General features: G+C 40.3%; 1 protein-coding gene across 1 annotated transcript; it reads left to right on the top strand.

Annotated features, from left to right (window-relative positions):
- Positions 1-41,479: 41,479 nt before the first annotated feature.
- On the top strand, positions 41,480-71,523 carry dok4 (docking protein 4; the record flags this gene model as incomplete). Its single annotated transcript, XM_080499420.1, has 8 exons — positions 41,480-41,545; positions 64,723-64,830; positions 65,024-65,138; positions 65,947-66,066; positions 67,067-67,256; positions 69,608-69,746; positions 70,481-70,598; positions 71,372-71,523. The coding sequence occupies 8 exons, from the start codon at positions 41,480-41,482 to the stop codon at positions 71,521-71,523; spliced, it is 1,008 nt and encodes a 335-aa protein (XP_080355546.1).
- Positions 71,524-72,089: the final 566 nt, after the last annotated feature.

Below are 72,089 nucleotides of genomic sequence, written 5' to 3'. Positions count from 1 at the left end.
GTAATCTAGACAATTTTTAGTCAGAAACTGATTGAAAATGACAGCTCTTGCACTGATGATTGATGAATGTTGGGGCTACATATAGATCACCCCCCCAAAAAATTTTTTAAATAAAAAACAACAACAAACAAACAAAAAAACAAACAAAAACAAAAAAAACCCTCCAATGTTCTTTCACCTGATTTACATTTAATTTGAGACATGACTGTGAGTCTTTACACAGTCACATTAGGTAGCAGCATCCCAGCTCCTAAACTGTCTTGAAGGGAAATTATGCAGCAGCAGCATCACAGCCCCCCCCCCCCCCCCTTCAGTGAAATTCATTAAAATCAGCCAGAGTTCTTCTGTGCGTTGGTTTGGTTTGACTGCTGTCATCCGTAATAGTGAACGCATCGTGTGTGTGTGTGTGTGTGTGTGTGTGTGTGTGTGTGTGTGTGTGTGTGTGTGTGTGTGTGTGTGTGTGTGTGTGTGTGTGTGTGTGTGTGTGTGTGTGTGTGTGTGTGTGTATTGTGTCACTTTGCAGAGCTGTACTGTGGTGTAATGCTTCACCCCACTTAAAAGTATCATCGAGTAATGTTTCCTCACGGGACTTCTCCTCTGCTGATAATGGAGCCCCCCTGTTTAAGAGCTGTTAATGAACCTCTGCTCTCTGTTATCTCTGCAGCCATAAAGTGATCCTGGTAATAAGTAAGTTTGATGATGCCGGGGAGGAGAGCGTGGGGGAATTGGGGGGGGGGGGGGGGATAGAGGTGGGGTCCTTAACACAGTTACCACAAGAACATTGTTACTAAAAGCAAATGAGGGCAGAGACGAGCAGCCTGGTAATGTCTGTGGTGAATATATTAGCACAATGAAAATCTGTCATTAGGAGTTGGTTCGAGCGTGTCTTCTCTGTGGTCCTTAGGGATCTATACCTACACACACACACACACACACACACACACACACATCAATTCTCTGCAAAAAAGTATAATCAATTCACTTCGTGTGCTTGTTTGTTTATTTATTTATTTTTTATCCATACGGATAGCAAGTCTGCATAATGTGAACGTGTAAAAATGTTACGTACCGTAACAGAAACACCAATTACCTCGATGTGTACTCCCTCTCTCCAACCTTCACTGCACTGACTGTAACCTTAACCTAATGTCATCCCACCGTGGAATTAATTCATCATTATGTTGGTGCTGTGTTTAAAGCACCTGAGGAACAATGTTCTAGTTTTGACCCCACTCGTCATTTGTGTTCGTCTTAATCGTGAGCTTGCACATTTTCTTCATATATATCTCTCAAAGTTAAATTGACCATGACTCTGTCACAGGCATCACTGCTGGTTGTGCTATGACGGCTTAGAGACCTATTCGAGGGCTCAGGCTCCACTCTGTGCCCATTGGGGTCGTCTTGAGCTCCATTTGACATCAAGGATGTCCAGAGGTTTATCTAGACGGGGCTGTATGTGAAAGTGCTCTTGAGCAAGAAGCTGAACCTCAAAGTGTTCCCAATGGATGGATTGAGCACTTTGCATGGCAGCCGCTTCCATTGGTAGGGGAGTGAATGGATGAGTGTGATTAACAGTGTAAAACACATTGAGATCTGTTAATGCAGTGTAAAAGTGCTATATAAGTAAAACCCATCAAGAATTTTAATTATCCACAAATAACGTAGAATTATATTTTATTATAAAGTATGAAAAATTCAAGATTTAAATGTCTTTTTGCAAAACATGAATCTAACCATTGAAATATCATTTCCTAGGAACATTCTTGGGGAAAATCCAAATTTATGTGGTCTTTGGCATCAATTGCACAAATTCCCCTTCACCCTACAGCGTTGGTGCGATTGCTGCACGCTAACTTACTACTGACAGTCATTGCATCATCACATAGCCCGAGGCCCAGTCAAAAAAAAGTGTTATTTGTAATTGTTACTCTTTTCAAGGTCATCATGCAGGCCATGTTGAACCCTCTGCCAGGCCAGTTTCAGGCCTCCGGACTCTGTTCACACCCCTGATCTATGGAGCAGCTTTAAATGACTTCTTGCTCACAACACTAATCTCTGTCACTTTGTTCACATTGTGTTCTGCTGGAATGATCAACCTCCACTGATTATACCACATAATTCAAAGTCTCAAGATACTGTTTGGAAGGGATTACTGCCTCCTCTCCTCGTGTGGGACAAAACAAACCTTCCAGGCGATTTGCTGCCAGTCTTCTCTGCAGACCCTCTCTATCTCTGTCTGGAAGCGTCTCCTCAGACACGTCAGATAGGGTTTATGTCACAGCTCCGGCTGGGCCCATCTAGAAAACTGTCTCTCAGCCACTCCTGTGTTTGGTTCACACTGCAGTTAAGGTCACAGCCCTCTTGAAAGGTTCCTTCAGTCCAGTTGGAGGTGCTGAGGGCTCTGCATAGGATTTAATTGAAGATATATCTTCATATCTCACTGATACGACTCCTTGTCTGAAAAGCACAGCCGGTGTGGTCGTGGGTTGGCGGTTTCCTACTTACAGATCAGTCGATCTGCTTCCAGATCAGCTTCAGATCTGTGGCTCATCTCTGAACTCGACCATCAGTTTGTAACCAGGGTTTGTACTTGGCTCCGGCCTGTGTGACAGTGACTTCTGTTTGCCCACAGCTTGGGCCAGATTTCTTAATGTTTCTGTGTATATGAACTGATGCAAACACAATATTGTGTGCTTACACAGGGAAGCTGGTGATTGCATTGGGGTTTGCTTCTAAGCAAAATAACAAACACTATGAATTTATCTCATTTGCCTTCATGAGTTTGGAGCATTGGCTGTGTTTCAGATCTTGCGAAACAGCGGAAAGAAATGTATGCTAATAGATTAACATATGCCTTGTTTCTGATTGCGGCTGTTTCGAGTCATTGCTGGTATTGTTTGTGAAAAGGAATTCCCCAGCTTTCTTCCCACATTATTTTTTTCTTTTTAGACTTTATTATAAGCCGTTACCTGTATTGTAAAACTTCATAGGTCTTGCAAGCCTTTCTGAATCGTTTCTTTTTCTTTTCTTTCTTGTGTAAACAAGGCGAATGCATGAAAAACCCTCCTTCTATTTAATGTTAATGCTTATGTCCCTTGTGATGTTTATTCTCGGTTGATCGTCTACAAAATGCACACAAACTCTCAGTCAGTCGCGCCCACTGAGTCCAATCAGTGTGTCGTGGCTGATCAAAGATGATGGAGGAAATTGAGAGCTCACTTTGAAGTGTCATAGCAGAGAGTTAGAATTTAAGTACTTATAGGATCAGTTGAGTAGAATTTATATCAAAGAAAAGTCAGTTTATCTTTTTTTTTTTTTTTTTTACTGTATTTAGTCTGACTTCTCTTTGCATGAATTCTGGATCACTGTGGAGGGAATCAACTCATGGATCAGCTGAGATGAAGCTCAGGTTTCTTTCATAGCAGCCCCCAGTTCTTCTGGTGGGTGCAATGAGTCTCATCTGCTTCTACAGATTATAATTTTTTTTCTTTCTAGGTTTCACATCTGGCAAGTTAACACAACAGAGCAATGCCCAGTACTATTACACTTAGTGTTGAAGTTCTGAGTAGTTTTGGCGCTGTGGACAAGTGGAAGACCATCCTGGAGACAGGATGTCAGTCAAATTGAAGCAGGAAGTAAAAGTGGACTTAAAATCTGGTGTTGTAGTGGCAGCAGAGGACATGACAGCCCAGATCCTCACTCTGGACCTGATTGGAAAGCTCCCCACTCTTTCTTTATGCTTTGCTCATTTTTGGTCCAGTTCTCCTGTTGAGTCCAGGTGAGAATCTTCTGAAGCTAGTTCACTGATTTAATATTGTAAATATGAGATTTTGTCTCCACTTATTGGGCTTATGTGTTTGTGCTGCTGCCTCTTGATTCTCTGACTTATTTACACTCTTTGTAAATGTCTTACTTTACTTCTTGAATGGATTTTGTTTGACAATCTTCTCCTGGATGATCCTCCCTGAGTTTAGTCCGTCAACTTCCCATTAATCTTCTTTGAAAGCAGCTTTGACCAATCAGATCCGGTCTCTTCTCTGCACTGCGGAGGCTTAATGTGATATTCACAATATGATGGACTGTAACGTTCTGATATTATTGTTACTATTTTCATATTCAGGAATTCAATCATTCAGTAATATGCATGGTTACATTATAGTGTGTGTGTGTGTGTGTGTGTGTGTGTGTGTGTGTGTGTGTGTGTGTGTGTGTGTGTGTGTGTGTGTGTGTGTGTGTGTGTGTGTGTGTGTGTGTGTGTGTGTGTGTGTACAGGCCTGCATATGCTCACACATGTTCACATTTCAGCGTGTCTGTGCTTATCACGCATGTTCATGCATGATGTGTGTGTGCTGCAGTCTCTGGTTGAAGGAGGACGGACAGAATGGAGAGATGGGACGCAGAGGGAGAGAGTAAAAGAAAGAGGGGGTGGGGGATGGAGGGCAAAAGAAGAAGTGATAGTGAGGAGAAAGAGGTTGAAATAAGAATGAGGGGGGAGGAGGTAGAGAACACGAAGGGAGGGAGGGAGGCTTCTCTCCGGTGTTTTTCCTGCTCTAATTTGCTTTGACAGCAGCTTCATTGGCTCGGGCTCTGAAGGAGTCTTCTCGCTCTGTGGAGAGAGAGAAAGAGAGAGAGTCTTAGTATTCTTACTGTCTCTTCAGCATGCTTTAATTGGTGATGCTACAGCGACCACAATCAGGCTGATGTAGTACTGTGGCTTCGCTGCAGACTTCGCTGTAGTCTCCTTCTTGTTAATTATACAATACCCCAACTGTTTATCATCAACCAACCTGAAGAATGCATGTTTTTCTGTTAGAATAAACAGGACCACTGGGGTTCATTACGAGCCGTTCATATTATTTATTAATTTATGCATTATAAGTATCCGAGCCGCAGCGATGTACATTTTAAAGTACACCACAACAGAAATATGGATGAAGATCAGCTCTAATCCAGCAATTCATTTGAATAATACCAAGACTCTGACAATGAAGGGAATATGAATGAATTACCTCAAAAATTCTGCCTTTTTTTTTTTCTTTATTATAATATGGGCTTATTACCTCCTGATTCCTGCAGACAATAGTTTGACCTTCACGTCTCACACTCAACAACACCACTAATTCCCTAAAATACTGATTTATTTTCCTGTGTTGGAAGGGATCAGTGAGGTGCGATTTGCAGGGGAGGAAAGAAGGGATAAGTATACCTTCTTCCTTGCTGCGGGGAGGATAAAAGATATCTGCCCACATTGTGAGTGACGGTCTAAATCAAGCAGAGCTGCTTGCTCTCAATCATTAAGAGTGAAAGGAGAGCGATTAACTCTAAACTCATTCTGCACCCAGTCTACCTCACAACAGTGACAAAAGTCTAGATCGCTGGTCTTTTTTGAAGTAAAATATATTGTTTTCAGCAGCTGATTTGTAAGTAGCAAATGACATCTGTTGATGAGTTATAGTTGGACTTGTCATATAATAGGATTTCAAAATCAGTGGACCTGTAACACTCATTATAGTGTGACATCTCATTTTATCTGCATTCGATCATTTCATTTATTCCATTATTTGTTAAATAACTATCGCCTCCATTTTCTTATTTAGTTATTTTCTTTTGCTTTTACTGCCCTGACTCCCTGCCCCACCCCACCTCCTCCCCCTCCCCGCTTTCATTGCTAGATTCACTATAACCACAATCAAATTGCGTCTGTGTTTTTTTTTTTTTGTTTTTTTAATTTAAACACACATCCAGACATCAGCTCATCACCCCAGGCCTCTTCTGCCTTCACTGGCCCCCAGTTTCTTTTAGGATTGATTTTAAGATTTTATTCTTTGTATTTAAAGCACTCGACGTCCTTGCCACTCATTATTTAGCAGAAATCTTGACTGTCTGACGCACTGAAAGGATGCTAAGGTCAAATCAGCTTCTATTGGAAGTCCCTAGAGTCAAGAAGAAACACTGGGGAGATCGGGTTTTCTCAGTTGCTTCTCCCCGACTCTGGAATAAACTGCCCCATGAAATACACACCATAACCGACTTTGGCCTCTTAAAATCCAGGCTCGAAACTTACTTATTCAGACTGACCTTTTAATACACAGTAATATGGTGACATTTCAGCTTATTGTATGTTATTTTATCTTATTTATCTGTCTGTTTGTACTGCGAAGCACTTTGGTCACCTCGACTGTTGTAAAGAGCTGCATAAATAAAATAAATGTTGATTAATTATAAAGTACGTAGTCGACTTGAAAAGTATTCTTGTCGCTCTCTCCTTGGCTCTAATCTTCTTTATTCATACGCGATAACTCCTGACTCAATTTAGCATATTTTGGAGTCATTAGCCTGAAGTTTAGTTTTCACATCAGTGAATATTTAATATACTTAACAGACAAAAACATAAAATATCATTAAAATACCATACCTGTGTATTGTATTAGTTGAAAATGATTGCAGTTGTGTGTACGCATTTCTCAGATTCAGATCAAACTACCGGTACATGTTTTTTTTTTTTACCTTTTATGTGGAAAGTTTAATTTAATTTCTGTTGTTTATAAACAATGTAAATGCTATACAGAACTTGTCTTAAACAGCCTGCTGAGAATCGTTTGCCTCTTTTGTTGTCCAGAAATCATTAAAGCACACTTTATTCTTTCATTTCCACAAACACCCACTGGAGTGTTTGTGACTAAATATTACATCTGCTTCCTCAAATGTTCCCTGCAAAACACATTTTCAAGCAAATAAAGGGCTTCCAATCTGATACATTCTTATTTTCTTTTAGTCCTTACTGTTTTATATACCAGCATTGGGATATAGTGTGATAAATGTAACAAAGCTCTTTGAACTACAATTCTTCCTTCACGTTTTAATGTCGTTTAATGTCTTTTCTCCATATAAAGGCACATCTTAAAAAAAATTAAATGTCATTAAATACTTTTTAAACTAATCTTTAACATTTCAATGTGAAAAGGTTGGAGCACTTCTTGAATTTTGATTATCCGGGAAAAACATGTCAACGTATGAAATAGTCCAATTTTTTTACTTTGTTCTGTATTCTCATGATTTGCCAGCAAATATTGCCAAGAACAATAACAAAAGAGGCTTGAAACTAAACTATATGGAAGTTTTACTGTTATGGAGAGTCTTACAGATAGAGAATATATAAAACTAAATATTGATAGGTGAAGAGGGATAACTCAATTCTAACATGAAAACACTTCGAGAGGAAGCAGACTGAGAGGTGACAGCATCTTCCTTGACAGGTCAGGGTTAATGCAAGAGACTTGCAATATTTATTTCAAATCCCCTTGAATTGAAGTGAAAAGTTCACCTTGTAGGAAAATGCTGCGTAGTGAGAGATTGAGGAAGGCCGTTTTTTGTTTTGTTTGGTAAATCCCAGAATAACCTCTGTACGGGAGTGTGTGTGTGTGTGTGTGTGTGTGTGTGTGTGTGTGTGTGTGTGTGTGTGTGTGTGTGTGTGTGTGTGTGTGTGTGTGTGTGTGTGTGTGTGTGTGTGTGTGTGTGTGTGTCAGTCAGACAGGATCTTTCCGAACCATTGGCAGCTTGTGGTTTAATTAATGTGAACTAATTTATAATAAGAACAGTGCAGTGTACAGTCACCTACCTGCCTCTTTTCCGCACTGTTATTTCTGCTTATTACGACGTGCAGCCTGTTTTTACACGCCAACAATGTGACAATTAGGCTTTAGACCCGGCTCTGCTTTATGATGTTTCCTAGACACACACACACACACTTGAGGTTGGCTTCAGTCCAGAGCTGTATGTGTGCGATAACCGGGATGTGTTATCTGTGGGCTCCTCTGTGGGCTTGGTGGGTTAGTGAGACAAGCATATACTCATGACTGGCTGAGTGCTCATTTGCACACGCGGCCTTTGGCAGCGGAGGAGCAACAGCCCTCCGGAGCAGATGGATGATGGGATAGGAGGTCAGAAGTAAATGATGAGCGGAGCTGGATGAGGGTGAAGCAGTGGATGAGGGATTGAGCAGACACTATGACGAATAGCTGTAGGACAGAGGGAAGTATGTCTTCATGTCGCACCCTGTGGGTGTCGTATGTCAGCTGTCACAGCAGTATGTGCTCAGAGCCCTGACCGTCCTCCTGCTATCCCTCTCCCTGATGCACTGTCCACACCGGAGAAATTGAGGCGAACACTTGATTCATGCCCCGGGAGAAACGTCGTTCTGACAGCACTTTATTTTTTTAGAAAGGGATCCTAAAATGTAGTCTTGAAATGAAACCTTGATTTCAGATGACGTATAGCTCAGAAAGAACAAAGAGCTGGATGATCAAAGGCTGCAGAAACACTGAGGTGTCACAATTAGTTTGATGAAAATAAATTGAAATATGCAACTCGTCCCATCCATTTATCTACTATATCCTCCTTATACAAGGAGCTCCAGTCCATCACACGCCCACACACACACACACACACACACACACACACACACACACACACACACACACACACACACACACACACACACACACACACACACACACACACACACACACGCCAATGGATAATTTGTGCAAGGTTGTATTTTGAACAGTGGCAGAAAACCTACATGTGGGCATGTAACCATGCAAACTCCACACAGAAAAGCTCAAAGCTCAGACCTGAACCACGGACATTCTCACGGTAAGGCAGCAGTACTGAATACTACTCCACTGTGCAGGTTGGTCCCATTATCTCTTGACTGTGGTCTTTTCCTCCTGATCTGAGAGAAGCCTAACTATAATTCACTGGTTATTTTTCCTACATCCTGCATGTAATGTTGAATGACAAGTAAATCAATCTGGAGTCTTGAGATTCAAAATTTTCAGTTCAAGAAAATGTTATTTTGAGTTCAGTCGTCAACTGTTCTACTGTTTGTGTGTCTCTGCTTTTAGTCTGAACCTAATCAGATCTCTTGATGTTTTTTTTTTTTTTTTTAGATTTTGTGTACATCTGAAATAAATCCAAATTGCCCAACCAAAATGATTTTGCCTTGAATGTGCCAAGCAAAAAAGCAACTGGCTTCATATGTGTATTTTATCTTTTTCAGTCATTAGACCTTGCGGGGGTAACTCAATTTGCACTCAGTATATTAGAAATTGATCCTAAAAACCACTTGTTTTCAACGACCATTTTTACTTTATTCCAAAATTATTATTCACAGAAAAGATGTGAAACTGCTCTTGTTTTTTTTGTTTTTTTCCCCTCCCTCGGGTAGAATTTTAAACTACCTGCCAGCTGGCGTAAATGGAGAATTAATAATCCTCAAGATCTGCACCAGGGAGGTGCAGCAGGTACTTTCGCTGGCCGTCCACCTCATACCACCCTTCTCTTGTTTATAGTGTTCTTCATCGCTCTTCAACGCTTTCTTGTCCCCATCCTGGGTTTTGTTCAGGCGCCTCTATAATTTGCTTTAAATGTTGTGTTCAGTCATCCTGACTGCTTGTTTTCTTTCTATTTTCCACCTCCAGTAAAACAACCTGAGTCACTGCATTGAATGACTGAATGAGCTGGTTGATTTGAGTGAATGGGTGATAATCAGTATGGGCAGGTTCAAGTGCGCCAGCAGGAGCAACAGCATGTGTGCAGCATGTGTTTTATTTATAACTGTTGTAAGAACCTAAATCTGTTTACACACTCACATAAAAGGACACTCATCATCCTTATGGTGGCAAAAATGTATGCTCCTGTCAGGAAAATCATGACATTTTGAAGTGAAGACATGTTTTAAGGTCAGACTAAGGCGATAGTTAAGGATTGTGATTGTGGAAGGAGGAGTTGCATTAGAGTAAGACTGCATGAGTGGAATTACTGTAACTCAATGAAATATTTCTGGAAAGTATGAATATAAAAGATAGCTATTTGTGTTTACTGCTGTAAGACATATTCTGAGTGTCTTGTGCCTGGATGGAATCTTAGTGAGCAAAGGATTGTGGGTGTTGGTTCTCCGTGACTTGCTTCTGACAGTGAGAAGGAGAGAGAAATCAAGACAGACAGAGAGGGAGAAAGAGAAAGAGAGTCTGTAATTAGTGCTGAAGGCCAAACAACTTGCCACATACCACATCTGTAAATGACAGAGTGCTGCGTGGACTCTCTCTGAGTCTGTGTCTCTTGGCCTTCGGGTCCAATCGGGTCAGGCCCATTGTCTCCAAACCACCTCAGAAGAGAGGCGTTTCTTCTACTTTTTCTGTTGTTGTTGTTTCCGTACTCCTTTTTTCATTCCTTCTTCAGCAAAACATTGTCCTACAGTCTTTAAATCTGCTCCTCCTGCCTCTTGTGACCATTATGTCAAGTCCTTGGGATCAGTAAGTGTGTACATGTTCAGGTTGGTACTTATTGGGTAGTTAAACTCCTCCAACTCACCTCAAAGACTCAACGTCTTCTGTGTTTAGCCCCACATATCCACTTGATGTATCATAGGTAGGTGTGGACCTATAAAGTGTTTGGACTTGTTAAAAAACAGATTTTCAGAGACGATAGCAGCCAGTATCCATCCATCCATCCATCCATCCATCCATCCATCCATCCATCCATCCATCCATCCATCCAAGTTGAGCTCCATTTTTATTCTTCTGTTTGTGTAATTTTTTTGAGAAAACTGGAATACATGGTGAGAACACATACACGGACAAGAAAAAAAAATGCAAACAACTGGATATTCTCACTGTGAAGCCAGAGTGCTAAACGCTGCTCCGCTGTGTCCATCCCAAATACAGTAAAGTAATAGATCAACACTATTGGTTGATCTATGGTTAACACTATTGTGGGATGTTGAGGAGGCCCTGGTTCAATTCCAGACTTGGTGTTGCTGTGTAGAGTTTCATGTTCATGTTCTCCCTGGGTTTTGACCTGAAGACCTGGTTTCTTAACACGGTCCAAAGACATCAGTGTTAGGTTTATTTGTGTCTGTAAAATGCTCAATGTGTCTCAGCCTGTATCTGTTTTCCCTGTGACGAACCGGTGATCAGGTCAGCGTGTAAATTGCCTACATTTTTTGTAGTATTCCATGATATTATGCATTCTTCTGTGGATTTTCCCTTTTTCCCACAATCATTTAAAGCATTCCAAACAGAGAATAGAGACATGACTGATGAGGCTTACTCATATCTCTGTTAAACTTAGAGGTAATAGAGTGTTAAGTGTTTCTTAAGTTCAGTACCAGCATGATAAGGCCTTCATCTTATGCACATGTCAACTTCTCCCAGAAAAAAAGTCAGGAGTGGATTAGTTTGTCCTCTGCTCTGAGGCTCTCAGCTCAAACATGAAAATCAGCCTGGATCACCAAAATAATTTGTTTGCGTTTAGGATAATTAAGACAGTCAGAACATTTTCAAAAGGTTGTGTTTTCAGTGACTCCGAGCACCATTGCAATTTAAACTGACCCCGAAACACAACAAAAATCGATTGTTTTCTCTTGAAAGCTTTAAAGTGTAAACAGAGCCTCCATTGGATCATTGATTTTTATGTTATTTCAGCCTGTTCGGTTCATCATAAATAATACATCTCTGTTGTCTCAGAGCAGGTGATATTGAATACATTATCGAGTCTCAATAAATTGAATATTTGCTGATGTTTTCATTCAATTAGCTCAGTGCATATTATAACGGCACAATTTTGTATGGTGCAACCAACTCAGACGTTTTTGTGTGTGTGGGAGTCCGTTTTTGTGTGTTAATGGAATTGATATATGTCTTTTAACTGAACTGTGAGGGGTGGCCCTCCATTAATCTTGAGTGGGTGGAATGTGTTATGGTCCAATGATTTGCTGTACAGTTTTACACTCCGGTCCCCTACTACTCAGTGTGATGGATATCAGGGTACTCGCCAGTTGTCTGCTGTGTCAAACTCTTTTCTGATTAGCTGGCAGACATTCAGTTTGTATCTGACAGTGTCCCGAGAAAACTATTGAGGTTAAGTCCTCAAGTCATAACCAATTGGTTACAGCTACAGTCTGTTTTTATCCGTTGGCTCCATACCAGCATAGTTGCTTTCATAGAGTTGAAATCAATAACACCTGTCAGGTGTCACAAAGCCGAAGACACGGTGTAAGGTGAAGTAATCAGTCACTTTAATGAGAGGAGGCAGGCACAGCAACTCAAGAAACCGTTGGAGATCCAGAAAAAAATTAATTCAAATTTTGTAATCAGTTCCTGGTGCATCACTGCCAAACAACATATCGTTACAGTAATATGTTTCTGTATTAAGTAATATTTCTAACATCCCTGGTGTCACACTCAGAACAAAGAATGACAAACAAAAGAAGAAATTAATTAACATTGTAGTTAATAACGTGAATGGTAACTGTAAAGAGAGGTTTGTTCAAGATGGATCAGTAGCCATGGTAACCAATGCAAATCAACCCGTGAGTTCAGTTCCTCAGTGGTAATAACAGGTAGATATAGTTGGGTTACAGTAACTAGCATGTGGTGGCTCAGCTGAATGAGCTGGTGGTCTTAACGTTGAGGTGTCCTTGAGGCTCGACTCAAAACTCCAAGCTGCTCTCGATGGTGTGCCAGCGAATTTGTGTGAACAAACGGGTGGATGTGACTGATAATGTGACGTGCGTTGAAATTGCTGAAGCAGTAAAAATATACTCTGTGAGTTAAGTAATGTACTTTCATGTAACATTTCCTACTTGTCAATACTTCCTACAAATGGATGCCATCTGCAGCCTAGATTATTAATGAGCATAATTTTCTGTATGCATGCTCTCTGTGACCCCAAAGAGAAGAAATTAATTATCATGTTCAGTAGAGTGCAGCATGACCTGCTGTCTATCTCCAGGCTTTGATTTCCTCTGTGGGTCATCGTAACATTAATGATAGAAGGGGATGTCACCAAAACCGTCCAGTGAATGAGTCAATTTATCTTTGACCGAACTCAAGTTCTCCAGGTTTTAAGCATGGACCTGTGACACTGTGCAAAGGGTTTGGACTCATAATAGAGTCAGACACAGAAAGATAGAAGAGTGATGTCCACTAAGGCACTGTTTCATATTCTCCAAAGTACCAAAAGAGTCTGAATTAGGCCGTGCTAATACTACCCATTTATATTATTCAACTACTCTGTTATTGTAACGGGGGCTTATGCTAAGCACAGCAGTTGGTGCTCTTGCCTCATTGTGAAAACCTCATGGAGTTTGCATGTTCTCCCTGTACCTGTGTGGGTTTCCTCCAGTTACTCCAGTTTCTTCCTGCAGTCCACAAACATGCATGTGAAGTTAATTGATGACCCCAAATTGCCGATAGGAGTGAATGTGAATGTGTGCGCTTGTCCTGTGATAGACTGGTGACCTGTCTGTGGTGTATCCTGCTCTTGCGCATAGTTAGCTGGGATTGGCTCCAGTGCCTTGCCCTGAACAGGGAAGAGCAGTATCGATGGATGGATGGAAAGTCTGCTGAATAAGTTCCAGTTTGAATACATGGGACCGCCTTTGTTCATATGTTATCGTGTCTGAGCCACCTGGGCTAGCCGAGCAGAGTGAAGGCGCTTGACACCTAAATGAAGCAATCAATCTAAGTTAAGACACTCTTAATCTGACTCTGTCGCCAGCCAAATGTACTTCTGGATCAGTTCCTTCAGAGTCTTGACAGCAATGGTGCGTGTGTGTGTGTGTGTGTGTGTGTGTGTGTGTGTGTGTGTGTGTGTGTGTGTGTGTGTGTGTGTGTGTGTGTGTGTGTGTGTGTGTGTGTGTGTGTGTGTGTGTGTGTGTGTGTGTGTGTGTGTGTGTGTGTGTGTGTGTGTGTGTGTGTGTGTGTGTGTAACAGTGTGAAGGCACACTGAAATATTGATGGGAGTTTTTGACCAGTCTCTGCCTTCAGCTGCTGCTGGCTGAAATAAGAAGCCATTGGATCTTATATAACAGGAGAAACTGCTGATCTCTGAGCTTTGCTGCTTTAAAAGTCACAGCCATCTGAATTATAAATTGGGTGGCAATCTGTATTTTCTATTAAATGAGCTTTATATTAAAGGTAAGCAGGAGCTGTTTGAAGTCTGTGGTATTGATCTGTGTGGAGTCTGTGAAGCTTTACATTCAATAGGACATGTCAGTTATCGTCCATTTACTCACACGTGTGTAGAACTATTCACTAAAGCAAAGTTGCATTTTACACCTTTTCTACAACGACATATCGTCAGAGTTGGAGCATTTTTGAAAAAACTCCACCTCGGGAGCCATTTTTAAAAAGTTGCTTTTTCAGCAGGTCTGAGCAACGATGTCATCGTTGTAAACGGACACTCAAAATGCAACTGAAGTTTTGCGTTTTCACTTGAAAACATTGTCGTTTAATCGGGGCTTTAGATTTATATAACTCTAAGCTGGGCTGAGCTCAGAAGTTTACACAAAACAAAATATGAGTGAATCTTGGAGGAACTAAGGAGTATTCAACGAGTGCTGCTCCGATCAATATGCTCCTTTCTTTCCTGGCTGACTATATCATTCTTACAAAGAACTGCCTCCCACTGGTGTGGAGATGTCACTGAAGGATGACGCAAGCAGTTCCGGGTTTGCAGAGGCGTGATGACGTGTCTCTGTTGAGGCTCTCAGTGGTGTAGAAAAGCTCTTCAAAGGTCCTCGATGGAACCAAATATATCCGGTTGTGGCAGCAGCAGCCCAGAACCAGCATCAGGTTTGCTCTTCTTGTAAAGACATATGAGACTTAAATGATGCTCTAATGCAGGTTTAATAAAGGTGTTGACTTGCTGTATGTGACTTTTTCTGGTACAGTGTGGGTGTAGCACTGCTCCTATCTGCATGCTGCCAGAAATGAGAGTGATCAGACAACTTTAAGTAATGTTGAACAAGTCTGTGGGTGTTATTCTTCATCCTGCAGCTGAAATTGGAAGTAAAAACTGTTTGGACCGTGCTCGAAGGGCCTGAGGGTCCCTGCAGTTCTGTGAAGGACTCTCAGTGAGTCTGGCTAAACAAAGCCTGGCAGGATGTTTCCCCTCTTTTCTTTTTGCTAATAAATTCTGCTCTTGATTGAAAGCCAGTGATGAGAGGCCAGTTTGAAGGGAAAGACAGGGACCTCTGTCTCACATTTGCCAAAAAAACTTCTCAGCAGCTTTGTGTGCAGCAGTGAGCCGAACCACTGACACAGAAGTGTGTACGCCAGCAAGTGAGATGATTAAAAAGGTTTCTGTTGGTGTAAAAGAAGCAAAGAACTAGTGGAAGATTTGAAGTTGAGGTAGCTCCACATCGTTTACTGCTATCAGCCCCTCAACAGCTCAGGTATTAAAAGAAACCTGATCCACGGTTCATCAGACGGTGTTCACTGTTCTGTCACTTCAAAATGGTACAGCTATGTTCACAGGAAGTCAGAGAGAGTTTAGCGCACAAAGAAACATTTGATAACAGCTCAGTCTCTCAATCCTCTGTCCTCGTCGTCATTTCATCCTCTATCCTCACCCTCACTCTCGATTCTGTCCTGATCTTCTGACCTCAAACTGCCCTGACCCTATTTTTATCCTTTGTCTTCATACTCATTTCATCCTATCATTTATTCTCAGTCTGTCTCCTCTTGTCCGCCTTTGTTCTGTCTCCTTTCCTCACCTTCATTTTATTCTTTGCCTTTATATTGTGTCCTCGTCTTTACTTCATCGCATTGTTTCAACTTTCTTCTCTCCATCCTCAGTCTTCATCCACTCCGTCCTCACTGTCATATAGATTTATCTCCTTTCCCTCTCTTCCCACAGATTCTAGGTCCCTACCCTCATTTCATCCTCAACCTATTTTCATCCTGTGTCCTCATCCTCTTTGCATTCCCTTTGCTTATCATCGTGTCTCCTCACCACCTTCTGTCGTCTTGGTCACTACATCTTCTGTGCTTGTGCTGTTCCTGCCCTCTCCTTTTCTTCACTATTCTTTGTCTTCATCCTCTTCAATCTGTGTACATCCATCCATCCATCCATCCAGCCATCCATCCATCCATCCATCCATCCATCCATCCATCCATCCATCCATCTATCTTCTATACTGTTTGTTCCATCTTAGCCCCTCCAGTTGGATCTGATTCCAGCCAGCTGTTGGCGAAGGCTCAGTCAGAGATCAGAGAGCCCCATTTTCTGTGATCGTCTTCTGTATTCACCCTGAAAACCAGCATGTGACCATTCAGTCCTCTGGAGTTTAAAAGTACGACTCAACGAAGATCACAGACAGTTAATTAATTGTCTTAACCTTGCTTCCACTCGTTCCCAGACCCCCTGGTTACGCCGCTGTTTTGGCGTAATCAGTTTGCACTGTGAAATACACGGCTGCTTATGTTCAACTCATATTCACAGATTCTCTGAAAAGTCCTTTTCGTTGAGCCAGAAATGGAAAGAAAGCGTTCATCCATCTATCTTCTTCTATGCTACTTCATCCAACACGGGGGTCACACGGAGCTGGAGCCGATCCCAGCTGATTGGACAGGTTGTCAGTCAAAGTACAGAGAGACAGACAATCGTATGCTCTTACGGTCACCTAAAGGGGCACATTTTGTTCCAATCATCTTCATTGGAGCAAACAGAAGTACCTGGAGAAAACCCACACATTCCGATGGAGAACATGCAAACTGTGAGATGAGAGTGCTTACCACTACACCACGGTGCGGCCCCGAACGCAACCATTTTAAAAGCGTTGAAACGTTAGTTTTGACTTTGGCTCATTTGAGTTGAAGATGTTGTCACCTTTTCTTTTATGTAGCCAAACAGTGTGTGTAAAATCACAGGGCACAAACATGTATTTCTTCCCGCCTCGTTCCTCAGTGTCTCCGTCCTTTGTGTTCCTGTGTGAGTGGGTGATGTGCACAGCTGCATTGTGTCTGTTTTCTGGTGCTTCTCCAGCTCGAGAGGAGCCGTGTGATTACTGTCAGCGCTGCCGTGTTACGGCCTGTCACACTCCGACAGAGATGAGTGGGGGGTTGTGTGGTTGCGATCACTGACCTTTTCCTACTATATATGTTAGCATGTGAAGTAAAAACCTGCTTTTTCTTGTCGATTGTTACGTTACTGCTGCATGGAAACTCCCTGCAGGGACATAGCATGACGTCGCTGGGCCCCGGGGATGATATTGATGAGTCCTCAGCGATGAAGCAGCGGCAGCTGCCGGAGCGTCTGCTTGGGCTCTGTGCTGCAGCACTGCTCCAGATAAGAAGCAAGATTTAAAGGATTGTTCAGACATTTTGGCAAATCGGCTTGTTTTTTTTTTTTTTTCAGTTTTGTGTCAGATGGGGGGATTAATAAGTGTTTCATCTCAGAAACAGGAGGTGTAAAGCTTAACTTAAAGCACATCAAAGTGGGGGAAAAAAAACACTTTCCAGCTGAGCTATGGTGTAATATTGTGTCATATGTTTGGTGACAGCCAAGCATTGTGAGAAAGTGCTCTGATTCATTTTGTCATCAAGGCGTTTGATGTAAAACTGCATTGCACTGCAGTTTAAATTACGATTGGGTTACTGCTTTGAAAATATGCTAATTTGCAAATATCTGTACTGATTCAGGACCTGTCCAGTGTGCAGCCTGCCTTCACCCACAGTCAACTGGGATCAGCTTTAATCCTGTTGCGACTCAAAGTTCTAAAAAGTGGGAGACAAGATGAGTGGGAAAATGTATTAGTACTGTGTCCCAGAATAGAACCTGTAGAAATACTGTTTGGGATTGTTCTTCATAAAGAATAATCATAAATACTCTGCATTTACCATCACGGTCAGTGAGACTATTTCTGTTGTAAGCAAGTGTTTGGGCAACGTTCACAAATATTTTGGTTTTTGCAGCCAAAAACCCAAATATTTTGTCATTAATTCAAAATACAACATCATACCAGTCTGTGACATAAAGGCTCCATTTTTAACATCACTACGTCATATTGAGTCCATTGACTCGAATCAAATAATGTTCAGTGCATATGAAAATAAGACAGTGATAAGGTTTCTGCCACTGGCCCGACTTTGAAGATTGGGAATCAAATATGTGCAAGTATTGATCTAATCTCTCCTAAATATCACTTGGGGACCTTTTTGAAAAACTGAAACCTGATCATGTGTAACCCTCCATCTGTCTCACAATAGTTTGAAACATATGGGCCAGTGGAAGTGTGTCCATGTGGAGGTAACTGACTGTACACTTGTTTAACAATTCAACAAAAATTCAACAGTTTTGTTACATTTTAAGAAAACGTTAGAAATGACACAGACTACTACTTTAAATTTGAGACTTTGATTTGATAAGTAATGGCTCTTACTTCTGAGAAACAAACAATAATACTTTGTAGCCCCTCAGTATGTTTTACTACTGTATATGTGAAGTATCTCATAGTACTTTATATGAGAACAGGTTTCATCACTTTCTTGCTTTCATAATTTGTGTACTTCATGTCGTAGAGAGCAAATAATGAAATCAGTGGAGAAAGGAAGAGTGGGAGTTTTGGCTTATTGTCAGAAGACACAGAGTTTTAAATTTGAAAAATATCCAGAAACCAGCACATGAGGATATTATCGCAGCACGAACTTAACCGCTGAGTAGTTTCAAGAGGTTAGAACAAGAACATAAAGACACTGACCCACAACTATTGGTCAAGACCTTGATAATGTGGAGTTTGGTTCAGCTACCAGAGGACCTACTGATGTATGTATGTTAGACAACAACCACACTCGTGTTCAGTTTTAATGGCTTCCAGGTTCATTTCATTGCATTCATTTCCGCAAACATTCCCTGCAGACAAACAAGCCTGACCTCAGTTATAAACTAGCGTCGGTTTAACTTTGGAACATGGCTACTTGAGCATGCACACACACAGTATACTCTCTCTCCAATGTGGGCTGCTTTTCTTTGTTTTGATGATGATGAGGGTTGTGTCCCAGACACTTTATCTACTTTCTTCCTTTCACCACTCTTGTTTTGAAGTGCATGTCCATCACGCTGCAATTTTCTGAAAAGTAAAAATGGAGTTGTTGTTTTTTTTATCAAGCACTACTGGTGAAAGATCTGAATGCTAAATGTATGTAATAAGAAAAAAAGTCAGCCAATGTTTAGTTTGCTAAAATGATAAGTTGTTTGTTTGAAAGGTGAAATCTGAACAAATAAATACCTGCTGACACACTCTGGGGGGTCAACTTCAGTCTTTTTGTGTGAAGTTTGCATGTTCTCCCTGCATGACACGTCTTCCTTCTGGCTTCCTCTCACATTCGTTGGTATGAATATTTCTCATGTGTATCCTGTGTTTCAGCCAGTGGCGGCTCGTTATTAGGGGCGCTAGAGTGCCGCCCCCATCGAAATTGCAGGAAAAATACAGCAGCGAACATAAATTACGTAGTAACAAGTAATTGTCACATCTGTTAATTCCTAAAATGTATCTGACTTTTGATTTTTCAGCACTCCCATTCTATACTGACTTTATTTGGGGTTGTTCATTTGTGTGGACCTAAATACAGACCTTTCAATGGTGAGGCGCCGGCCAAATGAATGTGTATGTATGCGCTTAAACTTTTGTCTTCCATTAATTGTCCTTTTGAAAATGAGGACTGGTGTGTAAATAAGCTCAAATGTTTATTCAGGTATAACTTTCTGAAAGCTTCAGAGAGCCGCTGCAGAAGTGCTGAAGAGCCACATGTGGCTCCAGAGCTGCGGGTTGCAGACTCCTGGTTTAGACATTTATCGTGAAAATGAAACCTTTGTTTCCATTGCTTTTATGTCACAATGGTCATTTATTTGGGCAGAGTTCCTTCCACCTCCAGGAGCTCCTGTTATACACAGACGCACAGACACACACACATATTTGTGACAGATGGCGGTCCGTCAGCGGTCTGTCACTGCATGTGGAGCATGTGCTAACAGGACAGAGTCTTTCCCCTCCTTTGTTCCCTTCTAATTCCTCCTCTCTGTCCTGCACTTTCATTCTGTCCTTGGAGTTTGAATTAAAGCATTATCCCTCAGTCATCTTGAAATTTAATGACATTAATCATAAAATTGCAGCTGACATTTATTTAATAGTATCTACTGTGTTGTAGCTGGGTGTGAATGCATGTGTGTGCATTTAATATTTTAAGATGTCACTTTTCCAATAAAGGTTTAGTAAAATCCTCTTACTACCAAACAAGATCAGCATTTTTTTTTTAAAATTTTCAATATCTTCAGATGAATGCAGGAATATGCCACATTTGTCATCAATGCAATTATTTCAAAAGTACCTAAAGGCTGCCAGTGTGTCACTTTAGATCCACGGGCAACTATTTTTAAGTATTTTATGGATCATAGCTCACTGTCCTTGCGGCCTTGTGGATAAAAAAACATTAACAAAAAAATCACATCCAGGTGATTTAAATGTCCAATTGTCGTATTTCAGGCCTTTTTTCACCAGTTCCTTATTTATTTATGACCTATTTTATGCTGGTTACTGATAAAGTCTGATCATATAGGGATAAAACACTTTTAAAACCAATATTATTGTGAAGTTGTTTGCCCTGTGAACGACTGGTGACCTGACCTAAAGTGTAAGATGCATTCGTCTATAGTCAGCTGAGACTGGCTCTATGAATTGGTGGGATGGATTTTATGACGTTTTATTCTGGTGTCTGGTTTAGTTCCTTGAGAGAAGCGAGCGTTTTTACAATACATTTTTGTATGAACAGTCACAAACAATAATAGTCAATCGTTTCATCCCCTGCTCCACTAAGACTATCTGATTGAAATGGACACATTTTGACAGATTGAGCTTATGTTTTGTCCTGCATCATTAATCATTGTTGATGATAATTGTATGTCATGAAATGTCCCAAAAAGCCCTAAAGATAAGGATTATTTGACATATTTTGAACCAGTCTCGAGCTTTGGACCTGTTCAAACTTGTCAGATTTGTCATACTTGAAGGAAAGAAAACTCAAAATTCTTTGGAAGCTGGCTTGTTCTAGTACAACTCCAATTAGTCTCGTGAAGCTATTAAATAAAACTTTTCCCAGAAACCTTGAATATCTGGAGATTCCCATGCAACATGGCAAAATAAGCCAACGACTCTGTGGAAGCAGAAAGAAATAATATGAATTAGGGTCCAGCCATTTGATGAATAATTCTCACCGCACGATTCTCTGTTACAAACACTTGCATGCAAAATAAATGTTTGGAGACATACAAAGTTCTATATCACAAATCACAGGGTTTGTCCCTCGAGGATGAAAGGTCATTGTTCTTGGTTTTCCAGAAAACAAATCACATTGCATACATTAACATTTTCAGAGATTTTGGGAAGTTTTGTTGGATGTTGTTGACTTCAAGCATCAGTGGTTACTGTCAATTGTACTATTGTACTATTGTATCATACTGTCTATTTTACTTCATCTATATCGGTTTGTTGGCGATGATACCAGCTAACAATCCGCGTGGGCAGGATACGTCCTGCAAAGTCCTTCACAAGGCAAACACAGAGAGACAGACAGTCACAAACACTCAAATTCACACCTACAGGCAATTTGGAGTCAACTGTGAAACTAAATTGCGTGTCTATGGATTGTGAAAGAAAACTGAAGTATCTGGAGAAAGCCCATGTATGCAGCCACGCTCTGGGAGAAGATGCAATTTAATAAGGTTGGCAATTCTACCCCATTTTGCATACACAATGTAAATTTTACACCCAAAATGTTGGACTTTATGGACTGTGCACTCTGTGAGTGCACGCTCGAAGAAAGTGCAAAATGTTTTCTTTTTATTTTATAGAAGTTGCTGAGTTTTCTGTAAGAGAGGGTTAGGGTTAGGGGTGGAGGTCATAATCCTGACATTGAGTTTTCCTGGCAGAAAGCCTTGGAGTGAAATGTCACAGCTTTTTTAGTTCCACAGCTCACGTTCTCACGGCAGCATTTTCTCACAGCAACATTCTCACTTTTTTCTCCCTCATATTGAAGAATTACAGCACTTCAGCCAGATGACAACAATGACCTTCTTGTAATACATCTATCAACCAGGATTTGTGAATTTTGTAATGAATTCTTACCCCAAAGTGATGTACACATGTTCTAAGCTACTGTGTGTAGTCTAATTCATGATGTGGTACAAGGCCACAGGTGTAATTTAATGTACATATCAATTTGTTACTCAGTGAAAATACTCATGAAGGTTTCACTGTCACTTGTAAAGAAGTCTCCAAAAACCAATTTACTGCATCTTTTCTCCACACTAAGTCAACATGATGAAGTGGACGGCAGCCAAACAACTGAGGCTGCTCCTGCTGTTGTACTTACTGCAGGTCACTCCGCAGGCGAGTGCCAGAGAAATGTCTGAACTGGAACTGATGTGTGGACGCTGTAAGTCCCACTCCTAGTGGAGTAACAGCAGAACCTGCAGAGTTCTGCCCCGGCTAACTTCTCACGTAATTATGTTGGTGCTTACGAGGAGTGGTTTTGCGAGAGCGCGGCTTTTCAAAATAAATGTATTTATGTTATGATCTTTAGATGTCTGCAATGTGGGCAGTCTGCTTTTTGTGCATCTGTGTATGAAGAGAAACACAAGAACCCGTTTTTCTGCTCTGGTACATTGACAGCATGTTCACATCCCTCAACATGGGCTTCTGGTTGGTTCTCTGGCTGAATCGTTCACGTTGCACTTCCAGCAAAGTGCTGAAGTCCAATCCACTGTAATGTCAATGTAAAGATGAATGATTTTGTAGTATAACTGGTTATCAGGTAAGATTTGACAGCTTAAAATCAACAGGGAAGATATTCCACGGTTGGACTCATCTTAGCTACTATGTTAAACAAGACAGAGTCAGTAGAGGTAGACTTAGGTACAGTAGAGCTTTGTGACCAACATGCTCAGTTCATCCAGGTGAAAATCCAGTTGCTGGATGTACAAGTTTGTTTGTGTGTCACTATAAATCAAAGAATTACACAAATTAAAATGGCTTTAAGAACAAAATATTGTTCAGCTTGAGTCAAATATGCAGTGTATTCAATCAAGCAAATATTTCAGCGTTGACTAAAGTGATAGCTTGACTGAAATATTTCTTTTTCCTCTGAATGGACGTGGATATGCAGGTGTTGTTTTTTCTCTGAAAGCAACAAAATGTACTATGTCAATCATTTGGATGTAAAGGCTTTATACATGACTTTAAACTCAACTATTTCATCCTACCAACCTGTCTCAGAAAACCTCCTCATGAATTGAACATGATCCAGAGATTTCCCCTCTCAGTTACAACTTTTCTCTGGGACGGGAGCTCAGGTAGCTGCACAGTGGAATCAAGTTGCCAGCAAGCTCCAAATGGGAAACTCAGGACAAACAGAGTGAAGGCTCAAGCTTTGAAAGTGACTTCAGGTCCTGTTTCCAGATTTAAAAACCCATCTGCACTGTTCAGTGTACACATTACCCCGTGAAGAAGCTCACTGCAGAGTGAGGAGACTGCAGGCAGAGTCAGCGGAGGGACGTGAATGGAGGCAGAAGCTGTCACCGGCTGGCCTGCTTTGTGTGCTTTGTCGCCCTGCCACTCACTTGTCCACTCCACTTTGTAACCAGCATGTATAAATGATGACTTTACATATGCTGTACATCAAAGCACCATTCAAGAGAGACATACTACACACAGCATGGGTACTGGTAGTTAGTCAGCAGGTATTAAAGGTGAAATTGAGCCTATTCTGATCAACCTTGAAAAGTAAAATAATAATTTGGCTCAAAGTGAGAAGACCCTGGTTTAATTTCAACATTTATGATATGATCTGATAAACACTTCCCTTCTGTGTCTCCTGCTACTAATGTCTGGATGAAGCTGGTATAGAATAGATGAATTATTGGAATAAATAGATGAAAAGGGGGGAATTCCAAGATTTACACAGTCTCTGCATTAGAGCATTTAATTTCAGTGTGATGTCCAACTAATAATGCAAAAGTAATTACTAATTTTGGTCTAAAAAGTGTGTAAAGCAGCAATTAGTATGACGGATTATTTGACAATACGACACGCTATCTGGGCAAAATGAAAGCATCTTGAAAAGGGCTCCACCAACAAACAAGCTTCAGGCCAAATGAGATCTGATTACAATTACGAGGCAGACAAATGTGCAGGCTACTTGGTTTTATGGGCTGTCTGACATAATATTTACAGTATCGTTTGCAATCAACCGAGAGCAATACAGACTTGAATTCAAATGTCTGTATTTCATGGAGCTATCAGACAAAGTGCAGAGTTTGGTAATGTAAATGTGTTTTTTTTCTACTCTCATTTCTTTTTAAACTCAAAGAGAAACGGACAATTTGGAGCAATAAGCAAATGAAATAGCCCCCTCTTGATTAAAATGAGGATCTAAATTAATAAATGTAAAACTGGATTGTTATTTTTTATAATATGAATGAGCGGATGTATTGTCTTTCATTAAATACACTAATTACAGCTTTCTAATAGTCACATATATGTGTGTGTGTCATTAAAAATCAATGCACACATGCAAACATACAATATCTCATATTACAATCATGAAAGAATCCGTTGAATTATTTGCTGGAAAATGAGGATGTGCTGACCACACAAGCCTGTTTGCATGCAAAAGCAGTAGTTGTTTTTTTCCTTTGCAGTCATAATTGATCCTCTTCATTTATCTTGTCCAGATCAATTATGAGATTGAAAGTCATTAAAGTTAATCTTAAATCAGCGGGGTTTCTGTGGACTGAATTAACAACTATAATTCCAACATAAGAGCAGACATACTATAATGATTGCGGATGTACTGCTGTGAGGAGCATTAGATGTCAGCAGGATGTGTGAATGAATACTGAAAGAAAGAAGCTGATTTGGTTGATATATGTAAGACTTCAGACTTCCTTTGACTTGGATACTGTTGAATTTGACAACATGAAGATACAAATGCAACATAATTATGATGGTCTTACTGAAACATTTAAGGATGGATATAACCTCATGGGACAGTGAATGTCAATGAAAACCATTTGTGAGGTCAGACACTGGTGTGCGAGGAGAAGGCCTTGTCGCAGTCTTCGCTCTAATTCATCTGTCGGGTCAAGGACTCACGATCACACTGGATCATCCAGGTCTCTATTGACCTTGCTTTGTGCTCTGGTACAGTAATGGAACTGGAAAGGTTAATTTCCAAACTGTTCCCACAAAGTTGGCACCATGAAATTGTTGAACATGTCTTGCTGTGCTGAAGCTTTCAGAGTTCCTTTGACTGAAAAAATTCCCCATAAACAACCTCGCCCCATAATTCCACTCCACCAAACATTTGGTACATTGCAGTCAGACAAGTACCGTTTGCCTGGCAATCCCCAAACCTACACTCGTCCATAAGACAATCAGAAACAGAAACGGAATTGGTTACTCCAGAGAACACATCTCCACAGTTGTAGAGTCCAGTTTGCTGTAAACCATTGCATCCAACGCGTTGCATTGCACTGAGTGATGTGCAGCTTGGATGCAGTGGTCATGGAAACCCTCCATGAAGCTTCTACACACTGTTCTGGAACTAATCTGAAGATGACTTGAACTTTGGAGTTCTGTAGCTGTTGATGCTCCAGAACTTTGGAGACCTTTGTGACAAATATTTTATAAATTCCCCAGCTTGACTTCAAAAGGAAATGTACCAGAAACTTTCAGGAAATTTGCTAGAAATATTCCAACCATTTGCAACCCTCGAAACATCTGAATTGCATGATTTGTTTGGCTGAGCAAATATTTTGGCAATATGTGCTTTACTTACCCATCAAAGGAAAACTGGAGTCAGTCTTGCCAACTTATCAATGCAAAATCTATGGATTTATGGCCTATTCTGACAATTGTCTGTATTTATTACATTATATATGTATATATATATATATAATATTTAGATTTTCTCCATTAACACATCAACGTGACTTTTCAGCTATTTATACATGGAAAATGATTGAGCAAGAAGAAAGATGTTGATGTGGGATGTACAGTGGGTTTTTATTCCTCACATTGTTCGGTGGCAAATTCATGCTGTGTACAGCTTTCTGTCTATCAGCCAACATGGTGAATACAGATGCACTTCATCCGTGCTTCGACTTTCTTTCTTATAAAGTGGCCATGTGTTCACAAGAGCTGTGTTAGACTCGGCTGTGTGGTCTGAAAAGTCTATAAATTGAGTGATAAGGGCACTAAATGGACACCGATTGCATGTCCGTGTGTGTCTGTGTGACAAACCCATCAATGTTCCAGCTTCTTGTGAGGCCTTAGTGAGAGCAGAGGTCCAAGCATCCTCCCTACATCGCACAGCAGCTTTTAATCAGTATTGACACGTCTCTCTGGTCGGCTGAACAGTGCAAGCAATGTCTCGCCAAGCAACAAAATGAACATAATTGGCACTTTGCTGTCACAGTCACTGTACCGTGTGCTGCATAGAAATAAGCCCTCCTGTAGTCTGATTGAGAGATATTATCCAAAACTCCCTCCCAAGCTTTTAAGCTCGGCAACATGTTTAAAATCCCAAATCACATTGTGTCTTCTGGCATTCTTTCAGTTTTCTGTTTTCAAATGAAAGCTTCACTTTTTTCTCTTCAGTTTTGTAAGAACACAAATCTAAACAGAGCCCCCCCTTGTGAAGACCTGAGAGGGGTTGTTTATCAAGGCTTTCCCAGAGCGGATGTAAAAATGTGTCCCCGACGACGAGAATGCCTTTCGTAAGATAACTATAAGTGGCTCTGGCTGTGAATACGTGTGTGTTTGTGGAGTATGCACGCAATCATCTGATACGGGTCTGGAGACGGAGTGTCTTTGCTGTCTGTGGCCCATCTGTCCAGGGGAGGGGTGTTTGTGTGTGTGTGTGTGTGCGTGTGCGTGCGTGTGTGTGTGTGTGTGTGTGTGCGTGTGTGTGTGCGTGTGTGTGTGTGTGTGTGTGTGTGTGTGTGTATCCCTGTCGTTATCTGTGACAGATAGTTATGAGCAGACAGGCTGACGCTTTCCCAAGTGCTAGCCTTGGGGCAGACTGGGGAGAGGCATGAGGGTGTGTGTGTGTGTATAGTGTGTGTGTGTGTGTGCGTGCATGCGCGTCTGAGAAAGAGAGAGAAAATAGGAGATGAGCATTTAAAATGTTTTCCTTAATCTGCAACTCCCCCTCTCCGCCTTTCATGTCATTTTTTTCCACTGCATCCCTCCTCGTTCTCATTCCGTCATTGTCTGCCTCTGCAGCCGTGACTCCGAGTCATTCACAGGGCGACTCAAACATCCACTGGAAAAATCTTTTTCTCTTCACTACACCCATCCATTATGAGCCATCTAACCTCGGCATTAAAGAAATAGCATGTAATTTGGGGAGAGTGATACAACTCTCATATCTGCCTGTGTAATATGTTGCTACATTAATGTGTTATTTCGCTTCACGTCGCACAAAGACGGGTGGAAACGGGGTGAAAGCACCAGCGAGATGAGCTGAGTCCTTCACAATTGCGTTAATTTGTACAGCGCGCTTCATAGACATTACATCACATTCAAATTTGAAAATCACAGTAAGATAACTCACTCCTTGAGACAAGCCTAATTTTGAAGATGTTAAAACATGTTGAAAATAGCAATGACAATTGACTAATGTGCAAATCATCCAAAGGTCACATGGGTCTATGGGTTACTTGTTTATTTATCTATAGATCTATACCAAGAATTTATTAAGAAATGTTTTTTAAAGAGTTTTCAGGGTCAAATATTTTCTTATTTCCTGGAATGTGGTTCATATTTCTGCATTCAGTAAAAATGTTAGACAGATATAAACAGCTTCGTCTCCACGGGGGATTTGAAACCAATATTGAGTGCAAGTAGCTGCTAATAATGTCAATCAACATGCCTCCATTTTGAAACGTTTACCCAAAATATGTAAAGATTCTGAATGAAATATCACTCTGAGGCTATTTCACAGGATTATGTGCATTTCGATGTGAGATATAGAATATGTCATGATTTAGGGTTTGATACTTGGAGCGTGTATCAAAGACAGTTTGAATGGAGTTCCACTTGATGTTGCTTCAGCTCATCAAAACCAACTTTTGGGGTTCGAAAGTAAAATATTTTCCCATTGTACATGTTTTTGGAGTTTCTGTATGATCTCTTAAACTGCATTGATTCGTTGTGACCCTCTAACAGGATCTGAAAGAGAGAAATCCATTCAAAATGAGAGTGGTGGTTTATGATGATCCGTATAAAGAAGACTCATTCGTATCTTGTGTCGATCATTGAGGTCAAATTATCCATACTGTGCATGTCTATTATGTAACATCACCAAGTGGTGCCTCACAGAGGCTGTTTTGAGAAAAATTAGCTGCTGGAAAGAAGGTTTGGTGGATTCAGAAGACAACAGTGCAAGAAAAACTTCAACGTGAATGTTTTTGTGGTACAAATGTAAAAGAAAGACACACAACAAACTTGATTATGTGGGTTCTTGACTAAAACAGGATCTTGCACATCGATAACAGGAAATAGTTAGGTGCAAAGCATTATGGGATTGATCCGTTGACTGGATTGGATGATAGTCCCAGTACGGATAAATCAACACATCAATCTGACAACTTCATTCGATGTTCATGTGAGCGAGGCAATCATTCATCATTTAGAAAGAATTCAATCACACACACTCACAAAACAAAAAAAAAACGAATTTCCACCTGATCCACAGAGTTGAACTGTTGGAAACCTGAAGGGGGTTCTGACAGCAAAGTGCCAATTATGTTCAGTTTGGCTATTTAAAGAAAAATCGATGGGGCATTCTTATGCATTCTGGACTACTGAATACTACATTGTGATGTGTATATTTGGCTTCTTAACAGTGATATATTTCCTTTTCTCATTGACATTTATGCTGATGCATCCAATATACTTTCTTGCTTTGTTAAAAAATTTACTTTTTTTCTTTGAAGGTGTACCAGACTACCTGTACCAGACTCACCTCACTCCAAACTTCACTACATGTACATGTTTATGCCCCCTGAAGTTCCCACATTGCTTCTATCTGCACCCCTAAACTGTGCACCTGTAGACTGTAAAAGTTCCTATTATCATCTTATTAGTTTTTAATTGAATATTAGATGCTTATTTGTTCTCTGCAGGCCTCCTATAGCGAGGTCCCAAGACTTTAGAATGTCACAGCCACACAATAATTGACGATGGAACCTTCATGATTGTCAATCTTTACATCAAAATCAGCATTTGCATAGCAAATATTATTTTATTCTTCAATGAAAAGCACGACTGATGTGCAGTTATCCAAACATGTGTCAACATTTTGGAAATGAAAAATTAGATTGATCATAGGTCCATATAATTAGTCCCACCTGTGTGGATTCTGCAGATATGATTCCTCAGCATTTTGGAACGAAAATACGTCCAAATTCCTCCCTCCTGCCCCGACAATGCACCAGAATGAGTCAGAGAATTACGAACCAATCAGAGGCCGCATTGCAAAACGTATACACCACGTGGTATCAATTGACCAATCATGTTGCTCATTACTGGACGTAATACAAACCAGAAGTCAGTTGCGAGTTGTTTACTTGAGCAGATAATTAGCTATATTTTGGCGTAAAAATTAATTTAAGCAAAATTCGACAGTGACAAGTAGTGGTGGACATCAGACAGATATTTTAGACAGCTTTGAGCAACACGTCTGTTATTTTCTCGGCCCTCTTTTCGAAAATTGACCATCCACATGACGGCTGGATGTTTCGCTGCCTAAAACCATGCCTGGAAGCTCATGCGTTTTATTCGACTGCTCTTCTTCTTCACCAGAGTTCAGCTTCAATGAAAATGGACCCAGATGCATCTGTCTTTCAGCATCCTGTTTTCATTGGGTTTCTTACTTTTGGATGCAGCTGTATCACTTTCAGTAGTTTTTGGAGTCGTTCCAATTCGTCTCTGTTTTTAATATGCTGTGGCTTGACATGACAATCCAGTCTGAGAGAGCTACACCTGCCAAGGATGCAAGAAAATCATTAGCGTATATTAGTTTGTATGTCTGTTAGCAAGATTCCATTAAAACTACAGCACGGATTTTCTCAAAAATGTCACCACATATAGATATTAGGCCATAGAAGATTCCAATTAAATTGGAGGTGATCTGGACCCACATTCTGGATCAGGTTTTCATTTTATCGGCTTTTAAGGATTATGTCAAAACTACCTGACAGTATCGCCAAAGATTCACCACGAATAGATGTAACTTTTGGTGGACATTATAAACCTAGAATTTAGCTTGTTCTTATACTTAACATACAGAGATGTTGCCAAAATGTCCACATTGGTTTTATATGTGTGTTAACTGTAGATGTTCAAGTTAAACTTATATTAGTTCTGGGATATTTCACCAATCATTTTGATCATTACACATCATTTCATACACACAAAATCTGTGCTTGACACCAGTTTTGAAACAAGCTATAATATTAGTTTCAACATTTTATATTTTTCTGGCTTTAATTTTCATTTCAAACTTCAGGCCTTCAACGCACAGTCACACATGAGCAAGTCAATTATATTATGGTGCCATTTTTACTTAATTAGTTTTCAATTATTGTTGAGAATTGAACACATTTTCAATCAAACACATTTTAATTAAAACACATCATACATTTTGTAATGGACGAGAGAAATAAAACATAGCCACCATGACAACTTACATAATTGAACATCCAATGTTGTGTACAGCACAACTACAACACTAAACTAATGCAGAACCCTTCTGATTTAACATTGTTTGATTTACCCCCCTTAAAAGATCACTTTGAACTTTGTATCATGTTATGGTTGCAAATCAATTTCATGCACCATGCACAAATAAAAACATAAAAAAGAAATTAAATTATAAAAACACATGATCATCAACATTGGAGTTGGATCACCTCATTATCTGCAGCATTTTTCAGTCATTGGATCAGTTTTATTCCTCGTCAATGCTTATATTTATTTAATTCCTTCAAAAACGGTCAGAAAAAGCCAATTTGTACACAGACACAGAGACTTTTTCTTTTTACTTTTAGCTTTATTAAACCAGAAAATATCATTTTAAAAAGCCAACTTGGAATAACATGTCTTGGACAAATTACTAGTTCATCGTAAATACAGAGAGGGTGAGATAACTCCAGAGTTACAGTCATCATCAATTCACTTCATTTAGCCAGGATCTTGTTGAAAGAAACTTGTGTACTTAAACAAACTCCTCACACAGAAATCCAAGCACAGACTCAAACGGGGGATAATCTCGCTGTGAGGTGGGAATGCAAACTATTCCACCACTGTCCTCTGGCTCTGACTCACTTTCATGACTTTCAAATGTTGTTGGTGTCTGACTTTTGACGGAAGCAGCTTCTTTCTGAGCTGAAAAAGCAAATATGGAAAGAAATTGCTTAGGATGAATGTATGTAAAGACATACAAGGTGTAAAAAGTGGACATAGTCACAGAAGCAAGGTATATAAGTTATGTGTAAGGTTGTCATCACATGCTTTCTCTTTTGCCCCCACTGAGACAGACAATAACGCTCTCAACCCTAACTTGGTTGTTTGCTCATGTCTAAGAATGCAATGCAACAGTTAGTGCATGAGTTGAAATGTGTGTGGCTTTATGGCTTCATATCGCCACCTGATTGAGCTACTTGCTCTCCAGATACAGTGTGTTTCCACATCCCGACTCCTCCCACAGCACAGCTGGTCGCTGAAGCCTCATTGAACAGCAAACTCCAAGTATGAGAATTGATCTAGCGTGACGTTATGAGGTGTGACAAAAAACATTCCGTTCAGATTTCCTGCATCCAATGCGCACATAAATAAACTCTTTTTCAGCTTGGGACGTGGCTTTAATACTTTAAAGATTGACTTAATTTGACAAAACATCTCTCATTTCTCATCATGCTGCCAGAATGGCTCTGTATTCAACACTGTGCTCGCTGACGCCTTCAGTCATTGATTGAAGCTTTCAATCTTTCACTGTGTCTGAGTTTGGTCTGCATATTTACAATCTTACAGAAGAAGAAAAAAACTTTCATGAAAATGTACATCATGTGGATAATTCATCCTGGATTTGGAATAAAACTATGATGCTTGAATACAAATAGTGAGGAGAGGAGAGGAGAGGAGAGGAGAGGAGAGGAGAGGAGAGGAGCTGATTGCCTGACTGATTTCATGAGTCACCTCTCTGCAGGAGAGGACAGAGAGACAGGTGGCTGAGTGAGCACGTGTCCTCATGGTTCACTGCAGTGTGTGTGTGTAATGTGTGTTAAATTAAGTCTTGTATCTTCAGTCTTAATAACAGTTTAACAGTTCGCCCTGTTCAACAGACCACAGAGTTAAAGCCAGCCTGCTTGTTAAACCTGCAGAGCGGTTTGTGTTTTCTTCGTTCTGCCCGTAAATACAAAAACACTGCGAATGTGCTGATGTCACTGTAGCCTACTTCTATGGTACTATTGCTCTAAAACAAGGGTGCGAATCACATTTTAGTTCTGCTCTTACAAAGTGTAGATTTTAGTATTTCTGTAAAATCACTTCTATACAAATGATTCTTTTGTTCTTCTGTTTTTTCTTCTTTGGTAATAAAGATGGTCAAAGGTACTACATGTGCACCATTCATTTGAAGGTGAAAGTGTAAATTGTACACTTTCGCAAACACCATTCAAATGAATCTCAACAGTCCTTAATCTATCATTGTCTATAGTTAAAAACATCAGAGGCTCCAGCATTCAACCAAAGATCACTTCTTGTTGTGAGACATGGCGTGCTGTAAAGCTTAAGAAATATCTCTGTGAGTTTCGTGAGACTTCTCAACCCTGCCTTAGTTCTTCTGCTGCAATAAAAAAAAAAAAACATTCTGGGGAAGAGGACATAAATAGACCTGAGGGAGAGAAGCAACACCCCTTTCCACACACATCATTCCCAGGGCAGATTGCACCCTGGTTACAGATGCTCTGCCTACCTTAACACACATTATGATCGGCTGCATGCCACAAAGTGACTTTCTTCAATGTGAGCAAGAACTATTTGAATAGCTTTTGTATGGTTTTTTAGGACTTTCCATGGAATAGACTGTGTATTGATTCACTGTCCTCATCACACATACGCACGCACACACAGAAAGGGCCACCAGCACAGAGATGAGCGTGCATCAGTAAATCGATGCAGTGTCCTTGTTATAAAGCTTGCATGAACGGGTTTTGTGTGTGTGTGTGTGTGTGTGTGTGTGTGTGTGTGTGTGTGTGTGTGTGTGTGTGTGTGTGTGTGTGTGTGTGTGTGTGTGTGTGTGTGTGTGTGTGTGTGTGTGTGTGTGTGTGTGTGTGTGTGTGTGTGTGTGTGTGTGTGTGTGTGTGTGTGTGTGTGTGTGTGTGTGCATGACACATTGATTAGGTGGCACACTTGAAAACCATTTTAAAAGTGATTATTATTTTCCTTTATGTATATTAGTCAGGTTGAAGTGGGAACGGTGCGGGTAGGTGGACTGCAGGGCTGTTAAAGCAGCAGCAGTAATGCAGTCACTGCAGCAGATTCTTCTGCTGATGACGAGCTTACCTGTTGATACCTCACCCTGCACTGTGACCGGGAACTCTGGGTTGAGATTGAAAGAGTGAGATCAGGGACAAAGTGAGCCAAAATAAGGATTTCTTTACAGATTGATAAACCCTTGGAAAAACTGAAGGGAGCTTCAAGTAGTCATTGCTCCTCTGCAATGAGATGAACTCCCATTGACTTCCTCACAGCGTTCGTCAGGAGATGTGTTGGGCACAGTCTAATGGATTGTTCTCCTTTGTTTTAAACATTCCCAGCTGGAGAGTGCAATATTGGTCTGATCTACAATATGGGAGTGAACTTGATATTGCCGGTAAACATATGGAGAAGTTCATCTACTGCATCTGACAGGCACCCAAACTAAGGTGCACCATGAAGTGTGTTTATCTTCATGAGTCGAGAATGTCTTCTTTACTCGATTGTGCAAAATGCTGGGACAAGTTTATGCTAATAAAATAATTTACAGCATGCAGTGTGATTGACTGAAAATGTTTGCCTTGTTTATGATCGCGTCTATTTTTAAGGCGTAGGTGAGAATTGACTCAGCCTTGAGCAGAGTCGCTGCTTTTATTGTGGTGAGAGACATTTTCTCAGCTGGTCATCCACAACTTTGGTTTATGGCGACTGATAACAACATAATTTGTTTGTTGTGCCCCTTCTTCGCCCTTACAATCTTTTCTGTGTCTCCACTGTTACTCTTCTTCTTCCCACAGCTTTGACTTTGTGACAAATCATCTCCCATAATTAATTCAATTTTATTTCTATTGCGCCAAACACAACACAGCCATATCAGAAATCCAACAATTCCAATTGAGCAAGCAGAGGTGACAGTGGAAAGGAAAAACTCCCTTTTCTCTGAAACAAACCTGCAGAACCAGACTCAGAGCTGGAGACTTTCTGCTGCTCCAGTTAGAGTTAAGATATAGGGAGAGAGAAAAAGACTGAGAAAGAGAGCAAAAATGTACAAATTTACATAAGTCGGCCTGCTTTTGTAGTTTCCTTTCTTTTTTACCCTATAATATAATGTTTGATAACTTCCTCCACCAGCCATCCAACTTGCTCATATCACATTTGATTTTGTTGGGCTTCATCCAATGGCTTCACAGGGAATAGAAACAATATTGTACACAATACTCATTTGAAATCTCGACTATTCAGGATTTGCTCACCCACGAAACGAACACAAACCAAAAGCGCGATCTATTTCCATGACGTTGCAATTCAGCACGCTTTATGAAGGATAGTTTATCATCAGTATCTGTATCTCAGGAACCAGAGTGAGGACTTCCTGGAGTGGCTGTAGGATACTGTGTATAATTCCACTGCAACTCTATGGGCTGGGCATGAAGTTGTAAAGAGAATTATTCCCGCAGTGGTGCCCAGGATTCATAGAAAACAATGTGTGCTTGAAATCGTAGCTTCTTTTCCAATTTGAAATGAATGTCTTCAATTATAAGCTGGGAGGGTCACCTTAGAAAACGGTGATAATATCAATCCCTATGGACATTTATATATCTGCAATTCTCTGATGTGTTAATCCATTAGGAAAGTGAAAGGAGGGCTGGAACTTTCTTGGGAGAAGGCCTCTTTAAGTGCGTTACATTGTCTCGCTCTCGTCATGATGGGGCTCATCCAAACACGGTCATTATTGCTCTTTTTATGCCGACAGTAAAGCTCATTGGTTTCGTTTCAATGGACTTAATGGCACATCATCAAACCTGAGTTATGATAGCTCTGGCAGTGGATCGTTGAGTTCTGTATGGGGCATGCGACCTGAAACACAGAGAGTCAAAGCATAATGGGAAATCTGGTCTCATATGCTCATCATATTTGGAGACAGTCAAATATTTTAAATCCTTATTTTTATACAGTGAACACAAGGTTTCCTTCGACTTCAGCCTGTCCTGGAGCTCTGAGCGGGAGGATTTTGTACCAGGATCACGTTGTTCCTCCACTTTCAGGCCTGAAAGAATGATTTCAATGTTAGAAGTGTGAATAAGTACAATTTAAAATCACAATGGCCTTGATTTCAGGGAAAATCTAAATGATACCCTGTGAATGCAATGTAACCACTTAAAGCACTGATTGGACTCTTCCTCTGGGAATTTAGGGGGCTGTATCTAATAACTATTAAGCCAGTGTGAAACAGTGACATTGACCTCTTCACGTGGTCTACCAACCGATATCAAACCGTTTTACTCTGCATGCAAAAAAGAAAAAAACTTTTATTAAGTGTTTTGTATGCTGCATTTTATGTGCAATAAAAACTATTCAACATAGCTTATATAGTCCCATTGCTGCTACTGCATCTACTAATGTTTGGACATTAAAACATTAAACATTTCTACTGTTTCAGCTTGGAAAACAACTGCAATCGATTCAAAATGAAACAAAAAAAATATTGTATGGGCACACTTTAGTTGCACCAATTTGTGTCCTATACTAACAAACTATGCTTATGATTTCTTTGTTATAACAATGCTTCTTGGCAATAAATGTTATTCTATTGGAAAACCTGATTATATTATTTTCCTTTTAAATGGTGCCACATTTTTCGAAACATGCATTTGTGGGACGAGTTGCAGAGCTGAGTCTTTGCTGTGGAATCAACAGTGTCGTTTGTAGGTCAGCAACCACATCAGCATTCACTGGAGAATTATCTTCATTGGTTGCAATCTCAATGTCGAGAAATTCTGCTCAGATGAAATTCTGCAAATGGTGGCAAACCCATATCTCCACAGTCTGGGAGTCTAATGCTCACACTGCCACAGAGCCAGGCTCTTCAGAGACTACATCCTTCATAGGGAGAGAGCTGAGGGTTCAATGCAGGTCTGGGCCTGCAGAGTTTGCAGGTTCTCCATATGCATGTGTGGGTTTTCTCCAGAGTTTCTCCCAACACAACCATAATGGTGGACTCATAAAGGATGCTGATAGAAGAATAGGATCCATCCTCAAGCAGCTTGATGTTGTGGCAGTGAATTGTTCTTCCACACTCGACTGAAGCGCCTGTTGATTAATTAATTGTGCCACTAACTCTTCTTTCTTCAGACGTCAAGGATTCAATCCACCAAACAAGAGTCAGAAAAGATGTTTGGCATCGAGGAAGATTTGGTGATTTTCTTTTTTCTCCTCCTCCATCCACATAGTCGGATCTACAGCTCATCCTCCAAATTTATGCTTCTTACAAATGTTCCACTATCTGAAGGAAAATGATGTGAAATTTATTCCCAAGAAAGATTGTTAAAACAAAAAGATAGAAAGAAAATGTTATATTTCCTTATATACCCTACTTGTGTGCGTTAGATGCCATATGGTAAAAAAAAAAAAAAAAGAAAAAGATTATTTTATATATATATATATATATATACATATATATATATTCCCTGCTTCCCCATTCAGGTTGATAAGCCTTTATTTTATCTTCAGTGGGATTATTATTATTTCTTTATTTCTACCATCACCGTGAGGCAAAAAGCTTCAGGCAGCCTCCTGCTAAGACCAATCTGAGACTTCTCTGTGCATTTCTTCTCTCTATTTCACCTCTCACTTCTCTGCTTTCACAGAAAAAAGATACAAGGTTATCTGCGTTGTGTTTGTGTTAGTGAATAGACTTGTTGCTTTGTGCATCTTGTGTCAGGCAATAGAAGAACTTAAGGTCCAAGGCGCAAATATTTCATGGCTTCTTTTATTGTCTGCTGACAAAATTGCCCATCTCTGAGTGCTACTCGTCCTCGCGGGTTGTTTAAGTATTTATGGAAGGCATGCTAATGTTCACAAATGATGCGATTAATAATGACTCTGTGAATAGAACACCTTGAACTTAGTGCGGCCAAAACACAATGTTTATTTGCGATGCTGCAGGATTATAGGCTCAGCGTAAGAACCCCAGGGCCAATCACTTTTATTAAGAAGGTGACATTTACACACCGTTTTTCTTCAGTGTACGTGAACATTGCATTAATGACACGTTGGCATATATTTCCATTTAGATTTTCTCTGTGTTTCTTTAATGTTTAATAGTCTATTGTGCCTGAACCACTTAGCTAAACCAACAGTGTCGTAATGATAAGCCTCTCCTATCTCTTTTTTTTTTTCCGGCCAGAGTGCACGCCTGCATGTGAGTGTGTGTGTGTGTGTGTGTGTGTGTGTGTGTGTGTGTGTGTCTGTGTGTGTGTGTGTGTGTGTGTGTGTGTGTGTGTGTGTGTGTGTGTGTGTGTGCACGCGCGTCCGTGCTTGCGTGCGTGCGTATTAATGATCCCCTTGTTAAAGTTTAATGTCTCTCTTCCACTGTTGTCAAGGAGATTTACCACTGAGCCCGATGGGAAATGTTTGCCCCACTGTTCTCTCTCTCTCTCTCTCTCTCTCTCTCTCTCTCTCTCTCTCTCTCTCTCTCTCTCTCTCTCTCTCTCTCTCTCTCTCTCTCTCTCTCTCTCTCTCTCTCTCTCTCTCTCTCTCTCTCTCTCTCTCTCTTACACACACACACACACACACTGAACATGTGCATCATGTGTATGTACAGGAGTAATAAATGTGTGTATACATTTATTGTACTGTATATCATTTTCATCACGTGTTGGTGTGGATGGGTGTTGGCGCTCTCTAAAGACGGGGTTAATCTCTGCTCTGCTTCACATATGGTTTATGCCGGCAGGGTCAGTCGTCCACATGGTCGTCCTCTGAATGACTGAATTAGACTTTATTTGTGTTACACTTTTCAAATTGGTTAATCCAGTTGAAACAGTGAATGATACCCATAAAAATACAGAATATATAAGGCCATGGAAACTCTATATTCAGGATTGAAAGAGAAGTATTAAATTGTACTAAGAATGTTATCACTTTTAATGTGCTGTGCTTTAAGTGTGAGTACAAGCTCAGAAGGTAGCCAATCTAATTGTGTTGTCCTCAGTCCATTAAGAACGATGGCAGTTTGAGCACTTAATACGACATAGGGTCAAGCGCTCCAAATTTAACTGACAAACATTTAAAGAGTTGAACTGGACACTAACAAAAATCCAAACATTGTTGTGGAAACCGCCTAAAGCTCACATTGCTTTCTCACTCAGCTGTAACTTTTCAACAAGGGTATGACTTGACTTGCGATTAAATGCATTAAGATTTAAACATAAAAAAGTACAATGTGTCAAGATTGATAAGGGAGATGAATCAGAGCAGGAAGAAGGGATTTTTTTTTTTGTTTGTCTTCATGACAGTTAAACAAAGCACAGACATGACGTTTTTATTATTCATTCGTTTACTGGGTTCAGTCCCGCCGTCCCCCTCACTGACTGTCACTCACTGTCGCTCTCCGAGCTCGACCCCCAGCTACTCCCAGGAGGAGACCACTATTATTCTAGCATTGCCTGGAGAATACAATCAAGGACTCAGAAAGAGTTCTCTGAGCCAGTGAGGCTACTTCTCTGGTAGCTGAAGGGTTCAAGCAGATAATTGGCAATAATCAAGGGGTTTGGATCCAGACAAGACAATTACAGCTGAATCATTGTAGCCTGAATTTGGTGTGAAATGTTTTGAGCAATTTGTTGTGAGTTGTATTTCTGGGCATCATCTTCCAGCTTCTGTTGTGTGATTGTGCAATTGGTGGAGAAATCTGTGAAACCATTAAAATGTCTAACTTAGTTTGAATGAGCTGCTTTTAAAATGTGATCTGATGTATAACTAAGTCCCAGATGTAGACAATCACAATGCTCATCCTAAATATATGCAAACACGTGTGTGTAAGAGCTTCAACCTGATGATTTAGTTGATGATCAAAGGTGCTCAGTTTTCACTAGGAAGTTTATCCCGTTTTCTTTATCAACTGCTTCATAGATTGTCAAAGCATCCCTTCTGGACTCATGTTTGGGTCATTCAAAAATGTGCATTTTCATCACTTGAAGTGATTTTGTAATAGCTTTCCTTCTCCTGAGCTTAATCTACATCCAGTGGGATATATTGATGAACTCCAAAGCTTGTTTTCCCTTTTTGTCAAGTGATCTGAGCAGCAAAGCAGCCACATATAATGATGCTCCCTCTACTGTACTTCACAGTGGGATTCTTCAGTATCTCAAAAGTATTTGGTGAAGTGGCTCAGGAGTCCAAGTACCTTTGAGCCTGTTTTACTACATTTTGTAACACAGTTGTTGTGTCTGGCCTTTTTTTGGCAGCACTGTGAATGTTTAAAGTGAAACCTTGGAATGGGAAGATCCTGCACAAAGCGTGCTAAATTGCACTTTCACAATAAAAGATTGTGCTTCACTTTAAATGGATTTTTCAGGTTGTTTACAAAGAATAACACCATGGGGGACTCTGCACACAAACATGCACATCCCTACTAGGTTTTCTATGTGCTTTAGACCTTGTTAACATTAGGACATTCCACTTGAAACGGTGTCGCTGAGCTGCCACAAGTACAGATGTGTTGGTGTAGGAAGTTATCAAACATATTGGAGAATAAGAGCAAATACAGCTTAATTGAGTGAAAAACAAGAAAAGTCAAAATTCAAAATTTTGGGCACAACATGGAAAATATTTGATGAGAAAGTCCTCAAGCATAACATTTGGTGAGCCAACAGAAACGATTCTCTTCACAATAACTGTTGCATCTCTGCTGAAGGCTGAGTGGCCTTGCATCATTATTTCAAACAAGGTAAAAGCAGTCTCGGGCTTAGACAATAAAGAATTTTTCAGAGGTAGCACATTAACCCATTGGATTAAACTCTTCCTGTGGGGGGAAGTACATGATGATCCATATTCACAAGGGCAAACAGATGGATGTTGTGTGTTATGTCACAATCTTTAGTAGATCAGGTCCAGTGCGTTTGTCCATTCTTGTGATTCAGACATCAGTCAGATTCTACCAGGTCACGCAGAGACGTATGAAAACCTTCAAAGGATCAGTGTTACACCACATGCCTGTGTTGAAAAATTGCAGACAAAGAGATGTCATCTGCTTTGATCAATCGTAACCTGTTATGTTGCAGATCACTGGATTATTTTGTATTTCTCAGCTGTACAGTGAGATTCAAAGGTCCAACACCAAACATTGAAGCTCACGTTAATGATTAAAAAAAAAAAAGATTCATACGGCTTTAAGGGGACAAATGAAATACCCCAGGATACTGGATTTCTGTTTACACATGTGTTTTCACTGTAACCTAATATTCCCAGCAGCAGGGGAAAGTAATGACTGCTGAGAGGAAAAGATGAAGAGATCAGTGTGTTTGAAATGCAAATGTAACGAGATGGAAGCAGGAAACAAACATGGCAGGATGGATGTTCGGGCTGTGACAGCAGATCTGACCTCAAATCTCTTTATACCCCACGATACAGCTCCTCCTATTAGATGCCACATTTTCTGGTTTTCTTTGTAGTGTTTCAGCTCACTGTTGTGAAAGAAAATGCTCTTTTACTAGATTTCATTCATACAGGCTGAAGCAACGGATGGCAAATACAGCCAGACAGCAAAAAACTGCATATTACACAGAACAGCCAACCAGACCTGAGTTTGCAATGTGTGCCACCAGCATGAATAATGGAGGATAATGTTGTGGTACTCCCGCTTCAATGAATAATATATGTATATTTATCCATTCCTACCTTTCTCTATGTCTTTGTCTGTCCACTTCCTAGAGGTGCCCAGAAGGGAGCGGAGAGAAGAACCATGCTAAGATGAATGAATGAACGGAGCTCAAAAGAAGTGAAACAGAGGATGACCGAAACTCCTACAACCAGGAAGAACAAAAGAAACACAAACACAAAGACCTTAAACAGAAGGGAAACGTCTGGAGCTCCATGAAGGCGGAGAAAAACTAAGTTCTGGATTTTTTTTTAATATATAAAAGAGGGAAAATAAAGGCTCAAAATCTTGCGCCGGACTAAGAGGAGTCGTGGTGAAGAGGCTGGGAAAGATCTGGAAGGGTAAGAGGGAAGCGAAAGATACTGTTTGAGGGAGGGAAGAAACATCTGGATGGTCTCGTCGGCTGTGGCCAGCAGGTTTCCTCCCCTCCGAAGATGGCCTCCAACTTCAATGATATCGTCAAGCAGGGCTACGTACGCATGCGCAGCCGCAAGCTGGGGGTGAGTTCATATCAAATCCATCTTAATGCAACAGTCTGTGGAGCACATCATAACACTAATATCCTGTTCCATTCTGATCAACATGTTTATCCACCTTCAATGAGGATCCATTGTAAAGTTGCACATTAATAAAGCTGTTTTTGGAAGCCATTATTTCCAAAAGACCACTTTGCTTGTTTAGAACAATTTCAGAGATTTGTTTCTAATTGCGTCTTATCTGTTAGAAAATTATTGCTTTTGTCTGTGAAAGTTGTCGTCATCCAGGTATTTCTATATTCAGTTCTACTCGTGAAGGCACCTCGACTTGGTTTCAGCTGTCAAAAGAAAAGTTTTTCTTAATTTTGGAATGAAAAGTCTGAGAATTCAGGATTGATTCTTTTCTTTTTTTCATCCTTTTTGATTCTGTGAGTTTTTTCGACCCCTTCTGGTCGTTTGCCCCTGAACAGTTCTACACTATAAATCCTGAATCCCAGACAAGCTCCTTAGACCTGACAAAGCTTTTCAAGATGAGAGAGAAACTTTTAACAAATCCAGCTGCCTTCAGGACAAGAATTGAAATGATTGCGTGTATCTTGTCTTGGTCTTATCTTGGAAAGATTGTGATCTACCTTGTGCCAAATTATGGAGCTGTTATGTGGTAGAGGGGATCGCCCTGCAGATTCAAGGTTGGCTGTGTCGGCCCTATCTCCAACTCGTGTGCCAAAGCGTGCTTTTGTAAAATGACACCGGTACATATTGTTATTTGTATAATGGCACGTCCTATAAATTACATTTCTGTATAGTTGCAATCATTTCCATCACTTTTTTAAATCAAAAGGGAAGAAGTTTTGCTTTGAAATTGTGCATGACCTCATATTTTTACACTAATATATGTTTTTGCACTGTTTTTAGTGAATTTCGTGTGTATTTGTAAAATATTCGGGGACATAAAACAACAATGAAAGAGCAGGTAGCAAGTCAGCACCTCTGCCTTACTGTAGGGGGCAGTGCTGAGCTCTCTTGTTCTTCTGTTGCTTTCCTTCTCTAAATCAGAATCAGGTTCTGTATGACGGTCTTGACTTATGGTTTTTATGAGTGAAATGGAACATTTGAGGTCAGAGTCAGTGCTCATGGAATATTATGAATGGTTGCGATGTGATTCACGTGTATTTTTAAAAGAAAATGTTTAATGAGATACACTGAAGAAACAACAGTCAGTGTGGATGGCGGCCATTGATTCATCAGAGAAGACAGATTCACTAATAATCTACTGAGGCTGCTCTATCTCCTCCTCAGCTTTTAACTTCTCTCTTTAGTATCTTCTAGCTGTATTGTCAGTGGTTTAACTACCAATTATTGTAAGTTTCTTTGTCTAACTTTGTTGTGTTTATAGTCCCCAACTCATTTTATTATCCGGCGGTTGTAGATTTTATAAACAGTTACACCTTCACTTTGTTGGGGTAGTCTGGATAATTGATTGATTGTTTGAATACCTGATTAAGTGTATTTCAAATTTTGGCTTCAATATATGACTGCTTCATGTCTTTAAGTGCCACGGTCTGATAAAGCCCAATGGACGGATATTTCATTGACACTAAAGTTTTGTATATATATAATGCAAATTACTACCAAATAATCCTGACAAGCACATAAATACTGCAGTACGGTATCCTTCCTTAAATATCAGTCGTATGATAATTGTTCATCCTTGTGAAAGATGGCCTTCTGTATCTTTGTTCATTTAAAATGTCTTCAAGGACTAACATTTTTATTTTGTCTGCTTTAACCATCTTCACAAACCATTCAATCACTGTACCCGTCCATCTGCTTTATAAAAGAGCGATTTCACTCTGTCTTTGCAGAAAATTTTAAGTTTTACTGCAACAGGTTGTGACATTTTTCAGAATGTCAGTCTTCAGTGGATTTTTATGTTACATGCAGTGGTGAGGTGTTTATGCATGGAGAGTGGAACAGAAGAGAAACCTGCAGTAGATGCATTAACTGTGATCCTCCAAAAGTCTGAATATAAAGCAGTATAATTAGGAAAATTGATTCATTAAGACCGAGGTCAGTCCTCAATGCAGGTTTTATGTAACAGGAAGTTTGATGCCTTATTTAAAAATGAAGATTCTGCTTATAATACATTTTGTTATTCTATTCTTGAAGTGACATATGAAATTAATGGAGCTGAAAAAATTAAATTGCTTCATGTGAAAGTCCTACTCATTGATAATTTAAAGGTGCTAAAACAGCCTGACATCTTCTCCATGTAGCAATATTATCAGATCATTTGTTTCTGAAATCTGGACGTTAAGTAGGCAAACCTTGAAAGTAGAAAAATCACAGGTCTTCCGGGTCTCTGATGTCTTCAAGGTGTGCTTAACGTTTGAGTAACTGGCTGGTTTCATCTGGCTTCACAGATAAATAAATGACTGCAGTTCCTCCTATGAATATTGCATGAAAACAGTATAAACTCAAAATTTGTGTAAATATTTAAAGTTTAGAGCGGCCTTCCCTTTGATCACAGCCACATGCCCCAGTCTCTGCAGGGAAATGTCATGCTTGATGTTTTCCTGCGTAACAAGTTCTGTCACTCAGCATCAGGACAGTCCCTGAAACAGGCAAATTGACTGAATGAGAGGTGTGGCCTTGTTGGGGTTTTATTTCTTGATATGTTATTAAATGTCCTGGAGATGACGGTGTAGTTTGACCCGGTGTTAACACACTGATTCCACCATCTGCTCTGTGTACTTCCTGCCCGTGGGCTCAGCTGCGTCGGCTGCAAAGGGAATGTTAATTTTATGGGCATGAGTCACACATTCAGGCTGTCTAGGTAGCAGAATTCAACTTTGCATGACTCATATTATGGAAACGAACACAAATCAATTTGAGTCGGGTTCGGTTCACCCGCTCACTTCAAATAATGGAGTCAGCCGTTATCGCCGCTCGCAGAGCCGAATGAACAGCGGCGCTCACCTATCCCAAGAGACCCATGAAATATTCATTCCTCTCTGAATCCAGTGTTTAGGGTGTCACTCGAATAAAGCTGATTGTCCTTAAGTTTTAGTCCAGTTAATGGTTTATTTACGAAAACATCTGGCATGGGGATAATCACATTAAGTCACCATATTTGATTTTATTGCCTTTTGTACGTATGTCTTTTCTCACTCGGTGATTTTCACACATGGCTGAATATATAAGGTGTTTAAGAATGGCTGAGAATTGAGAAATATGAAGTGTATCTTTGTGTCTATGTTGTCAAAACCAGCACTATCTGGTGATATCCACCCCTGGCGTTGTGAAATGTCTTATCGGATCTCTGGTCGAACACCAGCCTTTGCAGCTCATTATGTTTATTGATAAGCTTTGGAAAACAGATGAATGAAACTAAGCAGGTAACCTCTCAAGGCATCTGTTGTGTTCATGGTGGGATTTGCTGAAATGATGAGAGGCTTTTCCTCTCTGGTCTCCACATCTGCTCCTTGTGCTTCACAATGAGAATATAGTTGGAACAGTAAAGTCAGATGTAGTTTGTCACCTTCTGCACTGAGGCTCATGTAAACACAACAAGGAGGCTTTAGGTAGTTCTGATCCTGGTTCCATTCTTCTGGATCTGGGTGATGGATGGATATTCTTCAACAACCTCTTAGACACTATATGAACAAAACAGTACTTATTTTACAATGCTATAATGCATAGATTTTTTTTCTGTTTCAGTTTGGCATTTTCTAAGTAATGTTTTTGTTTAGATTTGTATCACTTCTCACAAATTTGCGAGATAATTGACAGCATGTTGAAAAACGAACCAACCAATAGACCAAAGAACACCTCCACTGCAATGTAACACAACACAAAATGGTACACAATAATAATAAACTGAACAATATGAAATGCAACATGTTGAAAACATATATTGTGGGCCAAACACACAATTAAATACTTATATACTCTACTTTGAATATGTACCGGTGTTTATGCTGTACTTAGCTGAATTTTTTATTGTTAGACTTGGCTGCATGCAGGAATGGAAGGAAACAAGCTATTCATGTAATCCACTATCATTTTATTTCACTGCTATCATCGTAATTATACATTTATCTTTAATCTATAACAGCATGCTGAGCTGCTACATCACAGCAGGTCCAGTGTGTGTGTCTCTCTCTCAGTGGTAATCCATGATATTTTGTGTGTCAGCACTTTTTGAATTTCATGATGCTCTTCAGTATGAACTGAGAAAACTTTTTAGAAATTCCCCAATATTTCGATTGATCGCTGGAAGAATAATTTTGAAAAAGCTCAACAAAACATGAGCAACAAGGAGACGGGAAACTATATTTTGTCTATGAGAAACCTCCAAAATGACCAGACAGAGCTGCAGACTATTTGCCTAAACCAGTTTCATCTAGATAATTGCTTTCCAATGTGGGATCTGGAGAACTCCTGAGGTTGGTGCCAAAGATCTTATCGGGTCTGAAGCTTCTCTTCTCTTTTATTTGTCAATAAAGAAAGTCCATAAGTCACTTTCTATGAATTAGAGGAGACCTAGGAAGATGCCCTTTATGTTCACCTTGAAAGCTCCTGCTATAATATGTTGGTGAGAAAATGTGTGTATAAATGTGCCATTTTGGTAAATATGGCATTAGAGAGGGAGTTCACAGTCTCACTTGGAGGTAATCTGAGGGGAATCCAGGGAAGAAAAGGTTGGTAAGCACCAGCCTCATTTGTAAAGTTTCTTTGAAAAACTTTTGGATGTCGAATTGAAACAGAAATGTGTCCTTTCAACTCTGATTTGAGATGAAGCTCCGACTGCAGCTTGGGATCTTTGTCTTCAATGAAGTCATGGGTTTCTGCCACTCAACCGGCACTGGGACACTGGACTGTGCTGGAACCATGTGCTTTGTGTGAAAGAGGCAGTGCTTTGACATAAAAAGGCCGGACAGCAGAGTCGGTGCAGATTATTTTCCTGCCAGGGGCTTGTGAGGACACAGTGAGCTCTCCTCTTGTCCCCCTCGTGGTGTTTGTCCTGTCCCAGTCCGGGCTTTGTTTGAGCGGCAGATCCTGTCTTGAGTGCGGCTCCAACAAGGATTGTTTCCTGTCCTCCCGTCACAGGCACACGCAAGTCTGGATAATCTGCCTTCATTTGTTCTCTTTACAATTTTCATCCCTTTTCTCGGTTGACTCTAATCACATTTAAAGGAGTCTGAGGAGTTTTTGATCTTGTAAAATGAAATGATTAGTGTGTGAAGTTGTAAATGTAGTGATGAAACGGTACACACAAGTGACTGGAACCCATCTGATATGCATTGTTTCTATTCTGTAAAAATGACTTGCATATCGACAAAGCTGCAAAGCTGGTGTTTAAGATTTTTAATACAAAATATATATGATTCTACATATCAGTCTCTCTCTCTCTCTCTCTCTCTCTCTCTCTCTCTCTCTCTCTCTCTCTCTCTCTCTCCCCCTCTCTCTCTCTGACAGCCTCTTTGTGTTGGATTCCATTGCTAACCGCTCCTTTTCCTCTCGCTCCCTTTGCCATTTAATTGCTCTGTGTCTCTTTTTCCCTCTGCGGTTTTCTGCCCACAGCTCCGATTCTTCACATCTCTTCCTTTTCTGCCTCATTATCTGTATCCCTCCTCTATTTTTTGACCCATCCATCTCTCCTGCTCTTTTTTCTGCACTATTTATTGAATGTACTACTTCAATCCACCACATTGTTGATTGTAGTCTCTCCATGGAGCATGCACAATACCTTGTACATTTTTCCTAATCGTGATATCAAGTATACATGTTATCTTTTCTTGCACTGTGCCTTTGCATGTCAATATGTTTAGTCAATCAGATGAACACCAGTGAGTTGATGCTCACCCACAAGGTAGATACGGGTAGTTGAAGTCACAGTGTGTGGACAGAGCTTGACGAGCATTGAGATTGGATAAATATTAGCAAAGTGTAGATTATGGGCAAATGAACAAGCATTAAGCAAAAACATTTTTCAAAGCACAACGGCATTCAAACAATCTACCCAACTGTATTTATCACAAGTCATATTGCAATATTACAACAAAATAATTGCATATTGTGTGCAGCTCTCCTTTTTATACATAGATTCAGATGTTGGCATAGTGACTTAATGCAGATCAGAAAATATACAGTATAAGATCATTGTGTTTCTACCGATGAAACACAGCTGAAATCCTTGTCTTAGAATGTGTTGTATTGTAGCGTCACCAATATATATTAGTGGCTGCGAAAGTCTCAAGAGTGATGTTGGTCTGACAACTTTGTTACAGAGAAGAAACTGCTGCTGCTATATGGATATATCCACAATGTATTGTTTCTTTAAATTTTGTCGCGTTTACTTTGATTCATTCATTCGTGAAGTCGGTCAGTTGTTTATTATTTGTTTCTTATTGTTAGCACGCGTACGCTCCCAATCGAAAGTCTTTGACGCTGCCGCAGAGTTAATAGCACCCTTGGTCAGCGGAGTGAGGTTTGTTTGGTGTTTGTTTATTTGTGGGAGCTGTTTAAATATGAGTTGCTTATCTTTATAATGTATTATGTGTGTATTATGTAATGAATATTTAATTTGATGGAGGTTTTAATCATGGTCGGGTTTTCTAATAAAGTTAAATGTGTATTTAAATTGAATGCACTTGTATAATAAACATAGGAAGATACTTTTGTAACCGAGTGATTCTAAAATTGTAATGAAATGTTGTTTGTTTTGCTTTTAGTTTCACGGTGCTGATTTAAAATAAAGACAAGTTGCACCAGTCTGCTTTTTTCGAGAGGCCGGGGGCAGCTACAGTCGCCCTGCCCCAGCATAAACTAATGAAGCTACTATCGATGCTCAGGTTGTTTCGTTACATTTCCATCCTCATCATTTCAATAATTTTCTTGTTCTGGGGCTTTCAAGGGGGCATTGAAACTTGGATTCGTATATAGATTCATAAGCTTTACTGACTATAGTGCTGTTTTAAATAGAAGCTCAACACACTTAATACTGCCAAGGCCACGCTCAACCGCTAAGGATATTAGCTGTAAGTGATGATCTGTGTGAATATAGCCATACATGTTTGGCTTTCATGATAGATTTAAAAGCTTGGTCGTGTGAGAGACTCTCAGAGTAGAGCTGCTACTCCTCCACACTGAAAATCCACTAGAGGGGCTTCAGGGATGTGATTATAATGCCCCTGGTCACCTCTCGTTGGAGGTGGGCCAACGGGGAGGAGTCCTTGAGGTTGACTTTTGATCTGCTATAGAGGTTATATCTCTAAGTTGCCTTGGGATTGGCTCAGGGTCCCTGGAAAGAATCGAGAGGCAAATCCAGGGGATATCTGAAAAGGACTTTGAATATCTGAATGTATCATTTGACCAGACTGGAAGCAGATGTGTCTATCGCATTGCATTCAAGGGTTAAACTGTCATCCAAATGTACACAAACTTAACAACAGTTAGCTGTGGGATGATTTGCAGTTATAAAAGCAGTGTTTTAAATTAGTCAGTATCCAGGAAATAGGACTATACAGCTTCAGATTTTCTGTACAATTGATCTACTGACAACACAGTCAGAATGTGTGAAAATGCAAAACACTTGGATTTGCCTTGTTACGAGAGCTCATCTGCTTTCCAGTGTTGTCTCAATGAATCTGTTTACAATGCAATAAAGAACGATCACAACCAGCAAAGGTTGAGCCTCCTCCATGTTTATAGTCCATCAAATATGGAAGCTGCCTCCCATTTTGCTTTTATGGCGTTGTTGTCGTATGAGTTTGGTATACCTCTTATCACTCTCCAACCACTTGGAGGTGCAATGTTTTTACGTACATTACTTTTCTGTACATTCCTGGATATTTGGCCCACAGCAGTACCAGAGACAACAAATGGGACAGGAACCGTTTGGTTCATTGAAATTAACTTTTTGTTCCAGATGTTATTGCTCAAAATGCTGCTGTGGTTCGTTGCTCTGATTCATCAAATCTTATTCATCCATCTATCATCCATCAAGTGGTGCGTGTCCTAAAGAGTAATAGATCATTCATTAAGTATGTTTTGAACAGTTCAAGTACTTGTTTTTAGTTAGTTTTTCTCTGAAGTAACCTCTTGCATGTCTGTGTGGAATAAATCTTCTGGTTCTCAAGTTCAGCAGGAAGGCGAACTATCTTTGAATATCACTACTGAAGAGGGAAGCGTAGCTGTTGTCCTGTATTTTGTTGTAAGATGGAACTGCTGTATGTCGCTGGTGTGATCGTGTGGTGGTAAGCACTGTTCACAGTGATAAACCCTGAGTTCATCCACCGTTGCGGTAAAATCCAACCTTTTGAGCAGTTGAGAGGGATTTTACCTTTGATAAAATGCTAATGGAGGATGGATGTATTTATGGTATTTTTGAGGTCTGTTCTGTTTTATGGATCTGGTTCTGTTCACACAGAAACAAGATGCAAATAAAACAATGACACAGAATCCTTGCGATCATTGTGACTGCAGACTCTCTCTTGATCAATAGAACACATTGTGTAAAGAAACGGCTCTTTAGCAGTTTGTGAACAAATAACTAGCTTCTCTTTGAATTAGTGACACATTCAGGTTCGGATAAATGCAAACAAAAGCTCATGTTTTTTCTTTTTTGAAGGGGAAGCTTTACTCAGTGAGTTAACGCAGTGTAGTAGAAAACCCAGAGGAGACACGAGGCAGACACAAAGACAGAGGGGAGGGAAGGAATACAAAGAGAGCTACATGGAAGGTTAGCCGAGTTACTTTCAGTGTCCTCAGGGCACGGAGGAGTTGCACAGCTGAGGTCCTCCTCAAGGCTAAGTAGATAGACTACCAAAGTCATGCTTAATTTATTTCAACAGGAACAACAAAGCCATGTTAAAAAAAAAAGAAGAAGAAAAAAAAAACTCCAGACATGCAGGGCTGCCTTTAACCAACTCTGGTTGTGTGTTAGTCCTGATGTTTCCACACAACCATCTGTTCTCAGTTTCCTGCCTTTGTAGCGCCCCAGTCTTCTGAGGATAATGAAGTATTATATTGATGACATTGATATTGATCACCCTCTGGGTGTGGAACAAACATTTCCAACGCCAACACCCTCTTCAAACAGACGTCCTCTGAACGAGCACAAAATCAATGTTTGGATGGTTATCAAGCATCACGTCAAAAAGCATATGTGAGATTTGTTTTTTGTTTTTTCCCTCCATCTGTCTATATGCATAATTTTGCCTTGTGGGTCTGAGGAAACACTTCCTCATGTGGTGTTTCCCCCAACATTCTCTAGCAGTACAATAAATGTTCCATCCTTCAAATGCATCGGCACACTGACACATTGGATGCATTCCAGACTTTGTGTTTAGTGGATTTGAACAAAGTTGTTCTTAATGCATGACCTCAGCATACAAGTTGTATTTGCACATCAATTTCAGTAATGACACATTCTTGGGTGATGCTGGCATATAGTTCATTTGCATCGTGGTCTTCTATATTTAATATTCCCACCACTCACAATTCAAACCACCAGTCTCTGGCATGCCGCACAAAGTATCGACTCTTCTCTGCAAAAACATATTTCAATGAGTATTTTCTGTTGATGCTCAAATAATGAAATGTCTGGTCCTGTGAGAATAGTGATTATTTACAGTACATTAAAGTAACACAGCAAGAACTTTGTAACTGATTACTGGTATGCATCAGTCAGCTCATTATTTCGACAATGTTTTAGAAGAGCTTCGTGTTTACATGACAATGTTTTGAAAACAATGCCCAACTACAACCCAGAATTATGTAGTTTCCACATTGGGCCACTAGTGGGTGCAGTAATTAGTTGTTTTGGGGTTTTTTTAATTGAACCACACACACACATTCGTTGAGACAAAAAATATGCCTTAAACATTAACAATGGGAGTACACGAACATCCGTGTGGACAGACGACCAAGTTAGATTACTATTGCGGGTGACGCAACTATAAAACTATCAAGATTCTTCTGATTGAAATGCATTGTAATGTTTTCACATACATACAGTTCTCGGAAAAGCTTCCAACAAGAACAGGTTTCCTGGTAGTTTCAACATGGTTCTCTGACATGATGGCAACAATGCTACAACCCAATTTTTTCGGTGAGAGTGACGCCATTTACAGTTACAATGCAGTCTACATCTAAAACCACAGTGTCCCCTCACTCATCTCTAAGTATGTTTTGAATACAAAAAAGGGGACAGAGCCATGTCCCTCTTCAGTAAATGATGTGTCCTCTTTCCAAACTCGGACAGCTTCAAGCAGTACTGTTGGCAGACAACACATTGATTGTGTGGTTGATGTCTCATCGTCACCAGCAGGCCACACAGCGACAACTTGACTGCCTTAATCAGACCCGTCTGGGAAATACTTTGTTTGTGTCCAAGAATGTGTCCAACATCAAAAGGACATTGTTGGGGATTCTTGCACATCAACGCTTCACTACAGTCATTGAAGTGACAAAGCCGCACTTGTATGGTCTCGGACACCTCAAACATTTGGCCGGTGGCTCCGCTCCTCAGGGGATACATCCAGGGCAGCATCCTCCAGGGACCCAGCCTATTGTCATACGACTGGATGTTTTGGCCTCTTGACAACTGGAACGGTCTTCCAACAACTGCTGCCAACAGCTTTGCCTGAATGTGCAGATGCTGCTCCTCCATGAGCGATCACTGCTGGATAACCCAGACTGGCGAGATTACCTGCAGTTTCTAAAGAGAGATGGTGGCCAGTGAGGCCACAGTTTGGCTTCACCATTCTCATGTTTGAACTTGTATGAAGGGGAGGATCTTTTAGTGCCCAGACTGATGGGCTGGGGAGCAGTTAAAGTGATCCAGTCACTTCTCCTCTGTCAGTGGAGACACACAGTTATTAAATGTCAGTAGACACCAAGACACTTGTGAATATGAGTTGTGTTTTCGCAGAACATTAAAATCTCTGCAGCCATTTTATTTTCCTTAAGGTTGTATTTTAAAGAATAGTAGACACTGAAACTGTGCCAGTGACTGTCTTCACACTGAGCCTAGGCAGCCCATGTTTAATCACTGTTGAGACAGGAAGGGCATCCAGACTAAACAAAATGTGACACTATCTAAGTTACTGAGTTGTTTTGGGAGGTAACTTGTTTATCGAGATTATGTTGGTTTTGCTATATTCTTGATATGACGATCACATTTAATCAGTGTAGAAAGTAATACAGGATTTGGGGTTTGTATGTCACACAATCATCTTATTGTGAAAAAACTCCATAAAATGAATGTGCACATTTATCGGTGCACAGAACCAAAATGCTGAAATATTTCCATCATAACAACTAGTTAATGCAAACACATACTCTATATTGATTCATTATTACCCGAATCCAATTTGGTAAAGGTTTAAATATTACTTGTCATCACCTTTATTTATTGTCAGTTGTTTCATGTGATGTTCTTCCCTGATACCTGTGCTACTTAGATTAAATACTTTTTTTATGACTTGCATAGATTCCTAAAAGTTTTTAAATGTAAACACAAATGTATGTAGTAAAGAATCAAAGTCCAATGAATCACAAATAGAATGAATGTAGTCCATCCAGTATGAACAATAATTTGTTTTATGAGTTCAATATATCTTGGGTTTATTTTCAATGTCAATTTTGGGGAAAACAAACAATACGATTTTTGTAAATATAAAATGATCCTGTTGCTCATTCCAGAAGAAAGTATGTCAAATAAATCTTGAAAATGTGGGATTCAGTGTAGTGCCCTTAGTTTTTTTCTTTATCCCAAAGAAATCAGAAATAGGAGAAAAGATATGTGGTGAAACATTTTTTATTTCCTCAAACGCTCTCCCAGGAGGATCGATACCGTCCGACAGGCTGCCTGGCCTCTTGTTATGAACACTATGAATGTTTGAGTTATAAGACAGCGTGCAGGGTGGAACACACTTTTATTTTAGATTTTTGGACCCGTCCACACAGCCAAGCCCCAGGTTGTCCCCAAGGGACTTGAGGGACCTTTCATACTCACATGACAGCCTGTCTGCCCTCAGAGAGGACGTACAGGAGTCCCCAAACGAACCCCAGTAGAGGGAGGATGAGTCTGTTTTCTCTCCTTTCTGAATAATAAGAACACACTCATTCCGTTTCACTTTGAAGGACCCGTCTCATTAACATAATGCATTCAGAAGTATTGTTCCCTCAAGATTTTGTCTGCATAACAAAGTTTTCACTGACAACCATCAACTTTCATTGAGTTTTGATTGTTTGTTACAAGATAATGCCGTTAGGAGTCTTTGCAAAACTGGATTTATTTAAAAATGGCTTCCACAGTGCACAACGTTTTATACGACTGTTATAAAACGCTGAGTACTGCACGTGCACACTACAGTTGCAATCAATAGTTCTTTTGCACATAGATGGACAACTGTGACAATTGCAGAATACAGAGTGAGTTCCCTGCTCACTCTTTTGAATTTAAAAGCACTTCTCCAACAAAGTGCATATTTACTACTCCATCATTTACATCAACCGAGGCTCATTTCTTATATACACCATACAGAGGGCCTTGAATGACAGCTTAAAGGTGCTTGAATCTTTATGATAAACCTTTGTGTATTGACGTTCCAAAAAACACAGCACTGGCTTGTGCTCTAGCACGCAAACTACTGAGTTTGCATTGTTTCTCACGTTCCCAAGTGCACAGTGCTCATTATCAAAATGATGCTATCTGGATGTGTGACTTTTCTGAATCAGAAATGGGAAAACAATAATGTTTTCAGAAAATTCTATTTAAATTCTTATTTAAAAAGGGCCCAAGTTATAATAATTGTCGGTCCGTTTATAATCCTAACCCTGATCCAAAATGAATTACAGAAAGCCAAACCCTTGGCCTCCTTGTACACAAGCGTCAAACTCAAATACATGCTGACATTTTGCCCATCAAAATAACACTATTCTGTCTTGAGATTGCAATGTTTTCATCTTGATGGTTAACTTTAGTTTTGGTACTAAGTAATTGAATTGAAACGGCAATAGCAAAAAATTTAATAAAAATACCGACATGTCCACAAAGAGCCAAAATTTCTTGTGAAAGCTCATCTGACTGAGGTGTGAATTTGCCCTTCAACAAAAAACATGTATTTTCCCACAATTAAAAGGCATACTGCAGTCACTGTGGAATATGTTTACAACATGGTTTCTTTATTTCTGTACTTTGGGAATCATGCGGTGCTGAATGTATTCAAGCTTTTCGTATTTTAATAACAGACAGATACATTTTACACAAACAATTATTAAGGTTGATTGCAGAGAAGCATATTTACTTCTGTATTCTGCTTCGTGATTAAACTTCAAATTTACAACTGGCCCTTTAAGAACAACTATGACGTGGTTCTTGATGAGAATGAGTTCGACAGCTTTGCTCTATAGATTTCCGATAAAAAATATTGTAGATTCCCTCTCAGATCGTTACAGTGAAGCCAAATAGTGATGGATTGTTATTTAATTCGACTCTGGACCACATGATGGAAACCTTTGACCTTGGGAGTCATAGAAGTAAAGTACACGGCATCGTCTGCCGTTAGATCATTAGTCTTCTCCCTCCTGTCTGAGAATATTTGTGAGTAAACAGGTGCCACATATATAAAGCTTATCGATCCACTTATGCTGTATGTATTTATTAAACCTCCAAAGGAAAGATTTTATCAAGAGGTTGGAAGCAATAAACACAACTTCACTTCCTTGAAACACACCAGCCATGAGGAAAAAAGTGTTGTGAGCAACTCCTCCGCAGCGAACGAACTCTAAAATCTTTTTGAGCACTTGTTCAACAGTGCAAAGGTTCTACTTTCGTAACAATCCTACAAAGCCCATGACCACTCTTCATTTTAACACCAACCCTCCCACGAGGGTCACGGAGTACATCTGCTAGTTAAACAGCGTGGGTGCTCGATTGAAAAATGACAGCCGAGCTGGTCTGAAACTCACAAAGACATTTGTACTGCCCTCAGTGCTGCATTTGGATTGAGCCCCAAGTCTTAAAAATAACAGGTCTGAAAAGTGAAGCGAAGAGAAACTGTAAGTTTGCGAAAGTTTTGTTTTCACAGTTTTGAAATCACATAATTTTTTAAGATTTAAAGAAAGCGTATCTTTACTGCGAAGTTCACTAAATGTCGCTTTAACTACCGTAAGTGAACAGTATCAACGTGTATAACTCTGAGTTTCAGAGCACAAAGGAAAATAACCTGATCCCTCTCCAATCTGGCTCTCTCTCACCTTCACCCTTCCACATCGAGCTGCTCTGCCTCACCTGTAAATAGGCTTTATGTGCCTTGAAGGCATCATTATGTAAGTAGCCCTTTGAGACTAATGGGATAGCCTGCTCTGAAGAGCTGGAGCTCCCTGATCTGGCATTCGACTTCACCTCTCCTGCCAGCGCCGCTCTCGCTGCAGGCGCTTCGACCTGCTCCTCCGCAATATCACTGCTGAGCACAGGGCTACTACTTCTCATCATTTGGAGCTCCTCTTTCTTGTATTGGAAAGAAAGAGCATTAGTGGTTATTAGGAGGGGGATTTTGGGGGGGTATTCGGCTCTCACGGATGTAGCTTTGATCTTTTTTTTTTTTTTGCTCTGCTAGTCTGTAAAATCTTGATACACATTGGGATAATTCAAGAAAAGAAAATGCCAGCACTGGTCACTGCAGGGATTTTAAAAAGCTGCTTTCTGTAATTACTACTGTGCAGGAAAATGTTTTAAGTACACACATGAATGATCATAATATGTATGCACAGGTGGCCTTTTTAACAACCGATGCCTTCATCACAATAAATATGTTTTCTTCCCAGATGGTCATTAAGGCTCATTTGAGGATTGTGAAGCTGCTGAGATATTAAACTGTGGACTGGCATCACCTAGTTAGTAGTTGTTTTCCTGTGAGAAAGCAAACAACTGGACAGCTGAATTCGGTCAGAACAGTTTGAGCAAGCTGCTGTAGGGCCCACAGGTCAGATCAGTGTTTTATTTTATTTATATCAAAGAATGCTGATTTTATTCCAGTGATATTTCAAGGAAAATAAATATAGAATTTTGTTGAGCACAGGAGTTCAAGGACTCAATGGACTTGATAGATAAATGAAGTTGCTTATGTGTAAAAGCATGTGCCTCTGTTGTTTTTCTGTACTTTTCAGCCCCGTTTACAAGGCGTTTCAAGTGAAAGTGTGTTGTAGATGACCCCCCTAAAAGTGACGAAAGTTTTGCGGTCATACTCAGTCGTGTTAATGGGGCCTCATTTTGAGTGGCACATAGTGCCAGTGCCTGCCAGGTGCTTTTCTCCAAGATCACCTTCCCAAAGACTGTTAGAAACGGAAGTGAAACTAGTAAGCTATTTTCTCCTTCGCCTGATGTCCTTGAAAGACAGTACTGGAACTATGTTCCATTGCTACAGGGTAGCAATAAACTATGTTCTATCCATTACATGATCATTGCAGATATCGTTATGTATATTCTCAATATCATCCAAAAGTCGCTTCTTATTCTTTATAAGCTGAAACGTGTTTGTTAAACAAAAAGGAATGGCTACTTCAGTATTACTGTAATATGTCATCTGGGACATTTTCATCAAGCCTGAAGGCAGTCTGCTCCTCATGTATCATGTCGACAGCACACATATGACAAAACTTCATTAACTTGGCTAAAGAAAGTTTGATGGGTGTTTTAAACTTGATGTAGTTATGGTCTGTACATCACATGCTCTCCTACACTGTAACTGTCCACCTGACACAGACCAGAATCTTTCTATAAATATATAATAAGACTGGAATTGGAACGACAGCACAATAGATGGTCAGAACATCACTGCTTTAGGCCCTTCTCTTCCTACACATGCACTTTCCAAACTACAGGGTCACTTGTCCACCTACTCTGTGTCTCGACAGCCTGATAGAGTCTGCAGAGGGAGGACGTCTGGGTGGGTGAACGGCTCAGCGCAACATTGGACATTTTAAGAATAGACTCGTAGGATAGAATAGAAGTCCAAGTTACTTTCTTCACATCATCATATCAGTTCCAAAAGATTTTACAGAATTTTAACCCCAAAAGTGTCCTTACCCCCTTTAGGCATTATATGTGTTCAAGTTGTATGCTACCCAGAAACCTCACTGAGATAGGAAAAAATACTTAAAAAAAAAAAAAAAAAAACAGTCTCAGAAGTTGTGATTTCTGCAATAAGGCGATGTACATGAGTTTGCTTGTTCTTCCTGCCTGTGCACAGTTTCCACAGAAGTTCCAATTTGCACGTTTCCTTTGACAGAACACCATCTGGGACTGGCTCCAACTGTGAATTTTTGGTATGAAAGCAGGTACAAACTGTGATACTGTGTGCACACATGCTGATCTACTGAGGAGTTATAATACCACATACTAGCATTTAGCATGTTTACCTTCTTAAATAGGAAATATGGAGCTTCTCTCCCAGAACTCCTCGATTACTGGGTGGTGTTGGTGGTGTTAATATATTAATGATCAATACTTGTTGTATTGTGATTTACTGCCTCTGAAAATGCTTGCATTGTTTATTCTTCTGCTTCAATGAAAATGTGGCATCAATCAGCTTAGCCTTTACCATTGGAAATGTATTTTCTCCTCCCCACAACTTTTGATTGTGGACTTCATACCAAGGCATTTTTTTCTATTTGACTTCAGATTTCGTGCTTCTTTTGGCACTGGGTGTCTCTCAAGGTTTTATTTATAATGCAGAGTGTATTAAATCAGACCCTCAATTGAGTCTGATTATTATAACCAGACCTTCAATTGAGTCAGATTATTAAAAGCCGACCCTCAATTGGCATTAGACGATGAATTTAAAAAAGAAAAAATGTAATTCTGATAATGTGGTGGCCTGCAGGAGAATGTCTGTTTTCTTTGTGGCTATGGATTCTAAATGTTCTATCTCCTCACTTCACAGAAGGGTGGATGTCTCAATCCCTGTTGCTGTCTCTTTTATGCCGAGCACAAACTCTCTCCTCTGTAGTTTTGCGAGCAATCCACAGCATCTTGTATTCCTACATTTTATTGTCAAAATTGCTCCATTAGGCCTTTGTGTTTTCCTCTCATCTGTTTTGTTTCATTTTCCCTCCTTGAAGCCTCTCTGCGTTTCATTTGACAAACGTTGATTGGCTTTTTTATTATGAAGCAATTTATAACAGCTGCTACGCGTGTGTGTGTGTGTGTGTGTGTGTGTGTGTGTGTGTGTGTGTGTGTGTGTGTGTGTGTGTGTGTGTGTGTGTGTGTGTGTGTGTGTGTGTGTGTGTGTGTGTGTGTGTGTGTGTGTGTGTGTGTGTGTGTGTGTGTGTGTGTGTGTGTGTGTGTGTGTGTGTGTGTGGTGCACTCACTATTGTTGCTGAGTTATGTACCAAGGATGTTTTAGTGAGAGTCATGGACATAAGGGCATAAGTCAGGGCCCGTTTACGCAACAATGATTTTAAGTGGAAACACCAAACTTTCATTGCATTTTGTTTGTCCGTGTACACAACAATGGTTCACAATTTATTGTGTGCCATCAATAAATTTAGGACAAAAATAGAAATTGCATATGAGCGAATATAACAGTCCCCATCATTCAGTAAAATAATTCCTTTGACTTACAAAGTTTTCCACTCCCAAGCATCAGTTCTTATCACTGAATTTCTTCAACCACATTCCCATGCAGGACCTAAATATGCTCAGGTTCACATCCCTGTCTTAAAACCTGTGGTGATCCAGCCTTTAAGACTGCAGCAACCTAAACAATGTGGTTACCTGCTTTTTCATGGTCATCCAACTCTCTCTAAAGTCTGGCCTGTTGTAATGTGCAGTGTCAGTGTATTTTGTAAATTACCTTTTTATTTAGTTTTCTTGTTCTTTTTGTTGCTCTTCCTCCTTTTTGCTGGAGGAAACATACAAGAACATCTGTTCAACCCGTTGGAGTTTTAGAATTTAAACAGCGATCATCACAGCGCCGGCTGCGGGAAGCAGAAACTGCAGAGCAAAAACTATGAGCCCCACAGTGAAAGAAATACACATGACAGCAGAGAGGAAGGCTGGAGAAGACATACCGTAGCACAGACTATCACTAGAAATAGGAGAGAGACACCAACATGAATGCACCGTTTTTCTTCTACTTCTTCCACTTTCTTGATAGGTGGTGTTTTGGGAACAGGAATAAATCAATTTGAATTTACATTGATTCCATTGCAGTTTCACCTTGATGAACGTAAACCATGATTAAGCTCATGTGTAGATATTTTAGCTCAAATGTAAAAATCTTGCAATTTGCATTCAGTGTTAGTAGCTTAGACAAATAAAAATGGTCAAATCTGAAAGTTTATTGACTGTAAATACACAGATACAAGTTTTTTATTACCATCTTGGTGACATTACTGACAGACCAGTCGATTCTTATATAATTTGATTTCGACAGAGTCATCAAACACTTGCAGCCTCCTGCTGAACCTCTTCTCACTTGGCTTTCAGGATCTGGAAGTTTTACATGCTCAGGGGAAAAAAACAGTAAATAAATTTCCTATTTTCCATCATAAGCTGCACAGATCTTCCGCTTTCAAGCCACTTTCCCCTTTCACTTTGCCCTTCCTCCTCTTCATCTTCTCTTTTCTGGTATCTGCTCGCCATCCCGTGTTTGAAGTAATCAGCTCTCAGCAGACGAACAAGCTGTGAGCAGCGCTAAGTGAAGTTAAAAAGAGGAGACAGAGAAGGAGGGGGCGGATAGAAGAGATAATTGCTCCCTTCTCGTAGCTTCACACATGAAGCTAATGTGAGAGTGATGGGAGTTACACCGAGTCCAGAGGGGTTTGCTCGCAGAAGGGAAATTCATCCAGGCATATTATTAGTATAACCTTGAAGAGCTGCGACAGCAAGGAGGATTAAATAGATACAGGTGCATTTGTTTGTCTTTTCACACATTTGCCCTTCAACTACAAGTTGCAGCATCCCGAGGGTGTTATTCTGTGTTTTTGGGGTATTTGTCTTGCACACCTGGAATAGTATTTAAAAGGAGAAATGGTGATCATGGACTAGAAATTACTTCAAAAACAAGCTGCCTCGAAGAAGACAAAGCCATGAAACAACTAAGTTGAATGGATGAAAGAATATTGACAGAGTTTTCATGTTTTTCTTATGTGTGCAAAGGGTTTTATCTGCAGAACATGCATTTGAGTGGAATCCTTTTACAATCTCTAAAATGCTTGCAAATAGAAAATTCCAACCAAAGGATGTTTCAAAGGGTTTGTTGAGATTGAACCATCCCTGCAGCCTTGTCATAGTCATTTGTTTGTGACAAAAAAATGTAAAATTACAAATATATCCAAGTTTATAACCTGTAAATCTGTGTGAACTGGATTTATTTCTCACTGTTTCTGTGAGGATTTATAACACCTCATTCAACCCTTCCAGAGTTAGTGTGCACATGATTCCTAACTTTAGGAGACGGTCTCACCTCCATTCCCATTAGCATTAACATACCTTTTGAGAATTAATTGTGAGTATTACATAATCACATCAGCAGCTTCGGCACAAGCCATGCTCTTGTAGACGCGGGCGTATGGTAACTGTTTGGTTTGGTTTAGTTTGGTTTGGTCGTCTGACCTCGGTCAGAAACTCAAAAAGTCATCACTCCAACGACAGGACGAAATCAATTTCACTCACACAGCTCACCACCTCTTTCCCACAAGGATCCCAGAGTGATAAAAATAAAACTCAGGGTCTCAGCAAGTGTGTCGTTTAAAGTGACATTGGCAGCAGACTGGCTCTGTATGGAGTCAGACCTCCATCATAAAAACAGTGACTGTACAGGGAGCAATTCAATGATTCATGTTGGGATTTTAATGTGAGAACATGCCTTCAAAACAATGTTTTAAATCATTAAGACCATAGGGTTGACACATTCTTTTCATACTACATGTACTGTACGTGTTCCACAGCATTTGTAATTTTCCTATCTGGGAATGTGTTTACATACATATTCAATCTAATGTGCATTTACAACATGTTTTTAGAAACTGCGGGTAATTTACAACCACCGCTTAACATCAAAGGCATGTTTCTGCACTGTGGGAGGAAACCAGAGTACAAAGAGAAAAATTCATGCACAAGGAAAACATGCAAATGCATAGACATTCATATTTAAATCCAGGACATACATGATGTGCGGTTAGATTGCTAACCACTTCACGACTATACAGCCAAAAGGGAATTTACTAAAATAATGAAATTATCAAATGAAACTAAAACCTAAACATGAGTGGCTTACGAGTGTTGCTAATACTGCATTTTATTTAAAGACACACTGTACAACCAACAATGTCAGTTTTTTGGCAGAATTCAATGCAATTCAGTAGAATTCAATTGACACACACATACACACCCCTGGGATAAACTGACACAGTTGGGGATAGATGAGCCATATCTGTTCCCTCCTAGTTTGTTTACTGATTTTATGAAGCGTGATCTGGCGACTGACCCTCCCAGTTTGAATATTGCCAACCTACAACTATGCTGGTCATTCGGTGAGAGTGAGTGAGTGAGTGAGTGAGTGAGTGAGTGAGTGAGTGAGTGAGTGAGTGAGTGAGTGAGTGAGTGAGTGAGTGAGTGAGTGAGTGAGTGAGTGAGCGTGCGTGCATGTCAGAGGAACGGTGAGAGAAGCGGGTGATCGGAGCAGGTCTTCAGGTACAAAGAGCTGTACATGTATAGAGTTAATGGCAAATAAATGCTACGAGTGCTGAGCATGAAACCAGGTCCCGTGTCCTGCTTCCCGACTGCTGTGAATAGAGGGCGTTAACCCTGGAAGCTGAGGACAGCTTCATCCCCACAGCAGAAGTCAGTCAATCCATCTCTCCATTCTCTCAGAGTCAGCAGGGAAATGATAAAAGGAGAGGTATGGACGCGTTTCCAGCCTACAGTTACACAAAAGATGACATCTTCTCTGACATCTTATCAAATTATGCCTGAAGTGTGACCGTGTTTAGCATGTTGTTTACAGTCAGGTGACGTCCACAATGGAGGACCCAGTAGTAACGCTAGACCTCTGATGTCATGTGAAAAACCTCAATGGTGTAAAAGCTTAGTTGTATTGACAGTTTTAAAATGATAATAAGTGATTGAAGCAGCATAAAATGTTCTTTTTCAAAGTTGAATAACTTGAGCCAAAAAGGTAAAAATACATATTGTGGCTGCATTTTTATTTTTTTGCAGTTTGCTGATCCAAAAATGGTATAGTGGATGGTGCAGTCATCATATTCATTGCTAAACAACACTATGAAGCATTCTTTGTTGGCCATTATTGCATTACTGACTGCTGCAAACAGGTTAAACCAAATGTAAAAATATAGATGTACAAAGTACGCTGCAAAACAAATTGCATCAAAGTAACTAGATAGCTTTGATCACGTGGGTCTTCAGGTGGGATTTAAAGGTGGTCTGGGACTAAATGTGCCTGGTGATGATCCGCAGACTCTAATCCCGCCTCGGGCACAGTGAGGCTGATGGATGAAGCAGACCTGAGGGTCCGGGTGTGAGTGGTACTGTGGAGGAGGTCTGAAGGGGGGTGGAAGAGAGAGTTTGTGAATGGCTTTGAATATACGGAGCTACACTTTTAAGTCGGTACAGTATTTGATGTGAAATCCATGACGCGCGATGTGATTGGTGTCCTGGTGATGATCTGGGCAGCAGCCCTTGACCCGGGGCGGCTTGTGAATGAGTTTATGGAGGAGACCAAAGAGAAGTGAGTTGGTGGAGTAATCCAGGCGGGGTGTGACTGAGGTGTAGACCTCACAGTTGATAGTGAGAGTAAAATTTGATTGATGTTTCATAGATGAAAGAAGCTGGACCAAATTATCTGAAGTGCCATAACTTGAGGAAATGTTAGATGTACAGTGTTGGAGAATGAAAATTAATTAGCTAAGAGGCGCAGCTCTGATATCAGTTTCCAAACGAGTTTTTGTGTTGACATTGGCACATTTCCATCAAGTTGGCGGAAACATTCACCACTTTTTCCATTTTCGCATATCAAGTCATTTTCATGTGGCGTTGATAAAATGCAGAGAGAGAGCAGCCAGTTCACTGAAAATGGGAGGTAATTTTCAGTCCATTACTCTGGAGGGCGTGAGAAAACACTCATAGAAGAGAGGTTTTTTTTTTTTTAGATTCCTGTCCACATCATTGAATGTTGTGTGGCACAGCCACACTACAGATTTGAAATTGGTGCATGTACCACACTTTGTGTCCATTATGTGCAAATGTGATGTCGTTCAGTTGGGAAAACAGACATGGAAAACATGAGGTCCATTAGAAAGAGTTGAGACTACCGCATAGAGAATGACTGTTGAAATAAGTTTCAATCCAGTGGGACTGTAGTTTGGGCTGAAATCAGATGATTTGAATTTCCACTCACTTGTATTAAAAGTGAGAAACTGAAAAGGTTTTCCAGTTGGGCACCAGTTCACTCTATCAACACTTACATTTAGTTGGTTTGAGAGTCTTCAGACAAACTACTGAACTGCTTATGTCTTTTTCTACTTGGGATTGGCTCCAGCACCCAGCAATCCTGCATAGGATAATAAAACAGTGTAGAAGATGTATGGATGTCCCAATCTGCATGTGCACAGTCAAAAAGTTCGGATATGTCAATATCCTACATATATTGTATATAGTCAATGTCTGTGTTTTGAGCAGTATTTAATTTAGGTTTCTTTGTCTGCTGAGTTAATCTCCTTTATGACTGTTCTACCCCGATCAAGTAAATAAACTGCATTCAAACGCACAAAAACATTTTCCTGCTGGTGTTTTTCAGAACAATTAAATCTGAGATGCTTTTTTTTTTTTTTTTTTTTTAATGATTTCACAATTTTGTTTTGACAAATGAACACAAAGGGCAGCGAGTCTATTTTGGAATTTTTCTCTGTAAAACCCAGTAACTGTCACAACTCGTTCCCTTAGCATAATTCTTGTTCCACCCTCCGTATTTGCAGACTCTGCGACCTGCCACCTTGTCTCTATTTTTGTCTGTGTTTTTTTTTGTCACATTCTCAGATTTCAGTGCATCATGACTGATAATGATGACCTGAGGTACACAAATCCAGAGCTACATATCTGTCTCAGTGCATTGTGTGTTTGATGCACAGTGGTAAAATGATTGGCACACACATCTACTTTACAGATCTACCGGCGTTGCTGGCTCGTTTTCAAGAAGTCGTCGAGCAAAGGACCTCGTCGCCTGGAGAAATACCCAGATGAGAAGGCCGCCTACATTAGAGTCTGTCCCAAAGTAAGTGTAGACGTTATGTAGGTGGGTGCAGGACAGGTATACAGTGTTCATACGGAGAAGAGTGCAGATGGCTCACAAGCATGTTTAGTTTCTCTACTTTCCAGGGACAGAACATTGACTTGCATTAATCTCACACACACTTACTGTCTATGTTTAATAATCTACCCTGATGTGTTGAACCCTTTTCTCCCAGGTGACAGAGATTAGCAACGTCAAGAATATCACGAGGTTGCCGCGGGATACCAAACGACAAGCGGTCGCCATTGTGTTCACTGATGACACTTCACGCACCTTCACCTGTGAATCAGGTAAGATTCATTGTCATTCGGCCAAAGGGAGCTGATAAACACATGAAGCAAACACAAGCTCGCCTCATAGCATGACGGACCAAAGCCGTCTGTCTGTCACTTTTTATAGACCTCCATCTAATATGTCTTTGTATCTCACTATTTCTATGTCTCTCATTGTGCCTGTCTGTCTTTTCTCTGTCTCTGTTTATGTCTGTCTGTCTCCTGTTCCTCCCTCTGTGTCTGTCTCTCACCCTCTCTCTGTATCTGTCTTGTTTCCTGTTGACTTTCTTTCTTTTGCTTCTTTTCTTTCTGTCTGTCTCTCTGTATTTGTCTCTCAATCTTTATCTGCCTGACTCACAAATTGTCCATCTCTGTGACTGTCTGTCTTTCTCTGTCACTCTTTGTGCCTGTCTGTCTCTGACTTACTACTTCGGGTTTGTTTATTCATGATTGTCTTATCATTGTGTCTCACTATCTCTTCATGTCTGTCTGTCTGTTTGTCTGTCTATCTGTCTCTCACTCTTTATCTGAATCTGTCCATCTTTCTTTGCTTACTTTTCCTTCCCTTCTGTCTCACTCACTCTCCCTCTTTTCTGTCTCTCTTTGTGTCTATCTGTTGCTATTTATGTATGCCTTCTAATTTGTCTTTTTGACTCTCCTTATCTTTCTTAATATGTTTGGTTGTCTCTCACTTTTTCTCTGTCTTTGTCTCTGGTCTTGCTCATTTTTCCTTCCTTCTCTCTCTCTCTCTCTCTCTCTCTCTCTCTCTCTCTCTCTCTCTCTCTCTCTCTCTCTCTCTCTCTCTCTCTCTCTCTCCGTCTGTCAGAGCTGGAGGCAGAGGACTGGTTTAAGACGCTGTCAATCGAGTGTCTGGGGACGCGGCTCAATGACATCAGTATGGGCGAGCCCGACCTGCTCGCTGCTGGAGTGCAGTGTGAACACACAGGTACTACACACACACACACACACACACACACACACACACACACACACACACACACACACACACACACACACAAAATCAAAATCAAACACTTAGAGTATGTAGGTCCCGTCTCAGCGGACTGTTTAAGCTTCTGCTATAAACCTGTTGTAACTCTCCATTTAACAGAATCTATAGAGGTGGGAGTTGTTAGAGCTTCCTGTTCGCATTGGGCTTTTTTCTGGGAGAGAAAAACATTAGATGTAAAGACATAAGGTGACTCATACAGCTTTTGTGACAACACAGTGGATTGTTTAAAGCCGTTGACGTTCAACAGCAACTTTTAGAATGTTTTTTTTTTATATTTTCATTTCGTCAAATTGTTTGCCGTTATTCTATCCAGATGTATTTTTCCATCTAAAAATCATATATTTCTCAGAAAAGATGTGTTGTATTGTACCAGTTTAACTCAATCTCAATAGACACTTCTAGTAACTTCTAGTTCTTACAAAAGCTCTTTCTGAGTTGAAATAAAAATATTGCTGCACATTTCATTCACACAAGCTGCTTCTGTAGCAGAGCTGTGTCCACAAGTAATTTCGGCCATCAAGAAACGTCTATGTGCTATAAAAACAACATTAAAATACAATTTGTGCAGTCATGGCACATTGGAATCTTAACACTTGAGGTTCCTGAAGCTGCTTTGAGTTTACTGTTAGGATATAAAGACCAATCTTTACTTCTTATCCTCCATAACACTGAAATCAGCTTGGATTTATTGTAAAGCAGAAATGCTGTGTTCGGGAACTGGCAGTGATGCAGCCCTGGTATTACCTTACTTTACATTTAGCTTCCCCATCTGATCAAGCTTCTCTGAAAGACTGAAGAAAAATGTGCATAAGGAATGACAGCGTCCCAGAAAATGGCATTTACCCAGGCTAAGAGTGTCAGACTCTGGTGCCTGGTCACTGGGGTGAAGTATCTTACTCGAGCGACACATTCCTTTGATTCTTTGTCTCTTCAGAGCGCTTCAACGTGTTCCTGCTCCCCTGTCCCAACCTGGACATCTATGGCGAGTGCATGATGCAGATCACGCATGAAAACATTTACCTGTGGGACATTCACAACCCTCGCACCAAGCTGGTCACCTGGCCTCTGTGTTCGCTCAGGCGCTACGGACGTGACGCCACCAGGTTCACCTTCGAGGCCGGACGGTGAGGGAGATGTCTGAATAAAACATGTCCTCTGATCAAAACCAGTCACATTTAATACCAAGATATAACACACCTTGTCTATTGCAGCAGTGTGTGTGTGTGTGTGTGTGTGTGTGTGTGTGTGTGTGTGTGTGTGTGTGTGTGTGTGTGTGTGTGTGTGTGTGTGTGTGTGTGTGTGTGTGTGTGTGTGTGTGTGTGTGTGTGTGTGTGTGTGTGTGTGTGTGTGTGTGTGTGTCTGTGTGTGTGTGTCTGTGTGTGCGTGCGTGCGTCAATGGTCAATTCAAGGATACCTGTCTCTCATTGGCTGTTTTCAATCAAAGAGATTGATTGAATAGATTAGTCGATGAATCAATGCTGTGCCAGACCTCCTTATCTTGTCCTCTTTGATAACACCTGACCATGACTGGGTCAGCAAGATACATAGTGGTCTGTGGAGGTTTGTGGTTGTGAGAGAATGAGTGTGTAATAGTGTAAGACCAAGTGAGATAGCAAGAGAGCCCCCTGGCTGTTGATATGTAGAATAATCTGTAGTTTATTCAGAGTGTACACTACCTGCACTGTTCAAACATAATGGAAACGTAGTTGAACTCACCTTGTGAACTATTATTGAATTGACAATTAGAAAGTCTTTACAATCCCAAAACCATTGACAGTTTTGATTTTAATAACCCGCCCCTAAAAACAAACGCCCCCCCCCCAGACATTACAAGAAAATCCAAGAGCGTAAACTGATTCTTCATAATTTGGGCTCACTTTAATTTCTTGGATTGCAGAATGAAATCCAGTGTGCCTGTAATAAAACGTGTGTATATGTGATTAAATATATGTGTGTCTGAGGATATTTGAGTGTGCATGCTTATATCCCTGCACACACAGATTAGATTGTGTCTGTAAGTGACTGATGCCAACATCTGTAAACGCACCGCATCCACTGCCAGTGACGACAGTGCAAACCAAACTGTACTCAGTCTGACAGAACCTACAGGTCTAGACTGAGGGAAAACAAAACCTGGAGCTACAAACAAATCTCTGTCCTGTCAGGAGAGAAGCAAAAACCATTTGTAAAAAAAAAGAAAAAAAAGAAAAGAAGAGCCGGCTGAGAGGCCTGAGGTGGACATGAATGCAGAGACATTTACAGTACAGCTCTGCGGAAGAACACACAAATCTCATTGTGCACACACAAAGCCAATTACAATGGGTGAAACTAAATTACACTCACACAAATTAGATTGTGAATACCCCCTTTGGTTATGCACAGACAAATATTGGTATATGTACACACATATTGTATTACAGACACACACCAAACAGTGCACTCAGAACTCTAAACACTTCAACTGAAATCTTACCACATCCTATTATCTTATCCACTCAGATCAGTGTGCACACAAATCTAACACATTTATTTAATCACACATGGATCTGATTACACCACAAAGAAATGTGATGACACATATAGAAATTGAAATTACTCTGCTGCATGGAAATGTAGATGTATGCTATGAATACTTGTTTTCATTTATCTATTGCCTTCAGAGCTTTTTGCATGCAGTTCACAGTATTGTATTGAACCAGAAAAAATAGCTCTGTTTCATATTATGGTCATGTTAATTGTTTCCAAACGGTTGTTTCAAGCTTAAAAGAAGAACTCCTGCACACATTTATATCATCACAAAAATAATTTATTGATTTTGTCATGATCCTTTTTGGCTCTGTGGATGAACAGAACACAAACAAGTCTGTGTGTCTCTAAGTTGGTGTCCAAGTTTTGTATATTCTTATAGATTTACAGCATTTGTGGTATTGTATTTTCATTTACTGCATCTAATATCTATATTTCTTAATGATTAGTTGGAATGCATAGACTTTCATCTGAACTGATTCATAGATATAAAGCATGTATTGATATATTTGTTCATTTTGATTCTTCTGAGCATGTCTGTGTGGAATCTGCATGTGCAGATTTTCTCCATATTTTTCCAGTTCCATTGGCTTATTGGGTCAATTTGCATCTTTTAGTTGCCTTTAGGTATATGTATACTTGTGTAGTTTTTTTGGATGTCTGTGGTTGTCCAGTATCTCACTGAACACGATGTCTGTGTTTATCAGCTTGTGTTCACGGTGGTTTATTGTGAAGTAATCCAATGGTGTCAACACAAAGCCAAATAGAGTTAAGGCTGAAACAAAGTAACACCAAGATTGTGTGGTACTTCTAAATGTCTTAAGCATTTCGTAATCTTTTCTGGAGTCACAGATAACCCAGAGACGAATACCTGAAGATTTTATCCAGACAGTGGAAAGGGCTCATATTTCCGTACCGCTCAGATTCAATAAATCTCTGTTTTGTGTAGGATGTGTGACAGCGGCGAGGGTCTCTACACCTTCCAGACCAGAGAGGGAGAGCATATCTACCAGAGGGTTCACTCCTCTACACTGGCCATCGCTGAGCAGCACAAGAAGGTCCTGCTGGAGATGGAGAAAAACAGCAGGGTGAGACTCGCACTCGCAATTTATGATGGATGTCCTCATGAATTAAAGAAAAATAAAACCCTAATTCCAAATATTTGGGGTCTTATATGTAAAATGTAAACAAACACTAAATGCATTGATTTGTAATTCTCATTAACCCATAATTTATCATGAATAACACATCACACATTTCAATTAAGACACATGACCAATTCATTTTTAAGTAACTGTGGTAACAAACTCGAGAATTGTCAGGACAACCGTAACCTGCCAAAGTAAGTCGTGCTAATTTTAAAAAGAAAAGAAAAAAAATCACCAGTGGAGGAACATTTTACAGGTAATCAACAGTTGAGTCACCTGATATGGTATAAAAAGAGCAGTTTAGACAGGCACAGTCACAGAAGTGAAGAAAGCAAACATAGATTCATCAATCAGAACAGAAAAGTGAAACATTGAGAAAAATGTTCCTCATTAAGACTTCAGAGTTCTGCCATACAAAACATTTACAGATGATTTAATGAATGTTGGGAGCAACAAAGTGAGTGAATGCTGTCTCACAGGACTTTGGCTTTGATTCTGTACATCACTAGAACCTCAGGCGGACGAGGTTTGGCAGCTGGACAGTTGAAGTTCAACTCAGCAGCTCAAATCGCTCCCAGATATATTTTGATGCAGTGTGCTGTCTCCCAGATATCCACATGTTTACCAGTCCGTTCTCAATATCACTCTCACTGAATTCATGATTCTGTTTCCAGTTACTGTCCAAGGGTTCAGAATCTGGCTCCTACCCTTGCACACCAACTGCCATCCTGCCACGTTCTGCATACTGGCACCACATCACTGGAAACCAGAACGGCATGGAGCCAGGCAGTGGTAGGCCAAACACCTGCCTTTAAATGACTTTTTATTGTGCTTGGACCTGATTTTAATTCTTAATGAACTTCTTGGACACACCATTTAGAGGCCAGAGAGCTTCCACTGTGACTCATGTATTTCTTTATTTCCTTCTGAAGTTAAGCTCAACTATTCTTTCAGGCTAAATCAAAACAATCGTCCTGGACCCATTTCAGAGGGAACCAGTGATCACAGGACAGGCTGAGGCTTGGCCTGTTCTATTGCTGTCAAAATTCGATTCACGCATATTTAAAAAAAAAAAAAAAAATCATAATAAGACACTCTAATGGGACACTAGCTATTCTCTTCTGGAGGCTCATACTTTTCTGTCCAGCAGCTTTCGGCCTCTATGGAATAATTTGGCAGTTTAAAGACTGAAGAGACTCTGCAACTTTTCCGCAAATGGGCAATCTATATGGTCGGGGGGCTCCAAAACAGAGGAAATGAAAGTGTCTATTCTAGAATTGTGTAATGAATTATTCCTAATTTAATTCTCAGCCTCCTAATAAATAACAATGACTTTTATGTGGTTTGAGATCAAATTATCCCTTTTACAAGCAATTATTAGCCAAAATGTTATAGTTTACATTTACTGATCAATCCCTTAGTGTGAGCAAAGGCAGAATGATTTGCTCCCGTTGTTCATTGACAAGGTTGTGGGGCTTTTATCAAATGTTCATATATAAACCGACCTGCTCCTGTAAACCTTTCAAACACCTTTTTGTGACGGCAGTTTCCTGCTCTGTTTGCAGGCGACCCTGCAGACGACGAGCTGCTGTCCACCCGCCTGCCTCTGACCCACCACGCCACGCTGCCCCTGGCACACACACACGCACACACACAGTCCCAACCGCACATACACACAAGCTCCCCAACACACTACCCCACCTACCCTGGACAGTGACACACACACACGAGACTTTGAAAAGGAGGCCCGGACACACAAACACACACACATACAGATATATATACACACATTCCCACATGCATGCATGCACACACACTGAACACTCAGACACACACACACACACTCCTTGGATGAGCTGAATAGACCAACATTACACCTCACAGGACGTGTCGTCGGTGCAGCAGACACTGGCCACCTCGAGTGCAGAAAATGACGGCGAGCAGACCGAGCTTCCCCCCAATGACTGCACCTCCCCGCGGTAGACGCGGAGATTAAAGCTGAGGAGCCCGGAGGACTGACGAAAAGCTCTCAGTATGCTTTAAACACACGAGGTTGTCTCGAAGATGTGGTGAAGAGCCATAAAGATTGTAGGGACACTTACATTGTATTCACTTCATATCGCCAGTTTTCTTTCTTAATGTAGATGTTCATAAAAGGCTAAATTAGATCCGACTTTAATAGAGTAGCATTTTGCTTTGTTAGGTACACTCATCAATAGCCTCACAATTTGTAGGTATTTTATCAGAAAAGTTGGAAGACATACAATCTGGGAATGTAAACAT

Source organism: Blennius ocellaris (assembly GCF_963422515.1).
Source record: "Blennius ocellaris genome assembly, chromosome: 1".
Taxonomy (NCBI): domain Eukaryota; kingdom Metazoa; phylum Chordata; class Actinopteri; order Blenniiformes; family Blenniidae; genus Blennius; species Blennius ocellaris.
Note: the sequence above shows the minus strand (reverse complement) of the source record. Positions and strands in the feature narration are given on the sequence as shown.